This window comes from Quercus robur, chromosome 3 (genome assembly GCF_932294415.1).
Source record: "Quercus robur chromosome 3, dhQueRobu3.1, whole genome shotgun sequence".
NCBI lineage: Eukaryota > Viridiplantae > Streptophyta > Magnoliopsida > Fagales > Fagaceae > Quercus > Quercus robur.
Genome location: NC_065536.1, coordinates 52015852 through 52087940, shown reverse-complemented (window position 1 = coordinate 52087940; position 72089 = coordinate 52015852). Strand labels below are relative to the sequence as shown.

The following is a 72089-nucleotide window of genomic DNA, read 5'->3' as shown; positions in this document are numbered from 1 at the left end:
CTATCCCAGGATGGTATATTCTCAAAAGAAGTCACAGCTGGAAACCAAATATAGACCCCTTTTCCCCTCACCACCAAACCACACCCTCTGAATCCCCTTGACCGTAGGGCCACCTCCCTTGTATTGGTTGGGTACAAGTTGGTGGTGCTCCGACCCTTGTGTGCTTGCTTCATTATCTTCTGTTTTTGTCTTCTTTTGTTCCCACGCTATTTCTATTATAGCAGAATAAACTTGTTCCGTTCTACTACGTGTCTTTATCTTATTTCTTCATACATTTCCTGCTGTGTTTGTCATTTCCTTTGGTTTGGATTTTCTTTCCTTCACGTAATTCCTACTGTTGACATTTCTTTCTGTTCCTTGTTTCTTTTCATCGTGTTTTTCATATTAGTTTTCACACATATTCTTTTATACAAAAGGATTTTGGCCTTTGTGGGCCAAATAATGTTAACTGGATTAAAAGGGTCATGGGCCCAATTTGCCTTGATCTGTCCAAGCTATTCTGCTGAAGAGCTGTATTCTGCGACAGATTTGTATCCTGCTGCAGATTTGTATTCAGCTGCAGATCTGCATTCTACTGTAGATTGCTTTCCCATACATTTCTTTATTTGGACATTTTTTGCTCTTCGGTCTTCTTCGTGGGTTTTTGAGTGTTGCTTCTAATTGGGCTTTCTTCCACATGGGCTTTTGGGTATGTATTTGCAAAAATGGGCACCAACATTTAGCCCCCTAAGCATATGGATTGCTTGTGCAATTCATATGCGAACACTTAAGCAGTTTTCTTTTGCGGGTTGTTTCACAATTCACATGCGAATGCTTCTCTTTTTTTCTTCGCAGGCCTTTTGACTACTGATCCTACTATATTACTTCATCGTGCCTGCCATAACTTTACCTCTCTTTTTATTTATTGTTACCCCGTGGGCTTGTGGGTTGATACTTTTACTGTGCCAACCCATTTCTTCATCAATCTTTTGCTTAGGGCTTCCTTGGCCCACTTTCCACATCTTTACATCTTTTGGGCTTTATTGGCCAACATTCCTGCTGTGCCAGCCCATTTCACTACTTCATTCTTCGGCCTTTCTTGTTCCATTTACTTCTTCTTTACCTCTTTTACTCTCATGTGCTTTTTGCTAGATTCTTCGGGCTTCCTCGGCCCAATTACTACATTTTTACCTCTTTTGGGCTTTGTTAGCCAACATTCCTATTGTGCCAGCCCATTTCACTACTTCATTCCTCAGGCTTCCTCGGCCTATTTACTTCTTCTTTATCTCTTTTATTCCCATGGGCTTTTTACTAAATTTTTTGGGCTTCCTCGGCCTAATTACCACATCTTTACCTCTTTTGAGCTTCGTTGGCCAACATTCCTACTCCCATGGACGTTTTGCTAGATTCTTTGGGTTTCCTTGGCCCAATTACCACATCTTTACCTCTTATTAATTTTCGAGCTTATTGGCCTTTAAGCCACCCCAATGAGTTTACTAATTCATTTCCTGGGCTTCCCCGACTCATTCACTTCCTCTTTACCTCTTATTATTCCCATGGGCTTACTACTTCATTCCTTGGGCTTCCTCGGCCCATTTACTCCCTCTTTATCTCTTTTTATTCTTGTGGCCCTGCTGGCCATCAATCCTACCATTTTAGCCTTTTGGGCTTGTTTCCTTATTCCTTTACCGTTTTCCCCTTCTCACCTTCTTCATTGTTAGGCTTCTTCTTCTATTAGGCCCTTAGTAAAAAATGAGCATCAACAAGGGTCTTTTTGCAATAGGCCATTCTTAGCATCTTTTTCTACTTCTGCCCTCATTCAAAGGGATTGTCAATGATGATGATGTGTGCATCCTTCTGTCTGTGGCTATTTGTATACTTATTTCTTTATGTTTCTGCAGTAGCACGTACTCATTTCTTTGCTTCTGTGGCAATATTATTGCTTGTTTCTTTATACCTCTGCTTTCTACGGTAATACGTACTCATTTCTTTGCTTCTGTAGGGATAAATACTCATTTTTCTGCTTTCATAGAATATGCAGACAATTCCTGTTGCTGGTTTCTCCGCTTCTGCTGCAATACATGCATTTATTTCTCTGCGTTAATACACCTCTTACTCTGTTTCTACTAGAGCAGCGTCTATACTGTAGGAAGTGAAGGTTGTAGCTGATTCTGTGGCAGAAGAATTAGGTTTGACTGCTTTAGCTAACTTACTTTCCCTACATATTCCTTAGTATCATCTCTTCATTCTTCCATTAGTGTAGTTGCTCTTTGAGAATGGTCAGGAGACACAAATGTCATAGAATCCTTCCTTGTTGGGTTCTTCTTCATTATGATGTTCTACATTTTCTCATCTCTGTAGAATGCTCAAAATTGGCTCTTTGGATTCTTTGACTCTTCTTTCTCTTGAAAACTTTGCGAACAGCACTTTGCGGAGTGAGGATCCTTCTTACGGTCTTCATTTTTCTTTTCTTTTAGCCACTTAAGGTTGCTTCACTTATGGCTTCATTCATTCTCTAAAAATAGAGAAAGTGTTGTATTCTACTACCTTTGCATCTAAGCCAATGACTGAAAAGAGTTTTATCAAAATAGTTCTGCCACGTTACTTTCTTCAAGTAGGGTTCTTTTCATAAGAGGAAAGCTTCCTCTAATTGTGTAGATCAAAGGGTGGCTTCACTCCCTTTTCTTGTGCCTTCTTCTTCTCTTTGCATTCACGTATCTTTATTCCTTTTGCTCATTTCAAATAGAGCGTAGAGCTAACATTGCAAGCCCTCATCATAGTAGAGCACTCTTTCAATTGCTAATAATGCTTTCTGCTGTGTTGAAGAACACATGTATTCTTCACTAGGATGAAGTTTCTGTGGAGAAGGATGTTGAGCTTTGTAGACAAGCAAGCTTCTTTCAGTGGTGATGTATTTATGGAGGACCCCATTATTTGGAGCTACTATTGACATGGGCAAATGCATTGTTGTAGTAGTAGAGGACCTTCTAGCCCCTAAGATCATTTATACTTTTGTACCTTTTCCGTTTGCATTGCGGCCTGTTTCTGATTCTACCATAAATTTTGGTTATGCTGCAAAATTGATCTTTCTACAGAAGTGACTAAGTCTACCACTCATTTTAAGGCGCCTACAAGTGGTGCCGCTATAGATGTTTTTTTTCAATGGGCAATAAGGATGCTTTCACGAGAAATTTTCACTTTCTTTTCATTCTAAACATTTTCTTTGTCATTTTGCCATAGCAACCATTGATTCCTTTGTGTTTGCTTTTTTCTTCTTTAACATATTCTTCTTGTTATTCTGCCATAGCCACTGCTAGTGAGGATATCATTGCTTCTTTGATGAAAAGGCATAGATGTTGTTGTAAACTAAATGTTTCTTAATTTTGTGGTAGTCTCCCTAGGCGAGTAGGATACACCAATCTGTTAGGAAGATTAAATGCTGCTTAAGAAAAAAAAAATTCCTTGAGGTTACTGCAGATCTTATTTCTCCCAATTCTTCTTTCTCATGTTGCTAAGCTCGGCAATGTCTTTGGCAAACTTCCTTTACTTTCCAATTCTTGTGGAAGGTGGTTCGCCATTGGATGTGTTGCTAGAGAAATATTTGGACTTCATCATTGATTCCCATCTTTTGTTTCTGCTATGAGTTCCTTTGTTACTCAGCTTTTCTACGGAGCACTCTTGAAACCTTAAAGTCTCGTAAAGAGCATTTATTTTCTACTGTAGTGCTTGTTGGTTCACCTTTACATATGTTTCTACTGGAGTGCATATAGACCTCCTCTTTTGCTTCCTCTACCTGCTTCTTTGACATTTGCTGTAACAAGGGTGGTAGAATTTCTTCATGGATTCACTATCGTGTAGACTTTGTATTGTGTGAGAACTTATTCTTCAATTGCTAGTTGATGCTTCTGCAGAAGATAGATGATGTTGCTGCTTTATTGCAAACTAGAATGTTACTTAACCATGCTAGGTTGTGACAAATTGCATGGGTGTTGCACTATGCCATATCATAAAGTTTGCTACAGATCAAGTGGTAGATGAATGTATACTTGCTAAAATGCCATAATCAATACTTATTTCATGGTAGGTAATGTTGTTGCTACATATTGATACTTTAAGCACTTTGCGGAAGGCTTTCTAAATTTGTTGCAGAATGGGCCTTAGCCCCCCAGCATGTGAGACAACTAGATGAGTCTTTAGCTTTTTGAAGAACTTTTCATATTTTGAGACAGGCCCTGGTATGTGAGAATGAGTCCTTAGCTTTCTGCAAAAGGCTTTTTGTATTTGCTGCAGAATAAGATAGCTCTTAACGTATGAGAATAAGTCCTTAGCTTTCCATAGAAGCCTTCCCAGATTTGCCACAGACTGAGACTTAGCCCCCCAGAATGTGAGACAACTGGATGGCCTTGATGTCATACTTAGATAACCTTCTCTTAGTATTGATGCTACTGATAAAGCTTTTCAAGATAATAAGAGATCTTCTTTTGCCAAAATAGGTAGTTTTATAATAAGATCACCTCTGCCACGTGGTTCATGCATTTTTCAGTAAACATTTTTGGATGTCATGGATCTATAAGTTGCCATATTGTAGAAATTCTTTATTCCTAGAAATTTTGGGAAAGAGCTACTTCCCAGGCATGCTTTGGCTTCGTTCTACTACGAACACACTTCCTTCCCATGTATTTTTTGCTACATATGATTGTGGCTATAGCTCCTTTGCAAACTTTTTCCAAAAACTCACAATCGTGGTTCCTTTACAGGTTTGATTGAGTGTAGCCCCCATTGTGAGCTTTTGCCAAGAACTCGCAATCATGGTTCCTTTGCCTACTTTTAGCCAAGAATTCATGACCATAATCCTTTTGCTGGCTCTCACTACTAAGACCCATATTTCTTGGGTTTCTTCTTTGTTTGCTTTGAGTATGGGCGTATTTAGATGGAGCTTGCTATGTCTCTTGCTTCGTGGTTGACTAGTAATAGCCAAGGGTCAGCGGCTTCTAATATAGAATTTTCCCATGACGTACCAACATCTTCCTGGAACATCATGCTTCTTTATTCCTATGGAAAAATGCCCTTGCAGCAGAACGCCTTCAATAAAAGCCATGTAATAGTTTTCTCCAACAATAAGATGAGCAACTCTATTCATGGTAGAATGTGTGTCAGCAATTGATTTTGCTTTTTCCCTTTTATACACAGGCCAAAAGAAGGAGCTTTGAGTTTGTCATTGTTGCAGAGTTCTTCTAGGATGAGACACAGGCATTAATGAGCTTCATGGTTTGAAAAGTGATGGTGGAGTTGGGTAGTTTGTAGTACAAGTGATCTAATACATTCTTTCTTAGAAATATCATAAAGATCATGATCATTGATGTCACTCTAGGCATAAATCCTCTGAGTTGCTTCAAGGAAAGCTTCTCAATTCTTCAAGGTTGTTGAATCGGTTTGCTAGACTTGATAATGGACAAAGAGCAATTTGCAAGCAACTTGTAGATTTGGGCTTCTTTATGGAGAGTATGCATGAGCTAAGTGATTGGCTTCATTCCAAGGTCTGGATTTAATTTGAGAGTACCACCATTCTGCCATATGCCTTCAATGTATTCTTTGGTTGAAAGCGGATGTTTTGATATCGCCGAATTGATTACTTCTCCTTCCTCCCTTCATTGATATTGATATATTTGCTGATGTAGTAGTAAGAGATTGATTCAGCAAAAGTGAACATAAAAGGCTTTGTATGCACCTCTCTTGCTTTGAGAAGAAGTCTTAAATTTTTTGAATAAGATTTAGACTCGAATATCTTGTTGTAGCAGAATCGTCCACTACCCTTTTACTCATCTTCACATTGTTGGTGTTCCCATGAATTCTTGGTGGGGCAATGATCACTTTTGTTGTAGAAGATAATCACATTGGATTTGTGATTGCACTTAGAAAGTTCAAAAATTCAATAACGAATTTTGTGGTAGGATATTCTACGAAAAGACCTGCTGGAATTTAATTCAGAATTACATATTCTACAGTAGAATATTCTGCTACAGAATATTCTGCTGTGAACAGTCTATTGAGATATCTGCACTTTGGCTTTTGAAACATTCAGCTATGAAATATTCTGCAGATGAGCATTTTGCATTTTTGAAATTCAGCAGATTCTACTGTGAACAGTCTGCCAAAGGATCTACGCTTTGTCTTCTAAAACTTTTCATTACGAAACATTCTGCTAATGAACATTCTGTATTTCTGGGATTTTGCTACGAAATATTCTACCAATGAACATTCTGCATTTTTTAAGATTTTGCTATGAAATATTCTGCCAACGAACATTCTACATTTCTGAAATTCAGCAGATTCTGCTGTGAATGGTCTGCCGAAGGATCTACACTTTCTACTATGAAATTTCTACAGAGGGACATTTTGCACTTCTAGAAAAGCCTGCTGAGGGATACTTCGCAGAGGAAATAGTGATTTGCAATAGTACAGTAATGATGAGAGTTTTCCTTTGGCTTTAATAGTTTCATTTTTTGTTCCTAGCTTTTGGGTCTTGAGGGGAAGTAGAGCCAGAATCACTAGCATCAAAAAAAAAAATGATTGAAATGTTGTGAGGGAATGAAGGGATTTTTCTCTTCTAAATGCTGCTCCTGAAGGTGGAGACGGAGAGAGTTTAGAAAGCTTTTAGTGTTTCCTTAAAAGAAATGAGAGTAAAAAGTGGTGAAAGTTTTGGTTTTGCATGTTTAAATAAGTGGCTTGCCACATGTCTCACATGCATGGCAAAGAGAACAAGTGTCATTTAAAAGATAGGACTAAGTGTCTTGACCTTATTAGTCTTTGTGTATAGGAAATATTACAACTATTGTAAGGGCCTTCTACTGTAAAGTTCTCAGGGTATTTCTGTTATGGTGTTTGTACATTTTTAAGCCTCTTAAACACAAACAGATTAACCTAGTTATTTAACCAAGTGATTAACTTAGGTTAACACAAGTAAATCATATATAGTAAACAATGCGGAAAATAAAGAACACAATGATATGATAACCTAGGAAAACCAAACCGGTAAAAAACCTGGGGAGGATTTAACCTAGGTATCCTCAAGGTAAAACAGATCTACTATGAAAGAATTGAAGTTTTACAACAGCGACTTAGACCACTGACATCCTATTGCTACCTCGAGTAGAAAACTTTCTACTACGACCACGTGACAGCTCTGAGTCCACGGACTACTTCTTTCTTGGATTCACAACAACCACAAGTACACCACTTGTGCTTTCTTTAAGTCTTTATGCAGCAACTGAAGTGATCACCAAGTTCTCAACATCAATCTTGATCTTGATAACCCTAAGTATGTATGAAGGCAAACACCTCTAGATATCACAAGAGATTCATACACACAGCATAAACAACAACAATAAAACGTGGCTAGGATTTTTCCTTTTATACTTAAGGCAAAACATAAAACCCTACATGTCATATGGGCTTGGGCTGAGTTGGAAAATTCTGCAAAAAAACAATCTGCACGAGCTTCGATCGATCGAGTCTAATTTTTGATTGATTGAGCTTTGCAGATTTACACAATAAAGCAGTACACTTGATTCCAACTTTACACAAAAACACACTTTGAGCAGCCCAAATCTCTAAATGTTTTGATCATAGTTTGCTAACAGTACATATTGAAGTTCTAATACATTAGTTCCTAATTCCTTAGAACCTAACAGTGTTGTAGTGATATTTTGCTACCGTGTTTTGATGCAATGCCATTGAACTCTACTATGGTATTGTGGTATTCTACCACAAGATTTTGCTGCAATATTCTATCATAGCATTTTGCTCATGATATTGTTCTGTTTTAACGTTGTTGCATTCTACCACAGAATTTTGCTATGGTATTGTCCTACTGTAACGTTGCTGCATTTTGTCACAAATTCTGCTACGGTACTGTCCTGCTGTAACGTTGCTACAATATTTTGCCATAGAATTCCGCAACATTGTTTTGTTGTAATGTTGTCATGATAAAGATGCTCATCTAAGTTACAAATGATACAAAGTTTAGAAAACTTTGTTTCAATGGCCATTCAAGGTACACAAGTACCAATGTACACAAACACACATTATTTTTGAATTTTTCTGATTTTTCAAATTTTTTTATATGAAAATCAAAATAAAGCAAAACTATTAAAAAAAAAAAAAACCATGTTAAACAAAGCAATGCATAAAACTAGACTGACTTAAAACAATAAAGCAAAATACACAAGTAATGCAAAAACAAAAACAAGAAGGGGAGAGAGAAAAAAAGTGACAGAATAACTTGGGGCCCTTTTCCTTCCACACCTTGGAAGAATCTTTCCGTTTAGCAAACCCTTGATCCGGTGGTGAGGGGAAAGAATTTAAACCATTCAAGTTCGAAAGGAACATGAGCATTTCCAAGAGGAGCAAAGGAGGATAGAAATTGATTCTGGTTTCTTGACGCAATCATGCTGTTGTTCCTTTGAGTGGCTAACCACTTATAGCAATTATGTTGTGTATGTCCAGTTGCACCATAGTGATGACAGAAATGCTGTTTTTTTAGTTTGGGCTTTTGAGTATTTCCCCTTTTAGCCCTAGGGTTCTTAATCTCTTTCTTATCAAGTTTAGGGGGAGCTCCTAAGATAGATTTACCTTTGTCTATGTTCTCACTAATTAATTCATTTTTAACATTATTGTTCTCAGTTTCAATATTATCAGCAAGAGGAACAAAAACAATAGTACTAGTAGAAGCAATACTAGGAGAAGAGAAATCATACCCTAAACCAGTTCGATCAGACGTAGATTTCTAAAGACTGAGCATCTCATTGAGCTTTGCACTTGAAGTCCTTTCCAACTAGGCTCTGCCTTGGAACAGTTTTGCCTCAAGCTTCTTCGTCTTCCCAGCCAAGAAATTATTCTCAAATTTCAGTGCTCCAATGGTCTGATTTGCTTCATCAAACTTTGTGGAGATTTCTTCTCGTTCAAGCTCCACTTCACTAAGCTTCTTGGTGGCCAACCTATACAACTTTTTATGCTTTTCTGAGACCTTGTATAACTTTGTATAGGCTGCGTGGATGTCATCTTGTTCATCCATCTTTTCGAACTTAGACTCCACCAAATCCTCTTCTTTATCCACATTTTCAACAATCCCTTCAGTAGGATTTACAGTGGCAATGAAGGCATTTAGGATTCAATCATCCTCATTATTAGAATCATCCTTAGGCTCAGTGTCGCTCAACGTAGCAGCAAGTGCCTTACTCTTCCCAATAGTCTTGAGATATGTAGGGCACTTTTGTTTTATGTGACCAAAATCTTGACACCCAAAGCATTTTGGTCCTGAGGGAACAGTGTACTGACCGCCGTTCCTAGCATCCTTCTTCCCTTTGTCTTAACTCTTGAACTACGAAGAATTGCATTGCTTTCGGTCCTTGTCAAATCCTTTTGCATTGGCATTCTTCGTAAACTTCTTGAATTGTCCTGTGATATAGGATTTCATCTTAGAATCATCATCGTCTAAAGACTCATTAGTGTCACTACTCTTGGCCTTCAATGCCATGCTTTTGCTCTTGCTTGATTTCTCGATCCTCGTCAACCCTAACTCATAGGTTTGCAGATTGCCAACCAACTCTGTCAAAAGAATTTTATCAATATCCTTTGATTCCTTAATCGTGATGATCTTGGCATGAAATCTCTTATGTAGAGATCTGAGCACCTTTCTCACAATCTTGGGTTTAGGAATGGTTTTCCCAAGATTAAAGGCTGAGTTCACTATGTCCTTGAGCTTGGCATAGAACTCATCGAGTGACTCATCCTTCTCCATCTTAATCTCTTCAAAGCTCATTGTAAGCCCTCGAAGCTTTGAATCGTTGACAGCCTTGGTTCCTTCATAGGTTGTTTGGAGAATGGTCCATGCTTCCTTAGTAGTTTCAGTAGAGGATATCTTCTTGAATTCCTCATTAGTGACTGCACTAAATAAAGCATTCAATGCCCTACTGTTGAAGCTTGCCACCTTGATCTTGGCATCATCCCAGTCGGCTGGCGCTTTCGTAGGCTTGGTCTAACCTATCTCCACAGCTTGCCACACTTTTTCATCTAATGATTGCAAGAAAGCTCTCATGCGTACTTTCCAATATGCATAGTTATTGCCATCAAATAAAATAGGTATGATAAGAGACTGTCCTCTATCCATGAAAAACAGGGGTCAATGGATCACATAGCAAAGATTAACACCTAATCAAAATGTGCCTACTCTGATACCACTTGATAGGCAAAGAATGTATTGACTTTTTGTGATAAATTAACCAATTGATTTAGCCAAGTTAATTAATTAATTCAATTAACATGCAAAATGTGTGGTAGAACAAACAAATCACCAAATAACTAAAGTGGAGTGGAAATTAAATTGACAGGTGATTTGTTTACGAATAGGGAAAACCTACATGGTAAAAACCCCACCGGGTGATTTTAAGATCACCACTCCCGAGAATCCACTATTATGAAAACAAGTGTTTACAAGTAAAGGAATCTCAGTACCTTATACCAACCTACAGTTGAACCCTTACCCCAATACCCAATTAGACTTGTTTTGTACTGACAATCTCTCTTTTTCAATGCATGGCTTCTAGTATGTGACTAACCAATAGATGTGCGGATCCTAGTATGCGACTTGATAACCAACTTGAGAAAGACGTTGGCTGCAAAGTTTTTTAGTTCATCACATGATGAAGATCACGAAACTCCTTGGTCACAAAACTCTAAGGTGTATAAACACAGCAACTTCTTCAAGAAAAAGATGAACTAGGACAAATTCTGCCTCCGGTCACAATTTGCATGTACAAAACTTTGTTTCACACTTGCGCAACCTTTGACGGCTCTTAAAATAATCCTTATATATGTTTAGGGTTGTGAGAAAAGAAAGGCTAAACACATACTCACAGATTGGAGTAAAATTAGCTCTGAAAAATTGAATTTCATAAACCTCGACAGATAGGGTATCTATTGAGCTAGCTGTCGAGCTTCGGGCTTTAACAACTTTTTAAACCTCGATAAATGCTAACTATCGAGCTTTAAAATCAAGCACTTCTTCACTTGTTTCTTAGATAGATTTGCATGGCTTTAACACTTGAACTTGAAACCTTGTTCCTTGAAATATTAAACACATCCTAGATCTACCCAATTACAAGTAAAGTGCATTTTGTCAATGGATTAGCCAATTCTAAATTGACATATGTTCCTAACATCAATTCACATATGTCCTAACAATATTCTCAAATATATACATAAATATATTCGTAAATACACTTATACGTATTCACATATACATATATAAAATATATGGCAGAACATGAGCTACAATGTATACATGTGCGTATGACAATATAATGATTGGTTTGTGTCAAGAGTGAAACACATAATAACAAAGAAATAAGAAAGCTTCAGCAGAAAAGGTTTAGCTAGTATAATAGCTAACACGGTAAATAATATAAAAAGGTGCTACAGCAGAATAACTAGTACAACAAATGAAGATACCACAGGAAGACAACTGATGTAGCGAACGTGATAAAAATGTGCTACAGTAGACTGACTAAATACAACAAATATAAGTTCTAATGAGTGAAATAAAATATATTTGAGATCGAGATCAAGTATTGAATCTTCCTGTAGATTATGTAAACCAAGAAGGAACCCAAACCCCAACTTGAACAACCTTGTCATAGGCTTTTGCCATTAAAGTTGTGCATTTTGGGGAATGGGCCTAAATGACTACTTGTCACTACTTTTGGGATTCCAAAGAGTGGGTTTGCTAAGAGGGAGGGAAAAAATAGTCTATTGATGCATGCCCCTATTCCTGCCATGTTTTCTCTTTTCTTTTTACCACTTTCTTTCTTTCTCTCCATTCTTTTTACTCTTAGTTTCTTACTACTCTCTTTCTGTGGGTTCTTGCCCCTTGGGTCTTTCCTTTTCTTGGGTCACTCTCTCTGGGTGCCTCCCCCTCTACGTGTCTCTCCCTCTAAATGCCTCCCCCAAGTGCTTACTGCTCTCTTACCATAGGTTCCTCCTCATCTATGGCTACCTGCCCCTTTTATAGTGAGTTAATTCAATGTGATTTCTAGCTTTTACCCCTAGGGTTTCACCAATTATTTTTGGCTTGTTGTAATCATTCCTTCAAGACTGCCCACCAACCCATTAGTTGCCCGGCTACTACCTCTGTTCAGAATACGTTTGTTACACCACTACACATTTCATGAAAAAATTCCATTTTTTTTTTTTTTTGTTCTTGCTATACACCTCTACCTCTAGGTTCAAATGGATAAGGATTAGGCTACCTTACCACCTACCTCAATGGCATGCATCAGGTGGTCCCAGCCATCTACTACCTCTTTTAGGTAAGATACCATCCCAGAAGGGTATATTCCCAAAAGAAGTCACGGCTGGAAACCAAATATAGACTTCTGTTCCTCCCACCACCCAACCATACCCTCTGAATCCCCTTGACTGTGGGCCCACCTCCCTTGTTTTGGCTGGGTACAAGTTGGTGGTGCTCTAGCCCTTGTTTGCTCGCTCCACTATCTTCTGTTTTTGTCTTCTTTCATTCCCATGCTATTTTTGTTGTAGCAGAATAGCCATTTTCTGTTTTGTTGCATGTCTCTGTCTTATTTCTTCATGTGTATCCTGCTGTGTTTGTCATTTCCTTTAGTTTGGATTTTCTTTCCTTCACGCAATTCCTACTGCTGACACTTCCTGCTGTTCCTTGTTTCTTTTTATCATGTTTCTTTATATTAGTTTTCACACATATTCTTTTATACAAAAGGATTTGGGCCTTTGTGAGGCCAAAAAATGTTGACTGGATGAAAAGGGTCTTGGGCCCAATTTGCCTTGATTTGTTGAAGTCATTCTGTTAAAGAACTGTATTTTGCTGCAGATTTGCATTCTGCTACAGATCGTTTTCCCTTGCATTTCTTTCTTTAGACCTTTCTTACTTTTCGGTCTTCTTGGTGGGTCTTTGAGTCTTGCTTCTTATTCGGCTTTCTTTCTCATGGGCTTTTGGGTATGGATTTGCAAAATTGGGCATCAACATTGGGAATGAAATTTGGTTTGTTAGATGATGTGTTTGTGTCTCTATAAGAAAAACTGATTCCTATTTTACCCAATCTTTGACAATTATTGCATTATCTCATAACTTGAAACAAATAACTTCTATAATAAATAACTGCTTACATGTCTATGTGCTTTTCACCTGCTAAGATAACTGCTTGCACACTCACGTCTTTATCGTGTTGTTTGCATGCCCATGTGCTCTTCACATGTTCAAATAATTGCCTGTACATCCTGTATATAAATAATTATAAAATAAACTTAGGCTTGTGCGTGCGTCATTATTTTATTTATTGGCTCAACCGTATCTTGCTGCATATTTTATTTATTGGAAACTACTCAAAAGGATTTTTAACATTTGTTTAGTGAAAAGTCATAGGGCGGGACACTTGGAAAGGTGGTTGAGATATATTATTGCCTGATTGGGTTAGAGACAAGATTTTAACCATTACTGTTGATATATAATGCAAGTTTGAATAGTGGGCTCACTCAATTTTTAAAGAAAAAGGGTACGCATAATAAGGGAACAATTTTGGATTATAGTTTATTAGGTGTGTGATGTTGTGCTCATACCGTGAACATAATTGTCTACGAGGGGTTGAAGAAATGGACAAGTCAATAGTGATAGTAAATAAAATAACAATGAAGAGTACCAAATTTTATAGCAAGATAACGATGGCAAAAAAGTTATCTATGCTGTGTTCATCATCTCCAGAAGAGTGAAAGCTTTAAGTTCAAGCTCTTCATTTCTTTGATTATTTCTCTCATAATCTTTCCTGACGTTTTTCTTGACCCAAGCGTCGGATGTAGACAGTGTACCTAAACCAATGAAATCGGTCAATATTAATTGTAGATTAATTGTAGAAGAAGTTAGGAGAATTAGATAAAGATGAATTTTAGATTGAAGGATGGGGTTGATGATTAAGAAAAGAAAGCTCGAAGTTGTATTACGAAAGTCAAATGAACTTACTACGTTTTGGCATTTTGCATTAACAAAGATTCTATGAGTAGAGCAATCCAAACCTTAACAAGTTGGTAAAAGATTTCAATTCCACTGTGTTTTTCATAACTTTTATTATTTATTGATATATATTTTTTGATCAATGCTCTTACAGACTTGTGGACTGGAGAGGAGTCGAAAGGGACAATTCATCCTCCCTACAAAAAAGATCAAGTTCCTTGTGGGACTTACCAATCCCCCCACACCACCACCACACACCCCCCCCCGTCCCCCACCAACCCCCCCCCCCCCCCCCCCCCCCCCCCGGGCGGGGCCCCCTGCCATAAAGAAGCCCTTTGTGGATATATTTTATTATCCCTTTATTATATAACTAATTAATTTTAATCTCTTTTATATGTCAGATTTCATTAAAAGTAATAATATATATTTTTTCTTATTTCACATAGTGGTTTGAGATCTAAGCTGACAATTTTAATTGGGTTTTAATTTTTATATTTATAAATATCATTTTATTAATTTATTCAGTTTTTTATATTATATATTATATATTTTAATTTAAAATTTATTATTTTTTTAGATATGTTGTGCTAATATCTCATTTTAATTAATAATAAGACTAATTTACTTAGAGAAGACTTTGGTACAGTACTTAGATGCTGTTTTTTAGGTTTCTTTCTTAAGATTTTGTCATGTGGTTTTTTTTTTTTTTTCTTATGAGGTGTAAGTGTATTTTTTAGTTAAGTAGTCATATGACAGATTTTAAAAATGAGAACTTAAAGAACAACACCTAAATTATTGTATATAAGTTTTGTCTGCAAATTCCTCCGATAACATATTGCCATGTCAAAGTTATGGTAATTTAAAAACTAAAACTTGACACATAATAATCATGCTTCATTAAAACCTTATCTCTGTCACCGATGTAAAAACTCTGATACCTGAATCTCATCCTCAAGAACAACCCAAAGGTCCCAAATGCCCACCTGACACCTCGTCCCAAGACGCCACCAAAAGCCTCCACCGATTGTTCATCCTTTGTTCCTCACTGAAGCTGTTGGGAAGCCTCCACAGATTGTTCATCGAAACTTGTCAATATTTTGTCTCCAGGACCACCTATTGTTCAATCCTCAAAAGCCACCAAAAGCCTCCATTGATTGTTCATCCAAACCCATCAATATTTTAAAATCCAAATTGCCTACACCTATTTTTCAAAATCCAAACCCATCAATTTGATAATTATTATTTTATTAGTACACATTTATTATGATATATTTGTATATGAAACTATATATTCTAGTATAAACATATTTTATGATTATTTTATATATGAAATTATATATTCTACTGTCAAAATAAAATGTGAAATACTAAGATTCAATTGTTTATAAAAAATAATTTAAATTCAATTAAAATAAAATATTAGAATAGTGAAAAGTAAAGTTTTGAGGTTTCAAAATTTTACTTTGACACAATATTAATGCACAAATAGTTTAATATAATATAGTTATTTCTCTCTTTTATTTTTTATTTTTGCCAGATATGAAATTTAATAATTATAGCAATTATTAACATATAATTTTTTATGATTTTAATTATATGTAGAATTATATATATTCTAATATTAGGTGTTTATAATTGTGTTTGTATATGGAGTTATATATTCTACTATTTAAACATTTGAAAAAAATAGTATATATATTAAGATTTGAATGGAATGTCTAAATATAGAATATAATTGTTTCTTAAAACAATATAGAAAAGAAGTTTAATTCAATCAAAAAATATATATTAGAATAATGATGTGTAAACTTGTGATTTCTTTGTATGTGGTAAAATGTTACAAATCAATCAAAAGTCAAATATGTTTGATTTTATAAAATATACTAGTCAAGAACCTGTGTAATACATGTAAAAGTATCATAATATGATTTAATCTCTCTCTCTCTCTCTCTCTCTCTCTCTCTCTCTCTATTATCTAAATATCAAATTTAATAATTATGATAATAAGTAATAAACATTTATTATGATTTTATTTATATATGAAAATTTATATTCTAATATTAGGCATTTTTTAAGATTGCACTTATATATGGAACCATATAATCTAACATTTAAATAAAATGACAAAGTCTGGCTACTAACTTAAGGCTACAACTCCCATTAAAAAAATTAATGATAAAATTTGGTTACAAACTTGGTTATAGCTTGAGGCTGCAACTCCCATTAATAAAATTAACATAGATACATAGTTTGAAAATACAACTGTTGAATTGCATGTTGTTTATGTTCTTAACATATATGTCAAATTTTGTATCTATTAGATGTTATTTATTATACAATTTATAAACTTATTTTTTATGCATGATTTTAGACTACAAAAGTTTTAAATTTAAACATTTGATTGATAAAGTTGCTAATGATTTTTTATCTTTTGTAAATTAATTTTGTAAGTAAGGAGGATATAAGAAAAAAAAATGTAATCAAATGGTGGATTTGTCAAAATTCATATCTAATAAAAAGATACTGAATGAAGTTGTAGCCTTAGACTACAACTCAACTAAGTTTGTTGCCAAACTTTGTATAAAAATTAATATGATCACATATTTTAAAAACCTAATCGTTCAATTGCATATTCTTTATATTCTTAACAAATATGTCAAATAATTTGCAAATTGGATGTTATTTAAATTATGATCCATAAACTTATTATTTATGTATATTTTTAGATTACAAAAACTTGAAATTTAAACATTTGATTGATGACATAGTTATTGATTTTTTATTTTTTGAAATTTTGTATGCATGGGGGATATAAGAAGAAAACGTAATTCAATAGTAGATCTGTTTAAATTCACACACAATAAAAAAAATATTGAGTTGAATTGTAAAATTAAACTACAACTAAATTAAGTTAAAAATATATACAAGAATAATGGCGAATAAAATTGTAAGACTCTAAAAGCTTAGCAGAATATTAGAAGATCATTAAAAAGTTAAACATCTTCCATTTTAAATAGAATATAGATGCATATCTAAATCATTATTTTTAGAGTTGGTAATACATCTATATATATATATATATATATATATTAATAAGTAAAACTTAGAGAAAATTCAATTAAATTTTACGCTATGTGTTCTAAATTATTTATTTTTAGAGAGAGTTTTATTTCTTAATTTTGGAATTAAATGTGGGATCACATTATAAATATCTATTCATCGTTCTTGTAAAGAAGTTGCTGTGTTTGTGCATTGTAGGGTTTTATAACCAAGCATCTTCTTGATCTTCATCGTTTAGATGAACTAAATAACTTTGCAGCCAACAACCTTCTCTAGTTGATGATTGAAGTCGTGTAATGGGATTCGCGCAATTGGTTAGTCACGTACTGGGAGCAGTGCATTACAAGGAGAGATTGTCACTACAGAATAAGTCCAATTGGGTATTGGGGTAAGGGTTCAACTGTAGGTTGGTATAAGGTACTAGGATTCCTTTACTTGTAATCGCTTGTTTTGATAATAGTGGATTCTCGGGAGTGGTGACCTTAAAATCACCCGGTGGGATTTTTGCTGTGTTGGTTTTCCTCATTCGTAAACAAATCACTGTTTCAATTTAATTTCAGCTGCACTTAGTTTAATTGGTGATTTTTTTGTGCTACCACGCGTTTGCATGTTAATTTGATTAATTAATAAACTTGGCTAATTAATCAATTAATTAATCACAAGGGGTCAATTCATTTTTGGCCTATTAACCCGATTTCCATTCAAGTTGACTTTGAGGGACTACCTAGCCACCTCCTTTTCTTGCTGCAAGTAATCCTCATGTATCGTGTACCCTTAATCAATGTTAAACAAAGAAAAACCAAATTTCTAATCGTTGAATTGCATATTATTTATATTCTTAACAAATATCTCAAATTTTTTGCAGATTGGATGATATTTGAATTACGATCCATAAACTTGTTATTTATGTATATTTTTAGATTACAAAAACTCAAAATTTAAACATTTGATTGATGACATAACTATTGATTTTTTATTTTTTTTGAAATTTTGTATGCATGGAGGATATAAGAATAAAATGTAATTTAATGGTAGATTTGTTTAAATTCACATACAATAAAAAAAATTAAGTGTAATCATAAACTTAAGCAACAACTAAATTTGTTGCCAAATTTTATCATAAAATAAAAATGATATACCATGATTTTAATGGAGAGTTTAATTATAGAATTGAATTTAAATTAAGTTAAAAATATACTAGTACATGAGAATAATGACGTATAAAATTGTAAGAATCTAATCTTAGCAAAATATTAGAAGGTCAATAAAAACTCACACATCTAAAACATTATTTTTATAGTTGGTAACACATTATTATAATAGTGTTTACACGGTAGGATTTGTATTATCTCAAGTATTATTTAAAAAGTAATGCAGACGTTGTTTATCTGCTGATAAACATTCAGACATTGTTTTTTTTTTTTTTTTTTTTTTTGAGAATCACATTCAGACATTGTTTAATTTCTATTCACGAGTTTATAGAAATAATTCTAAGGTTGACGTGATAAAAGAATTTGTACAACCCTGAGATAACTTATTTTATTCCATTCAGGTTGACTTTGAGGGACTACCTGGCCGTCTCCTTTTCTTGCGGTAGGTAATCCTCACGTATCGTGTACCCTTAATCAATGTTAAACAAAGAAAAACCAATAAACCAGCTGTGAAATTTTGGACACTTTTCCAACATTTTTGCTATATAACCATGAAGGCCATGGTGGCTTTTAATCACTGAATGCCAGCAGCTACTTCTGCCTAGCTAGCTCTACCCTTGTTTTGCTGAACAGCTTGAGATTAATTTCTACTAAAACAATGAAGGTTGAAGTGGAAGTTATCTCCAAGGGCTCCATCAAACCCGGGTTTCCAACCCCTGAACACCTCCGCCATTACAAACTCTCTTGCATTGACCAAATTACACCCGAAGTTTTCATGCCTTTCGTTCTCTTTTACCCGAAAGATGGCACTGCTAATTATAGCAATCTAGAGCGCCATGACGTGATTAAAAAATCATTGTCAGAGACCTTAACACGATTCTATCCTCTAGCAGGACGAGTTAAGGAAAATCTTTACGTTGATTGCAACGATGAGGGCGTTCACTATGTTGAAGCCGAGGCCAATTGCAAACTTTCTGAGTTTCTTGAGGATCCGTCACCTGCTGAGGACAACAAATTCCTTCCATTTGAGCTGGATGATGTCAATGAGCTTGCTTTAGCTGTTCAAGTCACCACCTTCAACTGTGGTGGCATGGTGCTTGGTCTGGTCTTTGCTCACAAGGTTTCCGATGCTTCCTCGTTCTTCTTGTTCCTCAACAGTTGGGCTGCTATTGCTCGTGGTTGTGGCGATGATATACCGCCTCCACAATTTGATTCTGCCAAGTTCTTTCCACCTGAGACTTTACCTAGCTCTGGGGCAAGTAGAGGGATCGGAAAGGACAAGCTTGTGATAAAAAGATTTGTCTTTGATGCAACAGCCATAGCGGCTTTTAGAGCCAAATACAACACAGACAACAAGAACATTGAATACCCACGTACAACTCGCGTGGAGGCCTTATCAACTTTCATATGGAGTCGTTTCCTTGCTGCAACTCAACCAGAGAAAGACCCCAATAAGGTTTACGCAGTATTTCACATCGCGAACCTGCGCACGAGGATGGATCCCCCTCTTTCAGAATATAACTTTGGAAACATGGGCTTGCCTACAGCCACCGCAGTCCCCTGGGACAGCGAGGATGGGTTTTACAGTGTGATTACTCCAGTAAGAGATGCCATAAAGAAAGTTGACAAGAACTATGTGAAAAATCTCCTAGAGAATGGTGGGCATATGGATTTTATAATGGAGCACGGGCAAAAGCTCATCAGAGGGGAGGTGGTCTCCTTGGCCTTCACAAGTTTGTGCAGGTTTCCAGTATATGAAGCTGATTTTGGGTGGGGGAAGCCTGCATGGGTTGGCTCGGCAAAATTGCTGTACAAGAATCTAGTTACTTTCTTCGACACCAAAGTTGGGAATGGAATAGAGGTATGGATCAACTTAGAGGAGGAAGTCATGGCTAAATTTGAAGTTGACAATGAGCTTCTGGCTTATGTTTCATCAGCAAAAGTTTCTGCATGAATGGATAGGGCCGGGTGATAATCACCGTCATGGCCTAAATGGCTTATTAAGTTATTATCTCGTTGTCTTTAAAAGAAAGATGACTATTCAAATAAAGTGTTAAATATTATTGTCATAGGTTTGCTTTTCATTTATATTTAGATGTAGTTATAACTTATGTAGTTTCTTAGAAGTAGTGTAACTTAGTTTCAATCCCTATGTAGGACAAATGGTGGGATACATAAGATACAAAATAAGAACAAATACAATACACATGGAAAAAGACTAAAACCTAGAATATACCTATACTAGAATATATATTTTTAATTATTAAATATGTTTAAAATTATAACTTGTGTTCCAAAATCAATGCTCACAAAAACTAATTCTTAGATATTTTTGGAGTACGAAGAATGGTATTCCATTTTCTCACATTTATAGTGGACTCCACTTATTAAATTTATGATGAGATCCACCATAAATGTAAGAGGAAGGAACACAATTTTTTCGTGTTTTTAAAGTACCTAAGAATTTTCACTCACAAAAGTAAAATGTAGAATTGTTGCTCATCAAAACAGATATTGGTTGGGGATGGAGTATTGGAGTTGATCATTTAAGCAGGTGGAGTGATTAATTAACTTTTGAGCAATAATCTCTTGAATGACATATCTTGACGTAATAGACTTAACGGTACGGTAGTTTGCCCCTTAATGATATTGGAAATGTACATTAGGGACTTGGTATAGACCTTGCCCTAATAGGGGCCATTGAGCTTTAAGCTTATTAAAAGCCTGACTCAAACACATGTAACTCATCAAAATCGAATTGAGATCTGGGATGGATAGTTAAAGAGTGTTGAGGATCAATGGCATTGACTTTGATCATCCCCATTAATGGCGATTCTCTTAGTTGTAAGGTTCTCTCTGTCCTTCAATATGAGAATTATGATGACTATTATGTCTTTGTTACAACTCTAACTTTATAATGACTTCGTCTTTGTGACGATTACGGTTTGCCATGTGACCTTTAATGAAGTTCTCCTATTTTGAAATGATATTGAATATTTGTTTATTATTGCTTAAAAAAAATTATGTAGATTTATGATGTTATTTTGAGAAGTTAATTTTATGCTACATTTTTTCATTAATTCTTTCTATATTATCACAAAGAAAACGATGACTATAGAACTTTAATTATGACAATTGCCAAATTATACATGTTTGCAAAATGTTCATTTGTATGAATCTTGCATTTTTTGTAATCCTATTATCTATATATATATATATAAATCGAAGCCTTTGAGACTTCCACAATTTTCCACTTCAGCATTAAATTTTTTTTTTCTTTTAAAAAAAAAAAAAATTGATTTAAAAATAAATCTAATTTCTGCCCCACCAAATACATGTTACAGCCTCTTTAAAACCAAAAAACGAAAAATTCTCTCTTCTTATCACACACTAACATCTCCTTCCCCTAAACCTAAAACTCACCCTTTCCTTCCTCCAAAATCAAAACCCAAAACTCAAATTCTCCCACCGTCGCTGCTGCCACCACAAATTGCCGCCACCATGGATCACCGCCTTCCAAGTCTCTCGCAACTTTCAATGTCAGATGAGTAACAATTTGAAGTTAGAGTTTCAAATTTCATCAAAGTAAAGATTCTAATTTGTTTATAAATTGTCTAAGATCAGGGTTTGCTATTAAATTCGATGTTGGCTTTGTTGAACCTGGGAAAACCCTATAGAAGATCAAATTCTACATGGGCTTCATCTCTTGGCATTTTAAAGAATGGTTAGTGATGTTTTTATTTTAATTTTAGGTTTTCCCCCTTACCTATTCTCTTTATTTGTAGTAAATTTGTGGTTTTTTTTTAAAAACCAAAAGAGCCTTACATTATTATTGTTCATTGAGAGCCTTAATAAGGGGCAGAGAGAGTCATAGAGGGAGAGAAAAATCTGAGTAATAGGCCAAAAAGAATTGACCCCCTGTGATGAATTAATTGATTAATTGGCCGAGTTTATTAATTAATCAAATTAACATGCAAATGCGTGGTAGCACAAACAAATCACCAATTAAACTAAGTGTAGCAGAAATTAAATTGACACGGTGATTTGTTTACGAATGGGAAAAACCAACACGGCAAAAACCCCATCAGGTGATTTTAAGGTCATCACTCCCGAGAATCCACTATTATTAAAACAAGCGGTTACAAGTAAAGGAATCCCAATACCTTATTCCAACCTACAGTTGAACCCTTACCCCAATACCTAATTGGACTTGTTCTATAGTGATAATCTCTCCTTGTGATGCACGGCTCCCAGTACATGACTAACCAATTATGCGGATCCCAGTACGCGACTTCAGTCATCAACTAGAAAAGATTGTTGGCTGCAAAGTTCTTCAGTTCATCACACGATGAAGATTGAGAAGCTCCTTGGTTACAAAACCCAACAGTGCACAAACATAGCATCTTCTTCACAAGAAAGATGAACTAGGGTAAATTCTGTCTCCGGTCACAATTTGCTTGAACAAACTTTGCTCAAAACTTGTGCAACTTGCTCCACCTTTGACGGCCCTTAAAATAATCATTTTATATGTCTAGGGCTGTGAGAAAAGAAAGCCTAAATACATAATCACGGATTAGAGTCAAAATAGATCTGAAACTCTGTTTTTCATAAACCTCGACAAATAGCTATCTGTCAAGTTGTTGTCGAGCCACGGGGTTGGAACAGCTCTTAAAGCTCAATAGATGCTAGCTGTCGAGCTTTAATAACAGGCACTTTCTTACCTTGATTCTTAGACAGACTTACATGACTTTAACACTTAGTCTTAAAACAAGGTTTCTTGAAGTATTAAACACATCCTAGATCTACCCAAATATAAGTAAAGTGCGTTTTGTCAAAAGATTAGCCAATTACATAAAATAATGACATATGTTCCTAACAAGTAAATCACATACGTCTTAACAATCTCCCCCTTTGGTAATCCGTGATAAAACCACAACAAGCAAATGAACATATGAGAGAAGTTATAAATCACTCAACTCATATTCACTTGTTAAATACAATAAAATCTATCCTAACACAAACTCTTGAAAAACTTTGCAAGAATAGAGTTTATGACAAGTAGACTTTGACAACTTGTATTTCTGAAACACTTTAAACAAAACACATCAAGGTATCTTTGTGTGAAACAAAAATAATAGATTGCATACAAGTAATATGAAGCATGTGCATAAAGAGAGAAAAGAAACAACACATGTAAGGGTAGGTGAAAGAAACATACATCAACATATAAAGAAAATAAGTACAATGTATGTCAATAATGATCACAAGACCCATCTTGTATCTAAAAAGGAGAAAAAAAAAAGATACAAATAATTCTCACTACATCCCTCAAATATCAACACTCCCCTTAACAAAATGGTCCTATACTAACTCTCCCCTTAAGTATGACTACTCTAATATCCAAAACTACTTCCCCTTTTTGTCACGAGTGACAAAGGGTAAGAGTGTCAAGTAGACATCTTATATGTACCGGAAGAGCTAGCATCTCCATCATCATCATCCTCGGAAGCAGTAGCATCATCATCATCGTCATCATCATCCTCATCCTCAGAAGCCTTTTGAGTAGGTAGAGGAGAAGTCTCAGAAACGAAGCCACCCATGATTGCCTGCCGTCGTGCAATACAGCTGACATGGATGTTCACCTAATACAACTCAGTAGAGAGTGTATCAAGGCGAGCATCCATGCGTTGAAGCTGCGCCATGATGTCTCTGAGAGTCACATCGCCCGTAAAAGAGAAGGGAGCAGATGTGGATGGAGCAGATTGGGATGGAGCCAAACGGGTGGGAGGAGCTGCTGACCCAGACTGCCTCGACCTAAACTGCGTCTCGCTTCGTTTAACAGTAGCGGCATCTATGGCACACATGAAGGTAAAGTGGTCGGACGCTGGAAAGGGAACAGAAAAATGGCGTAAGATCCTTGTGATAACGGAAGGGAAGATGAGCTTATCACGGGACGCCGTATCCCTATAGACATCTATGATAGAAAGAATTAAGTGAGAAGGAAAATCTATAGTAAAATGCTCAAGAAGGGACAACAAAAATCGAGTATGAGGCTCTGTGATAGAGTTATAGTGAGATAGAGGGTGAAGAACAAAAGTCATGACCATGTTCAAAAGCTGAGGGCCTTTTGCAAAACTCGAATAGTAAGTGAACTGACGCTCACCCCACTCAGAAGAGTGCTCACAAAAAGCAGATATAAGCTCGTCTTTAGACACAGTCCTTAAACTACCACAACCAGGGTAGTCAGGAAACTCAACCCTGGGGACACGAAGCACATCTGCAACAATCTGCAGTGTGACAGCAATGTGCATACCTCGAACACGAGTGATGAAATGAGGTACTAAAAAATCAAATCCATGCATGTTGGAGTAAAACTCCTGGATCAGCACGGATGGACATGTGACCGGAATGTCACATAGTGACTCCCAACCCCAACTGTGAATGATAGTGGGTAGGTCAGTGTCAGCGAAGTTCGTCAGGATGACTTGGCGTTCAGAATGAATGCCTCGTAGAGAAAAGTTCTTCGAGAAGGCCTTTCAGGCATCCTCATCAAAGAACCAAATAGATGAAGGAGTAAGATCAGATGAAGTGGATGCCCTGGAAAGAAGAGGGTTCCGGGATGGGGTAGACTTGCGTTTGGGTGCCATAGACACATACTAATGCAAACAGAAGAGAAAGGGAGAGGGAGAGACAATTGGAAAAGTCCCCAAAACAATTAAAGTATATCAAGATATATTGAAGAGAAAGAACATATGCATGGGTATGGATGAACATATGACATGTAATATAAAAAGCATCATGGGCTCAGCCCAATCCAATCCTACCAGCACACAATCAATTACACACATCTAAATGCATGATAATGCTGTTATAATGCTCATGTGATGCAATGCATGAGGTTTAAAGATCATTTAAACAAAAACCCATCCCAAAATTTCAACAAAAACTCTACAATTTTGGAAAACCCCAAATTTTTTCAAAAACCCCAAAACCTAGGTCTAAATGCATGAAATGCATTAATAATGAGAGAAAAAGAGATCATACCAAGTGATTTGAAGCAAGGAAAGGCCGAAAATCACATGGGTTTAAAGCTTTTGAGAGAGAAGTGAGTGTTTAGGAGGTGAGGAGACGAGTCTATCGAGAGAGAGATCGAGAAAAGTGAAAAAGAAATCGCGAACAGCGCTTAAATAGGAACCTCATAAAGCTCGATTGATCGGGATGTGTTGAGGAGGTGTCGAGGTTTAAACGCGTGTCCAGCTATCGAGCCATCCATCGAGGTTCTATCGAGGAACAATTCAATAGAAAAGTTTATAAAGAAGCTCGATTGATCCACCTAGTTGTCTAGGAGCTATCGAGGACCTAGAAGGTTCGTTGATCGATCCATCTAGCTGTCAAGAGGTGTTGAGATTACAATAAAAAAAAACAACTGAAGGGCTCGATAGATAAGCCAGGTGTCGAGGAGGTGTCGAGATTGTTTAAAAAAAGTTTTTCAAAAGGGAAAAACATAGATATGAATGCAATCAAGTATGTAACTCAACCAAGGATCCAATCAACATTTTAAACTCTCAAAAACATCTCTTAACAAGAAAAATGTCAAGCATTTTGTCCCAAAACACACACACACACACACACACACACTAAACAAGTCTAACCAATTTTATATTCCAAAAACAAGTTAAGACAGTTTAGTGAGTATACAGTAACACATGTAAACCTTGTGATGGACAAATCACATTGTGCTTGCACATGTATCAAGAATAGCAAAGAATAATGCGTGTTATGTGTGAAAAACATCGCAAGATTGCATAAGTGTCTACAAGTTATGACGATTTGAGATATGAGAAAATCACTTTAACTCACACACAATTATAACTATTTGATGGGGATTATCACCTTCAAGGTACATCCTATAACCCCCACATCTCCTAGAATACATGCTTGCAATCATATTTAAAGCATTTTATTCTTTTTGCTTTTTATTTTTCTTTGTATATTTTTCTTTTAAGCAAACCATGCATGGGCATATAAGAGATAGAAAAGAAATACCCAATGATGTTAAGCTTTTGACATTGCACTTTTGCTATTCCAAAGCATATAGATGTCATTTTATGATTGGCAGGTAATAGTGGTGAGATGGTTATTTATGTCATTCTCTTAGGATTTTCTAGTTCTTCCTGTCAAAAACAGTGATATGAGTGTTAAGTACAAGCGATTACTTAACCTTACTCATCACAAACACGAGCCACAAAGCTCATTTGCTTAACTGTGCATAGAGCTACTCATTTAAGCTACAAAAGATACAAAATTTAGAAAACATTATTTCAATGGCCATCTAAGGTACACAAGTACCACTGTACACAAACACACTGTTTTTGTATTTTATGATTTTTCAAATTTTTTATTTTTATTTTTATGAAAAACAAAATAAATAAAACTGAAAACAACAAACAAAAACATGTTAAGCAAAGCAAAGCATGAAAACTAGACTGACTCAAAACAATAAAGCAAAACACACAAGTAATGCAAAACAAAAACAAGAAGAGAGAGAGAAAAAGTGATAGAGTCACTTGGAGCCTTTTTCCTTCCACACCTTGAAAAAACATTTCTGTTGAGTAAACCCTTGAACCGGTGGTAAGGGGGAAGAATTGAAACCGTTCAAGTTTGAAAAGAACATAAGGGCCTTGAGAAGATCTCCAAGAGGAGCAAAAGAGGATGGAAACTGATTATGGTTTCCCAATGTGATCATGCCGTTGCTCTGTTAAGTGGCTAACCACTTATAGCAATTAGGTCGAGTATGACCGACTACTCCACAGCGATGACAGAGATGCTGCTTCTTTTGTTTAGGCTTTTAAGAGTTAACCTTCTTAGCCGTAGGGTTTTTAACTTCTTTCTTATCCTGCTTAGGGGGTGCTTCTAAGATAGATTTACCCTTGTCTATATTCTCACTAGCTAAATCAGTTTTAACATTAGTGTTCTCAATTTCAACATTATTAGTAGGAGGAACAAAAATAGTAGAACTAGTAAAAGCAATACTAGCAGAAGAGAAATCATACCCTAAACCGGTTCGGTTGGAAGAAGATTTCTGAAGACTGAGCATTTCATCGAGCTTAGCGCTTGAAATCCTTTCCAGTTGAGCTCTAACTTGGAACAGTTCTGCCTCAAGCTTCTTGATTTTCTCAGCCAAGAAATTATTCTCAAACCTCGGTGCTCCAATAGTCTAATTGGATTCATCAAACTTTGTGGAAAGCTCTTCCCGCTCAAGCTCCACATCACTAAGCTTCTTGATGGTCAACCTATACAACTTCTCATGCTTTTTTGAGACCTTGTACAACTTTGCATAGGCTGTGTGGATGTCATCTTGTTTATCCACATTCTCAAACTTGGACTCCACCAATTCCTCTTCTTCATCCACATCTTCAACAATCCCCTCAGTAAGGTTGACAGTGCCAGTGAATGCATTCAAGATTCCGTCATCCTCGTTGTCGGAATCATCCTTAGGCTCAATGTCGCTCAAAGTAGCAGCAAGTGCCTTGCTCTTCCCAATGCTCTTCAGATATGTAGGACACTCCTGTTTCATATATCCAAAGCCTTGACACCCGAAGCACTTTGGTCTTGAAGGAACAGTGTATTGACTGCCATCCCTAGCATCCTTCTTCCCTTTATCTTGGCTCTTGAACTGAGAAGAACTGGATTGCCTAAGGTCCTTGTCGAAGCCCTCCCCATTGGCATTCTTCATGAACTTCTTGAATTGCCTGGTGATGTAGGACTTCATCTTAGAATCTTCATCATCTAAAGACTCATCTGTGTCACTACTCTTAGCCTTCAATGCCATGCTTTTGCTTTTACCCGACTTACCTATCCTTGTTAACCCTAGCTCGTAGGTCTGCAGATTACCAACCAGCTTTGTCAAAGGGATCTTGTCAATATCCTTTGATTCCTCGATCGCCGTGATTTTGGCATAGAATTTCTCAGGTAAAGATCTAAGCACCTTTCTCACAATCTTGGGTTCAGGAATGGTTTCCCCAAGATTGAAGGTGGAGTTCACTATGTCCTTGAGCTTGGCATAGAACTCATCAAACGACTCATCCTCCTCCATCTTGATTTTTTCAAAGCTTGTAGTGAGCCTCTGAAGTTTTGAATCCTTGACAGCCTTGGTTCCCTCACAGGTTGTCTGGAGAATGGTCCATGCCTCCTTAACAGTTTCAGTAGAGGATATCTTCTTGAACTCCTCATTAGTGACTGCACTGAATAAGGCATTCAATGCCCTGCTATTGAAGTTTGCCGCCTTGATCTTGGCATCATCGCAATCGGCCGGTGCTTCCTTCGGCTTGGTCCAGCCTATCTCAACAGCTTGCCACACTTTCTCATCTAAAGACTGCTAAAAAGCTTTCATGCGTACTTTCCAGTATGCATAGTTAGTGCCATCAAATAAATGAAGTATAATTAAAGACTGTCCTCTATCCATGACAAATAGGGGTCAATGGATCAACACAACAAAGATTAAAACCTAATCATAGTATGCCTACTCTGATACCACTTAATTGGCCAAAAACGAATTGACCCCTTGTGAAGAATTAATTGATTAATTGGCCAAGTTTATTAATTAATTAAATTAACATGCAAATGCGTGGTAGCACAAAAAAATCGGCAATTAAACTAAGTATAGCGGAAATTAAATTGACACGGTGATTTGTTTACGAATGGGGAAAACCAATACGGAAAAAACCCTACTGGGTGATTTTAGGGTCACCACTCCTGAGAATCCACTATTATCAAAACAAACGGTTACAAGTAAATGAATCTCAATACCTTATACCAACTTACAGTTGAATCCTTATCCCAATACCCAATTAGACTTGTTCTGTAGTGACAATCTCTCCTTGTAATGCACGACCTCTAGCACGTGACTAACCAATTGCGCGGATCTCAGTACGCGACTTCAATCACCAACTAGAGATGGTTGTTGGCTGCAAAGTTTTTCAGTTCATCACACGATGAAGATCGAAAAGGTCCTTGGTTACAAAACCCTACGGTGCACAAACGCAGCAGGTTCTTCATAAGAAAGATAAATTAGAGCAAATTCTGTCTTTGGTCACAATTTGCTTGAACAAACTTTTCTCAACACTTGTGAAACTTGCTCCACCTTTGACGGCCCTTAAAATAATCATTTTATATGTTTAGAGTTGTGAGAAAAAAAAGCCCAAACACATAATCACGGATTAGAGTCAAAACAGATTTGAAACTCTGTTTTTCATAAACCTCGACAGATAGCTATCTGTCGAGCTGCTGTCGAGCCACAGGGCTGGAACAGCTCTTAAAGCTCGATAGATGCTAGCTGTCGAGCTTTAATGATAGGAACTTTCTTAGCTTGAATCTTGGATAGACTTGCATGGCTTTAACACTTGGTCTTGAAACAAGGTTTCTTGAAGTATTAAAAATATCTTGGATCTACCCAAATACAAGTAAAATACGTTTTTTCAAAAGATTAGCCAATTACATAAAATAGTGACATATGTTCCTAACAAGTGAATCATATATGTTCTAACACTGAGGGGCTTTATAATCAGACCAGAACTTCTACAAAAACATTACCAGTAAGTTTTTAATTTTGTTCTATTGTTTTTGGCTGTTAAGTATGATTTATAGTTATGTTTGGGAGTGTTTCTTTTGAATGATTAGCATAGATTGATGGGTTTGGAACCGGTAGTGGAGTTTGCTAATTTCAATTATTGGCCGCATTGCTCTCTCTTTCATATTTTAGCAAATTCAATCAAATTATTGCTCTCTCTCTTTCATATCAACTGAGGGGGTTGCTAATTGCAGTAGCATGGTTTTGTCCTCAATTTCTTGGTTATGATTTTCCATCTTTTTTTGTTAATAGGAAGGATGTGGTGTCATTGCCGAATGGTGTATTTGCCCATGTCTTATTTATATGGGAAAGATTTGTCGGTCCTATCACGTCCATAATCCAATCTTTGAGAAAGGAGCTTTATATGGTTCCCTATCATGAGATAGATTGGAATGAGGCTCGCAACCTTTTTTTCTCCTTTAAGCTTTCTACATTTAACTTTTACCCTTCCATACTATAATATTTTTTTATTCTTTTTTCAAACTCTTGCTGTTGCACAGAAAAATAATTCAAATAATAGGTTTCAAAGATACTTCAAAATAGGAAGCACAGATACTTCAAAATAATTGTTGTATTGGATTAATTGATATTGTATAAGTAATAATGATTGCTTGAAGATTTAGAATTGTAATAAGATTTTAATAAATATTGCAGAGTTTGGTCAGGCTCCCAAGGGTCAACTTCAAACCCAATGGATTTTTTTTATAGAGGTGTTGAAACAGAGACTTTGACAGGTACAATCTCTTGCACTCCAATATGAATTGCCCATAATATTTTGTATTTATAAATATTCTTCTCTTGGCTTCAACTCAAACTTTTCTCATAAACAATACTTTACTTTTGTTAGTGGGAAAGAAAGAAAAAACAACCTAGCAATCCAATCTATTCTATGTTAGACAGCACCTTTAAAATAAAATACTCGACTATTTTATTCTTATTACATAATCTGAATCTAAATTCCCAATTTTTTGAATTTTTACAAATAATTGTGATCTTTTTCACTCATTTTTATTGTGTCCATGCTTTAATTTAAAAGGTATTGCAAAGGTGGAGATGGAGTATAAGTATGAGGACTTAGCTAAAGCCCTTGAAAACTTTGGAAACAGTTATTATATCTTTCTTCTCTTTTTGTTTGTCTAATTCTTTGATTGAATTGAAAATAAACAGTTAAGTTCTTTTGCAATCTAACATTTTAATCTATTTGGATTTTTATCATTTTGGGCGTGTTATTGATAATTGATATATGTGCTGATTTGTTTGGTCTGTTATCCGGTCATCCAATAACACCCTTGATTATTTGGGTTATTGGTTTTGATTAAGATTGATAGAAGGGCAAAATCGAAGACATCTACAATCCCACTTACAGAAGAAGGCAAATACACCCTTAAGAACAATCTTCTACTGAACTTATACCTCTCATCATGTACCACAGATTTACTAAGTAAGTTGACAGAAATCCCTAGAAAATATATATCAAGGAAAATTGAATATTTACCTTATATTTTTTGTGCGTATGGGTTCAATAAGAGTCTAGCTTTTGTCATTGTGTTAGTCTGTGGGACAAACAATGTGACACCTAATTGAAAAGGTTACTAAAACAAACATTTCCCTACATTTATTAACCATAACCCATATACTTCAATAATTATATGTATTATTGAATTTTGGTTTGTGTATGTGTTTCAAATTTGAGAAAAATTTTAGTTAAATTAAAGTAACCATTTCAATATTATATTATTATTGAGAACATAAAAAATGGTCAAAGAGGAAGAAAATTTATAAATATACTACAAGTTGAACATTTATATGCTTGCAAATAAAATTTACAAATATACAAACACAGTAATGTTTTGCAATGTTGAGGCTAAATTGCATGAAATAGAGATTGAGTTATTGATGGAACTAGAGAAGTAGAGGGAAGCAGAAGAATGCACTATTATAATGGTCAACACTTTCTAATGTTCACAACCACTGTTATATAAGCATATAAATCTTTTTGAAGCCAAAATTTAATGGTGGTTTCATTCTTAGCAATTCTTCTGTTGATGTAAGTAGTGAAGATCAAAACCTTATAGAAACGAAGTAATTTGAGACACATATAATTAAATGATATAATAGTTCTCAACTCTCTATATTTCTTTGAGCATTTAGATCAATGAAAATTTCGTATCTTTGTTGTATATTGAGGTAGCACCATGAAAGGTTACTTAGCAAATACAAGATTCTCTTTCTATGAAACATGTTTCTCCAACTTAGTTAGCCTAATTTGTTTATTGATTAATTTAAACGCTTTTCTTTCTTCTTATTTTTTTTGTCATTTATTTATTATAGATTGTATGCAAAGATGATCCATAATCCATTGATTCAGTATCAGTTACCTAAGATTGTCAGATTTATAAGAACTATGATTGCATATTAAAAGTTTGTTGCTTAGAACTATTTAATCATTTTTGGCAAAAGCACTTTAGCCATCAGATGCTTTTGTGATTCAAAATGCTTTAAAACAATTGGTCTCTAGATGATATGGAGGCATTTACCCCACTTGGTATATACCATTGGATACAAGTTTCTGTATTGGTTAACAGCTTTAGGATGTTTACTGTAATAATAATTAAAAAAAAAACATTTTGTGTAACAGGTCACCATCTTTGCATTGTACCATTAGGACCCAAATATTGGAAAGATGCTTTTTATGGATTCTATCTTTTAATGCCTCAATCCAGCCTTAACAATTGCAGATTTTCTTGCACATAGTGACCCATTTATGCTACCAGTAATTGGAAAGAGGAAGCTAATGAAGAAGATCCTTTACTAGTGATTCTTGCAGGTTGATTATTAAGCTGATCCTTACTAATCCTTTTTATGGCATTTGTAGGTTTTTTTAATGGTTAACCTTAATTCTATTACTGCTTTTAAACTTGTGCACACATTCTTTATGCAATGACCACAAAGCTTTTCTTAAACTTGGTAAGGATGAAAATATGCAAAGCATAATGGAAAGGAAAGAGCATTCTATTGGGAAAACTTTTTAATTATATCAAATTAACTTGCAGAAGATGGAGGATACGAGAATGCAATATGTAGATCTATTATCAAGCATTGAATTTGTAGATTTTCAATTTTTCTATTTTCAAGTGTAAGTATTCCTAATCCCTTTCTTCTTCTTCTTCTTCTTCTTTTTTTTTTTTTTTTTTTTTTTTTTTTTTTTTATAACACTTTATAATGCCATTTTATTCAAGAAAAATCTAATTGAGTTTGTGGCTGGTGCAACTTTTCTTTTTTATTTCCTACTTAATTTAACCATTTGAATAATTGTATAATATATCTATCCAAAGTAGGATTTACTCTTTATGATATGTGCATAGGTTTATAACCAAAACATCTGTGATTACGAGAAGTTCTACACAATCCTTTGTGCTGAACACTACCCAAACGTAGTGCAGTGCAAAAGAAGAGGAAAGAGAACATCATTTTACACTAAACAAGTTGGGAAAGTTGACATTCATCATGCATCCTGCAATGGAACAGTTTATCTCTTTCCTCTATCATAGATTGTTTTATTAAAAAGATGAAAGCAACCTATTTGTTATGCAAACAAATGTGCAAGATAACATAGATTATATTGGTGATGAATAGTAGATTTAATTACAATTGAGTATTGTGCGAAATCATCACCATAGCATTTTTTTTATAGCCAAGTTATAATAGCAAAATAAATTTTTATTTTTTATTTTTTATTTAACTATCCCGTGCACCACACGGATTAGCAACTAGTTTATATTATTTACAAAGCTTTAACTCACTCCTTTTATTTATCCAATTTTTTCACAATCATTAAAGTATATATTCTATACACGCATCACAGAACATGTTAAAACGTGTGGCTGAAAGCCTGAAATACATGGACAATTTACAACAAAGAGGTATTGACCCAAACTTGCATTTAAGTTTGAGCTGGCTTTTCCCTGTTGCTTTGTTAGCTTTGAATCCCATTTCAATATAACCAATATTTTTTAGATTTTCTGGGTGAATGAGATGAACATGTTTTGTCGTGCCGAAGAAAGTGGTCCCTAGTCCAAACCTTAATCATATATAATAATAATAAAAAATCTGAGTAAAAAAATCAATGGAAATTGATTATAAAAACAAAAAAAACGCGAACACAAAAGTTCTAGGAAAGATAAATACTGCAAAATTGTTATTACTGTTACGTTCATCACCCTCGGAAGACTAAGATCGAGCTTTAAGTGCAAGCTCTCCCTTTCTTGATTACTTCTCTCATAAGTTTTTCCTTTATACTATAGTTGCACCTAGATGTAGACTGCGTACCAACCCTTTATATTGCTGAATATTATTAGTGGATTCTAGAAGCTGCAAGAGAAATATTTAAAGATGTTTTGCTCTTAAGGCTGGGATCGATGATAAGAAAAAGTAAGTGTGACATTGCAGTCTAAGTTTTACTACATTCATCACTGACTTTGTTGCTGAAAAACCGAGATTAATTAAAATAAGAATAATTACTAGTGTACACGTAGTACATATGAGTGTGAACTATGAATACACTAGAATGTGTGTCAAGGGACAGAGGTGTCTAAAGAAATTTCTTAAGGAGCGGTCATTAAAAAACTTTAAATGATACAAAATTTAATAAAATAGAACTTCATATATTAACAATAAAATTAAAAAAAAAAAAAACACACAAAAATATATAAAGTTTTAAAATTTTCTTCCACGAATTTTCTTATGCAAGTTACACACTATTCAAATTTTAGTTCAATAAAAATTTTTTTGACCATTTTCCTTTTGTTAAAAGGGACTAATATCTTGTTAAGGGGACCAAAATTTAATTTTGCTAGGCTAAAAAAATATAGTGTGATCAGCATTTTTTTAGGAAAGCAAATCTTAAAATTTATATTTTCTCTCTCTCTCTCTCTCTCTCTCCCTCTTTTTTTTTTTTTTTTTTTTTTGAGGGTCATCATGGTCCTATGACCACCCTAACTTTAATGTGAAGTCACCCTTAGTGTGTGTAATAGACACCACTCTTCAAACAATAAGTCAAAACAAAAATTTAATTCCATCATTTATGTGTGTATATATATATATATATATATTTTTTTTTTTTTTCATATTTTTGATATTTGATGTCTTTATCAGTGTTGATTCTACATGTATATATCAATGGCTTGCATGAAGATTCAAATTAATCTCATGCAATTTGGCGACCATCTCATACCATAATTGCCATGGATTAGGCAATCGGATTTATAAACTACAATTAAATTTTCACTTGCATTCCCAAACATTGCAATTCTCCAATCTCAGGATAAATCCATTTCCTCATAGCACCGTTGGACCAGTTTGCCGTCATTCATTTGGCAATACCCACGTATCGTTTACCCTAATATAATCATTGTAGAGACATCAGAAACATCAGCAACTTTCGAAATTATGCAGCCAGATGGATGTAAAATTAATCTATTATAAGCTATGAATTCGTTGACTCTTTCTCTGCAGAACCTTCATATAACTATATATGCCGGCCATGCATGCTGGATTTCCATCATCCAATGCCAATAGCCTCACTTAATTACTAGATAAACCTCGTTTAGTTAACAAGCTTGAAATTAATTTCCTATGAAAACAATGAAGGTTGATACTGAAATTATCTCACAGCAAACTATCAAACCAGCTTCTCCAACCCCGGGCCACCTCCGTCATTACACACTGTCTTTAATTGATCAGATTACACCTCAAATATTCATGCCATTTTGTGTCTTTTATCCACAAGATCGCCGTGCAAATCTCAGCAACTTAGAACGCTGTGACCGGATTAAGAAATCCTTATCGGAGGTCTTAATACTATTCTACCCGCTAGCAGGACGGGTTAAGTAAAATCTTTACATTGATTGCAATGATGAGGGCGTTCTCTATGCGGAATCGAAGGCCAATTGCCAACTTTCCGAATTCCTTGAGAATCCTATCCTAGCTGAGCTCGACAAATTCCTTCTGTAAGGTTGAATTTATTCAACCATCTAATTGGCTTTATTCCGTGCCAAATTTGCTTGTAATTCAGCATTTAGTAACCCTGTATTTAGGTGGGATTGTTGTAAGGGTAGTGAGTGAGATAGTGTGAAGATTGCTCAAGAGTGTGCAAGAAAACAGAGTGTCGCGGCTGGGACTCGCGACTGGACTCGCGGCTTCAACCCGCCAGAAGATGCACACGTGCCAAGCATGCTGGAAGATGAACAGTCATGCTAGCTGGAGCACTACAGGACAAAACAGGACAACTGGCCATACGGTTAACTCGCGACTGGAACTCGCGACTTAGTCAAGCCGCGAGGTCAAGCCGCGAGCCACCCCTGTTTTGGAAAAACCTGACGTTTCGCATTCCACTCCTCTTTAGTATAAATACCCTTTTAACCCACGATTGAAAGAGAGCTTCCAGAGAGAATTTTGAGAGAGAAACCCTAAAGAAAAACCAGATTGTTTTACCCACAATCTCTACCTTAGAGTCTCATCAAAATCCCTCACTCTCTTCCTCTCCATTGTCAAATCCTTGAGAGGCCATTATACCAAACCTGGTTCTCACCATTATCATCTCTGTGAGACAGTTGTTTGGAGTTCTGGGAAGCAGTTAGGAAGGAGCCAATCTTCATTGGTTGATGCTACGGTGTAGTAGCGGAATCCGGAAAGCTAGAAAAGAAAAAGGTTCGGCGCAACCTCGTTGGAGCAAGAAGCTTGGAGGGCTTAGGTGCACTGGGTAGATTAGGCTTGGAGGGTCTATTGCTGTCCTTGTATCCCAACTGTATTTTCTAGTGGATTGATTACCGCTTGGAGGGCGGCGGAGAGGTTTTTCGCCGAGGTCTTCGGTTTCCTCTTCGATAACACATCTGGTGTTATCTCTGTGTTTGCATCTTCCTTCCTCTCTATCTCTGCCTTTATATTATCTGCTGTGGTTTATTTTGTTATGGCTTAGATAGTTGTTTAACCAATTCCATATTATAGCATATGTTAAGTTTCCGCACACTAGTTGTTTGACATATTGCTTGTGTTGGTTAAGTTGGTTTTTGGGGGTCTAAACGTTCAAAAGTGTTTTTGTACACGTTTTTGAACTTTCAATTGGTATCAGAGCGGGTACACTTGTTGTGGTTTAAATACCTAAGTGTGATCCTTGACCCCTTGTGTTTATTTGCCATGGATTGTGCTTTGTATGACTCTTTGCATGATTTGGTTGGTGATGAATGTAACATGCCACGTGTTTGTGAAAATGCCTCTATGAGTGTTAATCCTCATAAGTGTGATGACATGTTATTTGAATCTATGGGTGTTGTTGACAAACTCTTCAAGAAAAATGCTAAGAAGTTTCAAAAGAATTTGAGCAAGTTATTTTGTGAAAAAGATGATTTGATTGCTAAGCTCAATGAATCCAACAAATTGGTTGAGGAATATAAAAAACTTGCTGAAATTTCTCTTGAAAAGCTGAAAGAGTTTGAATGTTTGAATATGGACTTGGATGCTAAACTAGTTTTGTCTAACGAACTTGTTGATGATCTTAAATGTGAAAATGAATCTCTTAAGATGCATGCCAAGTGTTTGATTGCTGAACCTATTGTTAAAAAGGATGATAATGTTTGTTGCAATCATGTTGTGGTACCCGATTTTGTGCCTAGTGTGTGTTCTACCTTAAAGGACAAATCGGTGTACATTCCTCCACATAAAAGAAATCAAAAGGTGGAGAGAAAGGCTGTTAAGTCAAAGCCTTCGTTTAGGTCTCAACCTAAGGCTTTGGATGGATCTAAGTTTGTTCCAACTTGCCACCATTGTGGTGTGATTGGTCATATAAGACCTCAATGTCATAAGTTGAAGAGGGAACAAAACCATGTTGCTAGACCCATTCCCAAAAAGCCTAGTGGACCTAAACACATTATTTGCCACCATTGTGGTGCCTTTGGTCATCTAAGACCTCATTGCTCTAAGTTTCAAGCTCTTAAGAGAATCAAAAGAAAAGAGAAACTTGAGCTTTTTGGAAGTTGTGCTAAAAAGAGTAAACTGGAATTGAATGAAAATAGCATGTTGTTAAAGAAAATGTTTAATGCTCTTAACTCCTTGACTATGTGCATCTCCGGTTCTCAGTCTTCCAACCCTCGTCTCGCTTCTCTTGAGACACTCATTCCAAACAATCGTTCCGTTTGGATGAGGAAGGGTTCCTATGGTTGAGCTTTTGCTCTTTTGGTCCTTGATCTAATTCTTTCGATCTTTGTAGGACCCTTCATGCATTAAATGTCATATCTTCATGCATTTTGTGCATCTTGCATTTATTTGTATGCATTGTTTCGTTTTTGATCTTACTTTTATGTTTCTATTTTGTGTGAGTAAAAATCCAAAACCACATAAAAAGTGAAAAATTCAAAAAGTTTGATCGTATTTGTTTGAGCACATATCACATGTGAGTTTGGCCTTGTACCTTTGTACAAATGGCTTTGTGCATTTTCGAGCTTAGCTTGTTATTTTTGCACTTATATCTTTGTGGGAAAAATCTTGACATCTTTGTGTGATTGTTGTAAATCGATCTTCAAGCTTGTCATGTATGATTTGTCAATAGTCATGGTGGTTTTGATACATGCGTAGACTTGTACTTATATCTCTTCCCACTCTTTTATTTTTATTGCTTAAAGAGCTCAATAAATGTAAATCTCAAAATGAAAAGAGATAATGAGCTGCAAAAGCCGTCGAACATACTAGTATTCGACTAGGAAAAAGGGAAAGCGACTTATATGAAAATGTATGATGCCCAAAAAGCCAAAGGCTTGTTCATCAAATTGAAATATCAAAAATTTCAGGCATCAATCTCAAAAATGAGATGTATTGCTCAAAATGAGTTGTATTGATTCAAAATGATCAAATGATATGAATTATAAGAAGCCAAATGAAAAGCTTCAATCTTATGTAATCATTTTCTTGTGGGAGGTCATATATGTTCACTTCTATAATTGAGATATACCACTTGACTTAGTACTAGTTGTGTATGACTTGATTGAATTGATCATTGAAGCTTCATTCTAGACTAAGGACTATTCCACATTTGATACACACACATAACACACTTGCCTTATGTTCAATGAATGTCTTATTCATTTGTTAGATTGTACTTGTCTAAATGTGATGTGTGTGTGCTCAATCATATATGGTTCAATCCAAAAAGATTTTTGATCATTTTATATGTTTTTGGAAGTGATTTTTATCACTCTTTGAGTTTATGTTTAGTGCTTACTTTGTTTTTCAATGTTTAAACATGTTCTGGTTTGAAAAACAAGTGTCAGATTTTTTGGCCACTCATTTTGGCTACTTGCGTGAGCTGCCAGTTTTGGCTGGTCGGTTTGGCGGCTTGCAAGCCGCGAGTCTAAGCCGCGAGTTCAGACAGAGAGGTTTCGCGGCTCACTCGCGACTTGGCTCGCGACTCGCCAGTCGCGAGTCGCCCAGAATCAGCTTTTTAAAGAGCTTTTTCGTGGGAAACTTGTTTTAAACCTCTCCCATCCTCTCTAAAACCCCTCTTTCAATATTTTTACATCAAAACCCAACCAATTTGAATGGTTTTTCAATCCATTAACATCTCTAAGGTAATTATAAACTCTTTTCATTGATTTTGATCCTTAGATTATGTTTTGGAGAGTTTTGTGCTCTTGGTTGGGATTTTTATCATAGGGGTTGGGAAAACTTAATTTTTGTCAAATTTTTTTCATGGGATTGGTTTATTCTGTTGATTTGCATTGGATGTTGGCCCCTTGTGGCAATTAGAACATGTATTAAGGGTGAATTTCATGATGTTCATGCATTGTTTCACATTATTGTTCATAGTGTGCATGCTAGGTGTTTGATAAAATGTCTCTTAGGCATTTTCTCACTTGTTTGGACTCCGATGAGTACCAAACTTTGGGGTTTCTCATGTTTCCTCATTAGGAACATGTTTGGTTCATTGGTTGTGTATTTAACACACCTTGCCCCACATGTGCATTTTTCTTGCATTGGTCATGCATTGCACTTAGCCACCTCTTGCACACACCTTTGCTACCCTTGTCATGCATTGGTCTTGACCTTGCTGTTTCATCCTAGCTTGTCATGTCTACCTTATGCTTTGTCGCATGTTACTTTGTCTTAGGTTTGAGCTTCATTTTCTCATTCATCTCACATCCCTCATGCATCATTATCATTGTTCATTACTTCTTCTCTTGCCCTCGTTTCTTCTTGACCCTTTGTCTATTCCTGACAAAAAGGGGGAGAGTATACTCTAGAGAATGTTTCGGAGTATTTTGTCATTTCTATATGACTCTTGTACACATCCTTAGAGGGAGAAATTCTATTTCTCATGCACATTTGTAGGGGGAGAGATATTCCATAGGGGAGATGCATATACCAAGGGGGAGAAGACATTGTGTTAACTAGAAAACCTTGTTCTATTTGTTTTCTTGTTGGCTTTATGGTGCTTTGAGTTATGCTTTGTTGTTCTCATTGCATCATGTTTGTGCTTTGGACATGCATATATCCCTATGCTATTATGCTTCATTGAATGCATGTTCAGATGATCATTTGCTTTGCTATGTGATCATTATAGCCATTTCTATACTTGTTATATTATACTTGTCATTTATTACTTGCTTTACCTTGAGGGTCTAATGTGTTTTGTGCAAGTGTTTCAGGGTACAAGTATATATATGTTCCAAGTGCATCACAGCTTCTCATCACTTTGAAGGGGAGAAATTTTAAGCACTTTTAGTTTATATTGTTTAAGTTTTTATTCAATATAATGTGTTTGTACCCATATGCTTATGTAAGCTTTTAGGGTTATTGTTTTATGCATAGTTTGTAGGCTTTATGGTATGTACCATGCTTAAGTGCAGCCTTTATGCTATGTTGAAATCAGTACCTTAATCTAAATGTTCTACATTTTGGTTTATGTACTGTCACTCTTGTGCCCTTGTAGGATTGTTCCTAGATGCATATGCCTTGTGTGCTATGCATTGGTTGAGTGTTGTACATACAAGTGTCTTGCCTTGTGCTTGTTAACTTGTATGTCCTTGTGTTCATTCCAAGTGTGAATGAACACTGTGATCACTACCTTGTGGTGTTCACTTGGTTGATCAAGCCATGGTTTGTTTATTAACTCCATCTTATGCTTGATCTCATTTTGCCTGTTTCATATGCATTTATAATTTTCTGCTTACAATGATCATGGTGTATTGTTGTGTTTCAGGAGTTTATGTTCATATGATTCAAGTGCTTCACAGCTTCTAGAGTTAGGTGTGAGTGAGTTTTGATCAACTGTTCCCAACTCACATGTTAAGTCTAGAGTCTGTTTTAGGGTTTTGTCACGGAATAGCCAAAGGGGGAGATTGTAAGGTTGAATTTATTCAACCATCTAATTGGCTTTATTCCGTGCCAAATTTGCTTGTAATTCAGCATTTAGTAACGCTGTATTTAGGTGGGATTGTTGTAAGGGTAGTGAGTGAGATAGTGTGAAGATTGCTCAAGAGTGTGCAAGAAAACAGAGTGTCGCGGCTGGGACTCGCGACTGGACTCGCGGCTTCAACCCGCCAGAAGATGCACACGTGCCAAGCATGCTGGAAGATGAACAGTCATGCTAGCTGGAGCACTACAGGACAAAACAGGACAACTGGCCATACGGTTAACTCGCGACTGGAACTCGCGACTTAGTCAAGCCGCGAGGTCAAGCCGCGAGCCACCCCTGTTTTGGAAAAACCTGACGTTTCGCATTCCACTCCTCTTTAGTATAAATACCCTTTTAACCCACGATTGAAAGAGAGCTTCCAGAGAGAATTTTGAGAGAGAAACCCTAAAGAAAAACCAGATTGTTTTACCCACAATCTCTACCTTAGAGTCTCATCAAAATCCCTCACTCTCTTCCTCTCCATTGTCAAATCCTTGAGAGGCCATTATACCAAACCTGGTTCTCACCATTATCATCTCTGTGAGACAGTCGTTTGGAGTTCTGGGAAGCAGTTAGGAAGGAGCCAATCTTCATTGGTTGATGCTACGGTGTAGTAGCGGAATCCGGAAAGCTAGAAAAGAAAAAGGTTCGGCGCAACTTCGTTGGAGCAAGAAGCTTGGAGGGCTTAGGTGCACTGGGTAGATTAGGCTTGGAGGGTCTATTGCTGTCCTTGTATCCCAACTGTATTTTCTAGTGAATTGATTACCGCTTGGAGGGCGGCGGAGAGGTTTTTCGCCGAGGTCTTCGGTTTCCTCTTCGATAACACATCTGGTGTTATCTCTGTGTTTGCATCTTCCTTCCTCTCTATCTCTGCCTTTATATTATCTGCTGTGGTTTATTTTGTTATGGCTTAGATAGTTGTTTAACCAATTCCATATTATAGCATATGTTAAGTTTCCGCACACTAGTTGTTTGACATATTGCTTGTGTTGGTTAAGTTGGTTTTTGGGGGTCTAAACGTTCAAAAGTGTTTTTGTACACGTTTTTGAACTTTCACCTTCCATATGAACTGGTTGATGTGAATGAACTAGCTTTAGCCATACAAGTAATCATCTTCAACTGTGGGGGGATGGTGATTGGTTTGATCTTCAATCACAAAGTTTCGGATGCTTGTTCATTCTTCTTCTTTCTTAACAGTTGGGCTGCTATTGCTCGCGGTATTAGTGATATACAGATACCACGATTCGAATTTGCCACGTTATTCCCACCTGAAACTTCACCTATATTTGTTCCAACAAGGAGAAAGCACAAAATTGTGATAAAGAGATTTGTCATTGATGCATCTTCCATAGTGGCTCTTCGAGCCAAATACAGCACAGATAACAACAGCATTGCAAACCCACGTCCCACTCATGTGGAGGCGTTATCAGCTTTCATATGGAGTCGCTACCATGATACAATACAACCAGAACAAGACCCCAATAAGATTTACGCAGTATTTCATGCAGCGTACCTACGTAAAAGGTTGGATCCTCCACTATCAGAGCAATATTTTGGAAACATGAGCCTGTCCACAGCCTCTGTAGTCTCATGGGACAGTGAGATAGGGTTTGACAGTATTATCATTCCCGCAAGAGATGCCTTATTGAAAGTTGACAAGAACTATGTGAAAGAATTCCAAGAGAATGGTAGGCAGATGAAGTTTTTGAAAGAGAACATGGAGAAAATTGAAAAAAGGAGAGGGTGTCACCTTGGCCTTCACTAGTCTGTGTAGGTTTCCTGTATATGAAGCGGATTTTGGGTGGGGAAAGCCTGTATGGGTAGGCTCAGCTAAATTGTTTAACAAGAACGTAGTTACTTTCTTGGATACCAAATCAGGAAATGGAATAGAGGCATGGATTAACTTGGAGGAGGAAGAGATGGCTAAATTTGAAGTAGACAAGGAGCTCTTATTGTATGTTTCATCTGCAAAAGTTGATGTGTGACAGACTTGGATGGATAATCGCAATCACAGCCAAAATGGGCTTATTTCCTCAAATTTATCTTTCATTCTGTAAGGTTGAATTTATTCAACCATCTAATTGGCTTTATTCCGTGCCAAATTTGCTTGTAATTCAGCATTTAGTAACCCTGTATTTAGGTGGGTTTGTTGTAAGGGTAGTGAGTGAGATAGAGTGAAGTTTGCTCAAGAGTGTGCAAGAAAACAGAGACTCGCGGCTGGGACTCGCGGGTGGACTCGCGGCTGCAAGCCGCCAGAAGCTGCACACGTGCCAAGCATGCTGGAAGATGAATAGTCATGCTAGCTGGAGCACTACAGGACAAAATAGGACAACTGGTCATACGGTTAACTCGCGACTGGATCTCGCGACTTGGTCAAGCCGCGAGGTCAAGCCGCGAGCCACCCCTGTTTTGCCAAAACCTGACGTTTCACATTCCTCTCCCACTCCAGTATAAATACCCCTTTAACCCACGATTGAAAGAGAGCTTCCAGAGAGAATTTTGAGAGAGAAACCCTAAAGAAAAACCAGATTGCTTCACCCACAATCTATACCTTAGAGTCTCTTCAAATTCCCTTACTCTCTTCCTCTCCATTGTCAAATCCTTGAGAGGCATTATACCAAACCTGGTTCTCACCATCATCATCTCTGTGAGACAGTCGTTTGGAGTTCTGGGAAGCAGTTAGGAAGGAGCCAATCTTCATTGGTTGATGCTACGGTCTAGTAGCGGAATCCGGGAAGCTAGAAAAGAAAAAGGTTCGGCGCAACCTCGTTGGAGCAAGAAGCTTGGAGGGCTTAGGTGCACTGGGTAGATTAGGCTTGGAGGGTCTATTGCTGTTCTTGTATCCCAACTGTATTTTCTAGTGGATTGATTACCGCTTGGAGGGCGGCGGAGAGGTTTTTCGCCGAGGACTTCGGTTTCCTCTTCGATAACACATCGCGTGTTGTCTTTGTGTTTGCATCTTCCTTCCTCTCTATCTTTGTCTTTATTTTATCTGCTGTGGTTTTATTTTGTTATGGCTTAGATAGTTGTTTAACCAATTTCATATTATAGCATGTGTTAAGTTTCCGCACACTAGTTGTTTGACATATTGCTTGAGTTGGTTAAGTTGTTTTTGGGGGTCTAAACGTTCAAAGGTGTTTTGTACACGTTTTTGAACTTTGAATTGGTATCAGAGCGGGTACACTGCTGTTGGTTTCATTACCATTGTGTGATCCTTGACTCCCTTTTGAGATGGATAGGTCTCAATCCCTAAATGCACCTCCATATTTTGATGGTAGTAATTATCCTTTTTGGAAGGTTCGTATGAGAGCTTTTCTGTGTTCTATTGATGAATCTGTTTGGGATGCTGTTGAGATTGGTTGGACCAAACCTGAGGCAGCCAAATCCACATGGGATAAGGCAGCACTTGCTGCATCTAATGCTAACAGTAAAGCACTCAATGCTATTTTCTGTGGTGTTTCTCCAGATGAATTTCACAGGATTTCTCATATTACCATTGCCAAAGAAGCATGGGAGATTCTGGAAACCACTTATGAAGGCACGAAGAAAGTGAAAGACACCAAATTACAAATGCTGACCACTCGGTTTGAGGAGCTTAAAATGAGTGAGGATGAGTCTTTTGACTCTTTCTATGGGAAGCTAAATGAGGTGGTTGTCAGTAAGTTTAACTTGGGGGAGAAAACGGAGGACTCAAAGATTGTAAGGAAGATCCTTCGATCATTGCCGGAAAGTTTTCGTGCTAAAGTGACAGCCATTGAAGAGAGCAAGGATCTTGACGACATCAAAGTACAGGAGCTGGTTGATTCTCTGCAGACTTATGAGATGTCGTTGCCAAATCAATGGAAGAGTAAATCCCTTGCTCTAAAGACTATTAATGAGAAGGTGGAAGATCAAGACTCATCGGGAGAAGATGTGGTTGACAAAGATGTAGCCTACCTTGTCAAAAATTTCAGAAAGTTTTTGAAATTCAAAAATAATGGCAAATTTGATGATAAAAGAAAATTCCAAAGTTCTGGAAGGGAGAAGAGGGATTTCAAAAAGAAAGATGGAAAAGAATCCCAACCCACACAAGGTGTCACTTGTTTTGAATGTAACGGGCATGGACACTTTAAGAGGAATGTCCGAATTATTTGAAATCGAAAGGCAAGGTGTATGCCACGACCTTGAGTGACTCAGATTCGTCTGACTCAGAATCTGAAGAGAGCTGTGATGGAGAAGGGAACTATTCAGCTTTCATGACTATTGCTCATGTTGAGTCTTCGGATGAGTTGAATCTGCTTGTACGAGACCTTGGAGAACATAGTAATGATGAGTCACTAGGAATTGTTGAAGAATCAGAAGCTGAAGAAGATGAAAGCACAGCAAATCTTCAAGAGAATTATAACTTACTCTTGGAGAAGTCGGGTGAATATACAAGGGTGGCCAAGGCTGCTGTGAGAAAAATGAAGAAGGCTGAGGAGGACTACAAAAGTCTCCTAATTCGATATAAGGAGGCGAAATGTGAGATAGAAACACTGAATGGTGAGTTGTCCGAAACTTACACTAAAGTGAGATTTCTTGAGAATGAGGTTGTGCAAGCAAATGCTAAAATAGAGAGGGTCACCACCAAGAAGCTAGATGATGTTATATCATCTCAAAAGAGCTTTTCAGACAAATCTGGACTGGGATATACCGGAGGAAGTAGTTCATCTGGAAATGTCACTAAAGAAGTGAAGTTTGTAAAGGCCAAAGATCCAGTTGTAGCTGACCTTACTGGTGTGAAGCTCGAGGTGGAGGAGAAGAAGAATGTGGTGGACCAACGGATGCTGAATCATCGTAATCAGTCTGTGGGCAGGTCTGAATCTCGTGCCAAGTCACGTCCACGACCACAAAGAGGTCCTAGAGGAACGTATGTGTGCCATTATTGCGGACTTCAAGGGCACACTCGACCAAATTGCCAAAAGCTGAGAGCAAAGAACAGTGCAACTCCTCAAAGGTCAGGAGGACCCAGAAATGATAGAAGAATTTGGGCAGGTGATCAATCTAGAGGTCAAAATGGAGATCCCGGAATGATGAACGTGATAAAGATGATTGGTGCATTCACCAACTGCTTGGAAAGCTTCTCACGAAGGTTTGAAAGCCCTAACTCCCGTACCCAATCCTATAAGGAAATCACCCCAAACGCAAGTGACGTGCGGGTGAATAAGGGTACTCATGCATAAGCATTACAACATGTCCATGCATTAATACTTCCTATGCTTTGCGACAATGCTTGTTTGATTTGTTTTGCTGTTTTTGATGTTGGTTGTTTGCTTGTTTTCTTGTGAATATTTCTTAATTTTGTTTTATCAATCTTTTTGTTTCATGTGTCAAAAATCCAAAAATCACATAAAAATTAGAAAATCAAAAAGCTTGATTGACTTTGTTGAGTTTTGTCTCAACACTTGTTTTGCCTTGTACCTTTGTGCTAATGGCTTTGTGCATTTTCGAGCATTGCTTGTTTTCATGCACTCATATCACTGTGGGAAAAATCTTGAAATCTATGTGATTGTTGTAAATAAATCTTCAAACTTGTCATGAATGATTAGTGAATGGTTATGTTGATCTTGAGACATGCATAGACTTGTGTCTATATATCTTCCCACTTTTTATTTTTGTTTTGCTAAAAAGAGCTCACCAAATGTAAATCTCCAAATGAAAAGAGATATTGAGCTGCAAAAGCCTGTCGCACATTCTAGTATTTGACTAGGAAAAAGGGTAAGCGACCTTATATTAAAAGTGAATGTTCATTCAAAAAAGGCCAAAGGCCTGTTCTTCAAAGAGAAATGTTATATATCCCTCTCACAATGAGAGATGATTGCCTCAAAAGATCAAAAAAAATCAAATGTTATGATTGAAAGTGGAGTCAAATGAAAAGCTCCAAGTTGTGATTATCAAATTGTGTGGGAGGTCATATATACATATTTCTATAATTGAGATGGGTCACATGATCTAGTGCTAATTGTGTATGCCTTGGTTGAATTGATCATTGAAGCTTCACATTAGACAAAGGACTATCTCATTGTTGATATCCACACACAACACACAAGTTTATGTTCAATAAATGCCATATTCATTTGTGTGATTGTACTTGATAAAATGTGTTTTCACATGCTCAATCTTTGTTAATTCAAGCACAAAAAGATTTTTGAGTGTTTTAGGTGTTTTTGGAAAGTATTTTGTTTGAAAAATCTGAAAATTTCAAAAATATTGTTTTGCCCTGTTTTGGCGGCTCAGTCGCGGGTATGTCAAGTCGCGAGCCTCAGTCGCATCTTCGCTGGTCATTTTTGGCGACTTGTTCACGAGTGGAAGGTCTAGTCACGAGGTTCACTCAGAGATTTTCGCGGCTCAGCTCGCGACTCACTCGCGGGTAGACCTTCCAGTCGCGAAAAACACTTAGAAAAATTTTGCAACTTTTTGTCCTTCAGTGTTTTGGCGGCTTGATCTGGCGACTTTTTGGCGACTCGTTCCAGTCGCGAAAATCGCGTGTTTTGCAGAAACAGGAGCAGTTTTTAAACCTCTTTCAGTTTTCCCTCGAACTTTTGTAACTGTTCATCTTCTCTTTAAATTGTTTTTTTTTTTCCTTCCAAACACTTCGTGAATCCATTTTTCGAACCTCATTGGTGCTTCATTTCTTATCCAAATCATCAAGAAAAGGTATGGGTTTTGATTTCTCAATCTCATTTTCTTTTTCCTGCATATTTCTGTTACTGTTTGGACTGGTATTGTATTTGTTATACTTATCTCTTTGTGTAATGGGTATGGAGTGTCGTGTTTGATATTGTTCTCACCTGTTTTCATGCTGAGCAGTCACAATGTGTTTTTCATTGTTCTGATTTTTGCCTATTATTGAATCTGAGAATTTTTTTCTGACATGGGTTTGGTGTCTATTTGACTTACTCATTACACTTGCTTGAGTATTGTTGTTGGTGTTTGGTTTTGGTCACGGAGTTGTTTTGGTAACATAATGTATGTCTCTCAACCACGTGCTCCAGTGTGGATGCTTGGTTTCTTCATGTTGAAATATTTTCCCCTTGTTCATGTCTCTGTTGGAGTGAATTATGTTATCTGCTCTATATGTTCAAATGCTGTATCTAATTGCATATCATGGTCATGTTAACCTGTCTCAATGACAGTTTTGTCAGTTGTGTTGTCTATCTATGTCTTGGTGCACTTTCACCAAGTTTGATGCACGTATTAGTTTGTGCTTCTGTGTTTTGTTGGAAGTTTTGATTGGGTCTGCACTATCTTCAGTTTGTGTTTATATATTGAAATATTGTTTACACTGAATCCTGTTGACAATCATCTTGTGGGGTATTGTTGTTTGGTTCTTTTCTGTTGGCCTGTTCTCTTGCAGATGTCTCGTCGATCTTCCAGGGGTAAAGACATTGTTGCTGACGAACCAGCAACACCAGTTGCTAAAAGGACTCGTTTATCATCTCAGGCATCTCAAGATCCAAATGAGGATAGGTTCAGACTTCTGCTTAACTCACACGCCTACTCAAATGTGTTTGACAAGTCAACCACTATAGTGGAACGGGTGGTAGAGTTCAACACTTTAGGGACCACTTTCATCCCTCGAATCTTTGAGAATCGAGATTGGGCAAACTTGTTCGGGAACTTTGATGATCCAATGGATGAGTTGGTCAAAGAATGCTTCTCCAATGCAACTGATCTTGGACCTCAACTCATTTTCTGGGTCAGAGGAACAGAGTTTAGTGTTACCCCAGACTCCATCGCAGATCTTCTCAGCATCACCAGACCTCAGAATGTGAATTTAACTCCTTATGATGAACGAAATCCAGAGGTTGGAGAAATTTTACAAATCCTAGGACACGATCATGAAGTATCCAGTGCAGGAACATCCATCAGCACCGCAAAGTTTGCACCTGAGCTGACCACACTGAAGTTGATCATGTTCACCAATCTCTACCCACTGTCCAACACTACATTCATCAATCTTGGGAGAGCTCTATTTCTGTGTGACCTCATTACAGGAGCACCCATTGATATATGTGCTCACATCTACTACACCTTGAGGAAGACCGCGTGTCGATCTGCAGCTCGAGGAATTATTCCATTTTGCAGTCTCGTCATGAAGCTCATTCTTCGTGCAGGCATTCTTCCTCCTGCAGATGGTAAAATGTTGACTCGTCAACGTCCCATTTCCTTGTTCACTCTTCAAGCGAGCAGAAGTCACTCCTCTAAATCACCAAGAAGTGCTCACATCTCTCCGGTAACTCCATCTGCCCCTGACTCAGAGACACCTGCACATACCACATCTGCATCACGTGATATTCCTGAAGTTTCACCGGCTGGTATTCCGCAAGCACAAACTGCTCCTCATATTGACAGAGTCGGCAGTGTACTTGAGCATATTCAGAAACGCGTTGATGAGCTTGTGGCACTTCTCTACTCCACAAACAACCATGTCCAAATGCGCCTCGAGACTATGGAGAATCAGCTAGATGAGATTCAACGAAAGTTGGACGAGAGTCTTTAGCTATTCGTGACAAAAAGGGGGAGAGCATTCAGTAAGGGGGAGAAAAGTTCAAAGGGAAGTGTGCATAGTGATAGGGGGAGTACACACATACTTTTGTCATACTTTTGTTTTTAGTCTTATCTTCTAAACTTATGGTTTTAGGTTTATGTTTGTTGGGTACTTTTAGTGTTTTTATGGTTTTGATACACTGTGTTTTGGTGTATAGATGTTCCTAACTCTTAACTTATACTCTTGGTTTAAACTTTAATATATTTTGATGATGTTATTCAGGATGTTATTGGTTTGTACCCATGTGCTTTTGTAAGCTTTTAGGGTTAATGTTTTATGCATAGGTTTGTAGGCTTTATGGTATGTACCTTGCTTAGTGCAGCCTTTATGCTATGTTGAAATCAGTACTTTAATCTAAATGTTATGCATTTTGGGTTATGTACTGTCACTCTTGTGCCCTTGTAGGATTGTTCCTAGATGCATATGCCTTGTGTGTTATGCATTGGTTGAGTGTTGAGCATACAAGTGTCTTGCCTTGTGCTTGTTAACTTGTATGTCCTTGTGTTCATTCCAAGTGTGAATGAGCACTGTGATCACTACCTTGTGGTGTTCACTTGGTTGATCAAGCCATGGTTTGTTTATTAACTCCATCTTTGCTTGATCACATTTTGCCTGTTTCATATGCATTTATAATTTTCTGCTTACAATGATCATGGTGTATTGTTGTGTTTCAGGAGTATTATGTTCATATGATTCAAGTGCTTCACAGCTTCTAGAGTTAGGTGTGAGTGAGTTTTGTTCAACTGTTCCCAACTCACATGTTAAGTCTAGAGTCTGTTTTAGGGTTTTGTCACGGAATAGCCAAAGGGGGAGATTGTAAGGTTGAATTTATTCAACCATCTAATTGGCTTTATTCCGTGCTAAATTTGCTTGTAATTCAGCATTTAGTAACCCTGTATTTAGGTGGGTTTGTTGTAAGGGTAGTGAGTGAGATAGAGTGAAGTTTGCTCAAGAGTGTGCAAGAAAACAGAGACTCGCGGCTGGGACTCGCGGGTGGACTCGCGGCTGCAAGCCGCCAGAAGCTGCACACGTGCCAAGCATGCTGGAAGATGAACAGTCATGCTAGCTGGAGCACTACAGGACAAAACAGGACAACTGGCCATACGGTTAACTCGCGACTGGATCTCGCGACTTGGTCAAGCCGTGAGGTCAAGCCGCGAGCCACCCCTGTTTTGTCAAAACCTGACGTTTCACATTCCTCTCCCACTCCAGTATAAATACCCCTTTAACCCACGATTGAAAGAGAGCTTCCAGAGAGAATTTTGAGAGAGAAACCCTAAAGAAAAACCAGATTGCTTCACCCACAATCTATACCTTAGAGTCTCTTCAAATTCCCTTACTCTCTTCCTCTCCATTGTCAAATCCTTGAGAGGCATTATACCAAACCTGGTTCTCACCATCATCATCTCTGTGAGACAGTCGTTTGGAGTTCTGGGAAGCAGTTAGGAAGGAGCCAATCTTCATTGGTTGATGCTACGATCTAGTAGCGGAATCCGGGAAGCTAGAAAAGAAAAAGGTTCGGCGCAACCTCGTTGGAGCAAGAAGCTTGGAGGGCTTAGGTGCACTGGGTAGATTAGGCTTGGAGGGTCTATTGCTGTCCTTGTATCCCAACTGTATTTTCTAGTGGATTGATTACCGCTTGGAGGGCGGCGGAGAGGTTTTTCGCCGAGGACTTCGGTTTCCTCTTCGATAACACATCGCGTGTTGTCTTTGTGTTTGCATCTTCCTTCCTCTCTATCTTTGTCTTTATTTTATCTGCTGTGGTTTTATTTTGTTATGGCTTAGATAGTTGTTTAACCAATTTCATATTATAGGATGTGTTAAGTTTCCGCACACTAGTTGTTTGACATATTGCTTGAGTTGGTTAAGTTGTTTTTGGGGGTCTAAACGTTCAAAGGTGTTTTGTACACGTTTTTGAACTTTCACATTCATATCATGAAATTGTAGTAACATGGTCTTTTGAAGTATTATACTTACAGTTTCAAATCCTTGTACTTTGATTGAAATTAATCTCGAATTTTAATATACTATACATGCTCTACACAAAATATACATGAGATTTGTTGTTATAATGTTGATACATAAGCTTTTAAAAACTAATATATGAGCTAGTTATTATTGATACACAGGAGCATAATATTAGCTTATGTGTCAGCAATGTTGGTGACATTTGTCCTTTATTTAATGTGTCCAAGTGTCTTTTATTTGTCAATTTTATTTGAAATAATTATTTATACAGTCTTATTAGTAATTGTTAAACTCTATCATATGCAAATTGATAGATATAAAGAATACTTTTTATTATTATTATTATTATATAATAAAGAAATTCTATTCTAATCTAATTTAAGTGTATATGTGTGTAAAACTTCTTCCTAAAAACTAGAACCTCAACTCTTACCCCACATACTCCATAAGTACTTATACTTGTGGAGTGACCATCGTACCAAGAGTGTGCGGCGGTATATAAAGAATACTTAAGACGTTATCTTTTGTCTTATTTTCGTTCATTTATTGTAAGAATTAAATTCTTTTGTATTGTGTTCATTGTAAATATTAATGAGGAATGAAAAAAAGACAATAGATTGTGTTTTGATACCGAAAATTGTTTTTAAGTATATCTTCTTTTGAATTGAGTAATTAATCCTTGTTAGGTTCTAAGAATTTAGGAACTAAATTTATTAGAACTTTATTTTGTATATGTTGGCAAACCATGATCAAAACAATGAGTTTAGGTTTAGGCTTGCTCAAAGTTTGTTAAGTGTAAGTTTGAGTTAAGTGTTTTGCAGGAATTTACTGTGCAAAACTACAAGGCTCAATCGATCAAAAGTATGGCTCGATCGATCAAAACATGTAGTTCTAGAATTCTGCAAAAAAGTTTCAAACGTAGCCCGAGCCCAATAAACATGTAGAGTTAAGTGTTTTACTCCTAATATAAAAGGAAAAACCCTAACCACGTTTTAGATGTCTCTGAATTGTTGTGTGTTTACTCTTGTATGAGATGTAAGAGGTGTTTACCTTAAAACACACAAAAAGCTCTACCAATATCAAGATTTGCAATCAAGATTTAGTGGTGGTTCAATTGCTGCATAAAGAACCTTCAAAGAACAACAAAACCTTTGAGAAGTGTCTCAAAGTCACAAGTAGGAGAATTTGTGTTGTAGCAGATTCAAGAAAGAAGTAGTCCATGGATTCGGAGTTAGCATGTGGTCGTAGTAGTAAGTTTTCTACTCGAGATGGCATTAGGATGTTAGTGGTCTAAGTCCTTTTGTGAAACTTCAATTCTTTCATTGTGGATCTATTTTTATCTTAAGGATAGCTAGGTCAAATCCTCCCCAGGTTTTTTACCGGTTTGGTTTTCAGTTCTTTGTGTTCTTTATATTTTCCACTTTATGTTTATTTGTGTTTAACCTAATCTTGAATAACAATCTTGTTAATCAATTTAGTTTAATATTAGATTAAACATATTGTGACAAGGGGTCTAAAAACCTAACAATCCTATTAAACAATCGTGTTACTTGGTTGTGTTGAGTGGTATCCGCTACCTTTGTTGAATGGCATTCCTAACTTTTAACTTGGTTGATCTTTTCACTTAACCATCCCAGGTGGTGTATGGACCAAAACTAACCTAAGTCCTTTATGGTGTGGGCATGTTGTTCATTTTACCACATAGACCGGCTAAGGGATACATCCATTCACAATTGGCATGATATTGTTCTCCCTAGAATGTAGTTTCTTGGCCCTATGGGCAGCAGCCTCATTCATACCCTCAAGGTTTTGTCTCTCCCTCCATGGGCAATTGCCCCCTTGACTTCCTCAAATATTCTCTAATACTAGTACTATATTGTGGTAAATGACTATTTGCCCCCTATGACATAGAGAATTTTTAGTCAAAAACCTTTTGCTTATATGCATTAGCTTGTCAATTCACACATTTTCACACTACAATTCTGCACCAAGTAGTTGTTTTATTAAATAATAGGTTCCTTCTAATAATAGTGAAAAGTGATATATTCACAACATTTTTATAATACTTTCACAACATTTTTATAATACTTTCACAACAAATTATAAATGGTAAGTTATTACTGGTTCTAATTTGAACCTATCATATTTTTTTACCCACCAATAACAAATTGTAATATGCTAATACTTAGGATTTATTGTGAAAGTTTTATGAAAATGTCATGGGTATAGCATTTCATAATAATAATAATACCAATTGTAGTGTACATACTTTTGCACCATTACTTTTCTGAAGAATCTAAAATCAAACCCTATTTTTATGTACTTATTGTAGTGCCTTTGCCAGCTTGCTACCTATAATTGTTGTTAGGGGCATGTGTTTTGGAATTGTCAAGCCATGCAAAATTATGTGTCTTTTGTTGAGTTTTAATGTGTCTTAAAGTTTTAATTGAAGTCCAAGTTGAAGACGCAAAGTTTGCTCAAGAAAATCTCAAGAAAAACATATTTTCTGCACTTTTTTAGTATGTACCTCGATAGCAGTCTTGATACTACCTTGATACCTCTTGATAGAAGCTTGAAACCTGCTACCTCCTAGACACAAGCTCAACACCTCCTTGATCTATCAAGCTTCGCAGATCAGCAAAAATCAGCAATGCAAAAAAACCTATTACTTATTCGTTTAAAGCTCGAATTGAGATATGTTTGAACCGGTATTTAAAAAACATTATAAGCCATCTATTAGAAGGATTTTTAGAGAGAGAAACACTCTATTTATGTGGCTAGGGCCTTGTAACCAAGTTTTCTCTATTTCACTATACCAAAGAGTTTCAAAGTAAATCTGAAGATTCCATTGATGAAGAAGCTAAAGTCATAGCAACCACTACAGACTTGCTACTGTGAAAAAAACCTTCAAGAGGTTCTTGAAGTCAATTGGAGGTTCCAATTGTGATTGTGGGTGGAACGTTCGTATACTAGAGAGTCTAGAGGTTTTGAAGCGGTAGAAGGTTTCTACTGTAAGTTCATCTATTGGATTTGTAGAGTCTAGGTGTCACTCCCCAAATTCCAAAGGGTCCAAAGCATGAGAAAGACATCTTAAAAGTACTTGCAATTCAATCCAAATAAATCATATCAATTACTAACATCAAGAAATATCTTAATGATTCCATTAAATATACTCCCAAAGTATGTCAGAGCTCTATGCAATGATTACAAGGATCATTGGCCATAAAATAATGGAGGTCTGAATAATTAATTACATATCATCAGTTTGTCCCATCAATGGGAATAAAGTCACAACCACTATAATATACAAAAGAATGAGTCAAGCCTACTCTAAGATGGACATCATCTAATATCTCCATCACAAAATTTCATCCTCCATTAGTAGTTAGTCTAACTACTGTTTGCCACCAAAAAATTTTCTCAAAATGATCATTGCCTACTTTGAAATTTTTTGTAAAATAATATGATGAGACAGAGCACAGTAAATAGCATAATTAATAGTGGTGGGGGAAATGCAAGTTTCATAATGATGAGCAATTTACAAAACGTGTTATAATATGGGAATTTCCATTAGGATAATGCAAATCCATTTTTCTTAATAAATTTACAAGAATGATTAAAATAATATAGCACCAAGCTTTCTCAAAATATTTCAACATGAAACTACATACTATTTATTGTGAGCTATCAAAACACCCTTTTAAAACCTGAAAATCCAACCCAAGGCCACATGACAAGCCACCATAATGATGTTAGGTATGCCATAAAGACATCAAGTTATGTCACGAAGATATTAGTTATGCCACGAAGACATCAATTATGCCACAAAGACATCAATCTGCCACAAAGACGAGGTGCCAAGATACCAATGTTACCAAGACTACGATATCTGGTTGGATAATCACATGTCACAGCCCAAGGGTAAAAACATGAAGAGGTCACAGTTTACATGAAATCAAAACACAGTTCAATTTTGAGTAGTTTCACAAAAACCTTTGAAATACCCAAAATATTCACAACATTCTCAAAATTTCCAAAATCATTTCTTGTTAATAAGATTTTCTATCAATTTCCCAAATATCACAAGTCAAGATAAAACATCTTTAGAATTTTAAAATAATGCAATAAATCCATAGAATCCATTCCCAAGAATTATATCAAAGATGCTTATCTCTTCCATACTAACAAATCATGCATTTCCCCATATGCAATATTAAACACGATGTGCTTTTCATATATAATCATATATAATAGGGTCACAACACAATATTTTTTAAGAAAACATAGGTCCACAAATAATTTTCCAAAATGTGTTTGACCCAACAACAAAGTTTATGCAACATGGTTATTTCCAAAAATCCCATTCAAAGCTACTTACCTTGCAACCCGCAAAAAGCTTAACTCACCAAGCTCCAAAGGAGACTAGCTAGAACCTAAACAATATCAAGCAAACCTATCACAATAAGCATAAAGCTTGAAATTGTATCTAGCTACAAATTATGAATTGCCAAATAAGCAATTAATTAGGCAAGTCTAGTATTTAACCTCACAAATAATGTATTTTACTCCCAAATTTTCTCAACAACATAATTTACTAGGCATAGACCCTAATTTATAGACTTAAACCATGCCATTCAAAGCCTTCTCCTTTATCATAAGAGATTCAAAGCCTTCTCCTACAATATATACATACCATTTTCAAGAGATCCATGAAACAACAACATACATAACAATATCCACAATTACAAACCCAAATATAAATCCTACACTAGCTCCAAATAAACAATAAAAATTAGATTTACCAACTATCTCACATTAGCAAGCAAAAACCCCTAAATCTTTACCATGGGTAAACCTCAAATGGATACCATTGTACAAAATCCACAACCATTCACCAAATATGTTCACCAAAACAAAACCCATATACATAAACACATGAATATCACTTCCAAAACTTAGATTAGAAGAACCTCTAGCAAAATATGAAAACCCACCAAAATATAAGAGCTCTTACCTTAAATAAGATGAGATGTAGGAGTTTAAGAGGTTCTTATGGAGTTTTTCCAACAAAACTCGCCGGAAAAGAAAAATAAGTGTGGAGGTGGTGGAGACTGGTGGGAGTGTGAGAGAGGGAGATATAATTGTGTTTATGTTTGTGTGAAAAGAAGGAAAAGAGAAGAGAAGGAAGTGTACGGCCGGCCAAGGGAAGGCAGAGATATTTTGAGAGAAAATGAGTGGTGGGGAATTAAGGGGTAGGTGGGGGATCACGTGGGCTTCAAAGAATTTGCTACTTTAACCCCCCCCCCCCCCACCCCCCCGCCTCCCCTTTTTTTTTTATATAAAAAAAAGGTGTGGGACGTTACACTAGGGACAAATGTTTTGTAATAGATCTGGAATTTCTCTTTATTATAGTGGATTGCTTTTTGGGAAGATTTCCCCCCAAGTTTTTTTACTATGAAACTAATTTGTTTCATTGGTTTTTTAGGTTGTCATATCTTGTCTTATTTAGTATAAATTCCATTGTGCATGATTTTGACTTCATATTAATGTCTGTTTATTTGAACAAGGTTTATTCATAATAGATCTAATTAACAATTTGGGTTTAAAATTTGTTAATTCTATCAACTGGGGTCTAAATTTCCCAACAAGTTTTTTTATTTTTATTTTTTATTTTTTTTATACTAGTCTTTTTAGTCCCAAATCCTAAGTTTATGCTATAAACTTATACTTTACTGACTTAGAAGATAAAGATATTTGGCTGAATTCTACACAACTTCCTAAGTATATTGCTATATTTTTAATGTTTTAACATTAATTTATTTTAACATTTTATTTTAAAGAATCAAATTACATGTTTGAACTTTGTGTTGTTAGAATAATCTCTTGATTTGATTGTTATAAACTATGAACCGATAATTCTAAAGGTTACATTTTATATTAGATTGTGTATGACAATTACATTAACATAGAGTGCTTTATTTATTATGTTATTATTATCGATTAATATTTCTCAAATTAATTTTACTTTTAATTTTGTCTTTTAATCTTTCCCCCTACCCCATCTATAATCTTGGCTCCGCCATGCGACCTACACCTCTTTCAAATTTTAGTTCAATAAAAAGTTTATTGAGTTTCTTTCCTTTTGTTTAAAAGGACCTAATATCTTTTTAAGGGACCAAAGTTTAATTTTTTTAAGCCTATAAAAATTTAGGGTGGTCACATGCAATTTTTTTAGGATGGGCAAATCATAAATTTTAATAATTATATATATATATATTTAGGTCATCGTGGTCCCGTGACCACCATGCCTTTAATTTGGAGCCACCTTGGTGTGTGTAATAGGCATTACTCTTCACGTAGTATGTCAGAGCATAAATTTAATTCCACCATCTAAATATATATATATATATATATATATTGCTCATACTTTTGACCATCTCATACAGTAATTTCCATGGATTACGAAATTGTATTTATAAATGATGGTGCTACAATTAAATTTCCACTTGCATTCCTATACATTGTAATTCCAATCTCAGGATAAACCCAATTCCTCCTACCACTGTTGCACCAGTTTGCCGTCATTTGGGCAATACCCTTGTATTGTGTACTCTTAGGCCTCGTTTGGGAGGAGGGAATGGAATAGAATGGAAATGAATGAAAAGAATAATTTTATAATATTCTTCCCTTCTTTTGTTTGGGAATTTTAATGGAGGGAATGGAAAACTCATTCCCTTGTTTGAGAGTTTAAGTGGGAGGGAATGGAATGGATAGGAGAGAACACTCATTCTTCTCTATTCCCTTAAAATCTTAAATTTTCATTCCCCTCAAAATTGGGAGGAATGGGAGGGAATAGAATTAAATTTAATAATTTTTTTACTAAAACTCTCAAAATACCCCTATATATTCAACTCTTTATTTTAAAATAGGGGTCTAATAGTAATATTGTCATAAAATAATTCCATTCCATTCCCTCCATGTTGCTCCCAAACAAGATTACTTACATTCGATTCCTTTATTTCAAAACATCCAATCAAGGTTACTTTATTCCATTCTATTCCATTCTACTAAGCTGTGAATTCTTTGACTCTTTCTTTGTAGAACCTCTATTTAACTATATATGCCGGTCATGCATGTTGGATTTCCATCACCCAATGCCAGCCTCACGATAAAAATATGACAAAATTTTCAGCCCTTGAAAAAAGCCCACAAGATAGCCACAACCCTTAATAGAATATTTGTTCACTCTCTCACAGAAACTGAGAAAGCATAGTGGTAGAGCTCATAGAGCTTGATGATCATGGAAATCTTATAGAGCTCGACGATCTTGAAATTGCACAACTCTGATTAGGTACAAATTGGTCTCGGCAATTTGTGACTCTTCGTCTCTCTTGGTGTTGTGTTCTTAGCTCCGATTAGGTACGAATTGATCAGGAAGTCTCAAACCCTAATTTTGTCTTTGATTTTTTTGTTTTTCGGTTTACCCACACTTTTTCATCGATTTCCCCATGGTTTTCGTTTCACATTTCTTAGAAAACTGAGCTCATCATCAATTTCCCTATTTCGATTTCTAATTGTTTGACTTTTACGATTTTATTATTCGAGTTCAAATCATAATCTCTGTTTCCTTTACAGTTTTCTTACAAATAATGATTGAGTTTTTTTTTGATTGTGAGTACAGACACAACGAGATTGCAAGGCTCAATCCAGGAGATTGCATGCTAGTATTGGTTGTGTGGGAAATGTGCTTTTATACACTCTGTAAGCCTTGATTTATTTCCTAATATAATTTTCACATTCAATTACTAGGAATTTAGTTAATATTAGTTATACATTTTTTGAATCAATGTTTGCTATATTGTAAGTGTTTGAACTGCTGTGGCTTTCTGCTGTAGTGAAACTAATTGCTTTGGCTTGACTGATTTTGATTTTGATTTTGTTGGACTTGATTGATGCTGAGAGATTTGACTGTTATTTTCAATTTTTTTAAGAGACTAACCTTGTACATTTATAATTTTTGAAATTCCCCTGCCAACTATAAAATCATAAAAAATAAGTAAACTTCTTAAACTTCAAAGACTACAATAAAACTTGATTAGGGCTCTAATGCATATTTTTACAATTGTAAGAAATACGATATTAGTCATAGGTATAAGTGGTACTGAATACTAATTTGGACCACCCCGTATGTAGAAGTTTTATTAAGAATAGCATTTATTTATTCATTTCAAAAAGCAAAATAAGTTATTTTGTTGTATGGCCCTAAGAGTTCCAACCCCCAACACACACACACGCACATATTCACTAGTATTGCTATAAATATTGAACTCACAAGTCACAACCATAGGAATGGAAAGTCCAGCTTAAACTCTATAACAAAGTATGCAAACTAAACATGATCACCTTACTGTTCAGCTCAGTTTAGCTTATCTACAGTTTAGGTGTATGGTATGATGGGAATCCATTTTGCATTGCACTTATGTTTAGCAATTAAAATTTTATGGCTAGCATATGTTCATTCTGTTTCCCAATTAGAAATGTTGGCAGTTGCTTCATTCACCATCTTAATAAGGGTGACTTGCATAAAGGAAATGGCAAAGAGCATTTAAATATGGGTAGTATTGCTGAACTTACACAGGTGTGCCTAATTAATTTATGTTTTTTTTTTTTTTGTTCTTTTTTTTTTCCTCCTATTTTAGAAGAGAGAATTATTTCATGATTTGGCTCCATTGTTGTGGAATTCTTTTGGTACTATTGCTGCACTGTTATAGGTATGCTGTTTATAATTGTCAATTTATTCTCATTGGTTTTATTTTCTGATCTCTCTTTCTCTCTCAATCTGTTTTTCACAGTTGTCATAAATACATCTATCTTAGCATGTTATGTATTTGGGATTATAAAATAGTTACCTCAAAATTTCTTCCAAGTTTGATAGCAAAATTTGATGGTTTCTGCTATCATACATAAACTTCGCTGAGCTGTTACTGTATTGCCTGTTTATGGTCATTACCTGGCAAAAGTAAGGGTTAATATCAATAAGTGGGGTGGGAAGGTATGACGGAGGGCTAAGGCTGAATTATCTATGTTTACTCCTGAAATTTTGGCTCAGGAATGAACATCCTAGTTTTTGCTAAGTTTTTTAAAATTCTTAATTTGATGATTGTTTCTTTGGCTAAGCATGATGTGATAGTAGTTATGTTCTGATTCTTGGTCTCATGTACGTCATTGGTTATTTATGATTCTTGTAATATGTTTTTATGAAAGTACTTATCAAAAAAAAATAAAAATAAAAAATAAAAAATAGCACATATCTTTCGTTGATCCCTAGGTCTACTAAAGGTACAATTTTCTAACTCATGCCCAAACAAGGCCTTAAGGTTGTTTATAAACTTACAATCTATTCTAACTCATGCCCCCAGGCTCCAGCTACGTATTTGTCTATTAAAATGATGTCTAATGTTGGTGAGAGGGCAGTTAAAGATAGGTGCTCTCTTAATAACTCAACTATATATATATGTTGCTACAAAATTCACGTAGCAAATTACAAAACTTCCTTTGCAGTCCCATCTGAGAGAGAAGCCTATATATTGTCAATAGAGTCAGCCAAGTAATAAAATCATGTTTGTTGTCTCTTAGTCTAATCTGACTTCCCAAGCAATGAATTGAATTCCCCATTTGCAGCCGGCAATAAATTGTCTTATTAGCAAACTTGTTGATTTGAAACAGAACAAGTTGATCTAACATACTCAGATGCTAATCCAAACTGTTGTCTCCAAATATGCTTCATGACCAAGCATACATCATGCTGCCACTGCCAGTGTCATACTCAAAAATTAATAACCTATATATATGACCAAAAAACCTTCTTCCCCTCAAGACATCAACAAATAGATCTTTATTCAGGCCAAACCAAATAGCTAGAATATATATATATATATATATATATTTATATATATTGAAAGCTCAATTATTATGAAAATACTAATGCTTGTTTCAGACCCCAATTTTAAGACTATAGTAGATTTGATTTCCTAGTCATAGAAAGTCAGTGGGCTGGTAGACTGTTTCTGGTTCCTCTTTGATTGTCATGCACTTGCATGTATCATATCCTTAAGGCTTAAGATCATCAATTTGGTCTTTTTGCACTATGCTTTTTGGAGTACATCATTGTGCAGTCTCATATGTTATGAGTTGTATTTTTTATACATTATTGCTATAAATGTCAGGAAAGGAAAGTATTTATCTTGTAGAGAGGAGTTTTGTTTTTTTATTTTTTTATACAAGATAGAAATTTTATTATATCCTAATTTAAGTGTATATGTGTGTAAAACTCTCTCTTAGAGACTTGAACCCTAGCTCTTGCCCCCCACACCTCACAAGTACTTATTCTTGTGGAGTGACTATCGCATCAAGGGTGTGTAGTGGTAGAGAGGAGTTGATATTACATATATGGTCAATAATTGAATTAATGAAAAGGTATATTTGTTGATACGTGTCTCTGCCTTTTGTTTTCTTGGGCCATTTCAATTTTTTTTTCCCATGTATGTCATGATATTGTCATCAAAGTTGAACAACCATTGTTAATTTTTGAAGGTTTTAATTTGAGTTTCTGGAATTTAATATTAAAACCCAATATAATGTTTTAGTACTATGGGATAAATTTGGAATGACTTGTTGAGCTGTTTATGTGGATAGAATAGATAGGCACTAGTTTGCTTTCTAGACCTTGCAATCAATTTCTTTTTACAGACCTTGCAATATTGAACTTAGCAAGTATCACTCGCCTGAACTTAGCCAGTATCAAGAAATAGGATGAAATGGTTTGCTATTGATCTTATCATTTGTAGGTAAATAATTAGTTAGTTTTCTTAAAACTAACTTATCAAACTATTTTTGGAGCCTGAATTGAACAATGAAGCTCCTATAAAAATGAGTTGTGTTCTTGAGTCGATTTTCTAGGACCTACCTTGTCTTCGTTTATCTGATTTTCCATTGATGGTTCATAGACCAATTTGTAAAGCAGTTTAGTCAACTTGGTGGCAGGAATTTACAATGCATGAAATTAAGTTTATGTAAATCTGGACAAAGAGATTGTTTAGTCACACTTGGAAAGTAGTTTAGATGCATGTTCACGGTAGGTATGTGGACCAATAGTGGCATGAGGTAGTGATAGTGTGGTCATAGTGGCTACTACTCATTTTAAGCACAACAGATGAATGAAAAAGGGGAGATTTAAAGCCTTATAGTAATTATAATATGCATAGAACACATGCAATAGAAATTATGAAATTTCTTTAATCCCATGATTAACTATCCCGGTAGATACATGCAAAAGTGAAAAATCTGAAAACTTGTCTTTGTGGTTATGGTGCCAAACAGTAACACCGATCCATCTTTGGTAGTGATTTAATTGTTTTTCAGGGGTGTAATGAGCTAGTTCCTTTAAAATCTATTATTATCTGGGGAAGGCCCACTAAAAAGAGTGCTTTAAGAAATTGAATAAGGGATGAATTTGACGCTTTAAAGTTTTGGATGATGTAAGTTGTTAGGTTCTAAGGAATTAGGAACTAATGTATTAGAACTTCAATTTGTAATGTTGGCAAACCGTGATCAAAACGTTTTAGTCTTGTTTTAAACTTGCTCAAAGTGTGTTTATATGTAAAGTTGGAATTGAGTGTTCTGCAGGATTTACTGTGTAAATTTGCTTGGCTCGATTGATCGAAAATTAGACTCAATCGATCGAAACTCATGCAAATTGTTTTTCTGCAGAATTTTCCAACTTAGCCCAAGCCCAGTTTGACGTTTAGGGTTTTATGTTTTGTCTTAAGTATAAAAGGGAAAACCCTAGCTACGTTTAGACGTTGCTCTTTATGCTGTGTGTATGAATCTTTTATGAGATCTAGAGGTATCTGCCTTCACATACACTTAGGGTTTCCAATCTCAAGATTGATGTCGAGAGCTTGGTGATCAATCAGTTGCAGATTCAAGAGCTTAAAGATATATAAGCGGGAGTGCTTGTGCTTGCTGGGAATCTAAGAAAGAAGTAGGCCATGGACTCGGAGCTGTCACGTGGTCGTGGTAGTAAGTTTCCTACTCGAGGTAGTAATAGGATGTTAGTGGTCTAAGTTGCTATTGTGTAAACTTCAATTCTTTCATAGTGGATTCGGTTTACCCTTGAGGATAGGTAGGTTAAATCCTTCCAAAGTTTTTTACCGGTTCGGTTTTCCTGGGTTATCATATTGTTGTGTACTTTATTTTCCGCACTTTACAATGATATGATATATTTGTGTTAACCTAGATTTGATAATTTGACTAAGTAATCACTTGGCTAATTAACTAAGTTAATCTGGTTGTGTTTTAAGGGGTCTAAAAACAAACATAAGTTATCTTCAGACTCTGTTCATTACCTTAGAAATTAGTGAGTGCGTCTGGGCCTTTGATTCAAATAGCAACTTTGTCATAAACCAAGGCACCCTCTTCAGCCTTTTCTTGTGTTTTGTGTACTTCACAGAATCATTCATGGTTGAATTGAAGAGATTGGATGTGTGTTTTTTACAGTCTTTTGCATTCTAAGATGTGAAAGAAAAAGAGGTTTTTAGTGGAATGGGTGTCTCTAGTATAGGATGACATGATTACTATGTTTGTTGTAAGATCTATATAGGTGTAAGCTTATTTATTGGATGATTTGGTATCTCACTAGTTTTGGTTCCACTGAAGTCTATTCTTGCTTTTAGGTTATTCTTCATGTGTTTCTTCTGGTGTTTAAAAATAAATTAGTGTGATTAATTTCTTTTTTGATCCTACTTTATCCTGGTAAATTGGATCTTATATCAGTTAACATAAATGATTATCTCACTAATCCAATTCCCTTTTAATTTTTTCAATGCAGGATTAATAGTAGCCTCATGTTGTTACATGCAGATCTTTCCTTTTCCTCATTCTGTGAACGGTATGTCCCATTTACTTGTAATTTCTTAATGCTAATAATTTTTGACTACGTGAGGTTGGTGTTAATTTTTTAAATAAGTTGAAATTTGGTCAATTTTACACAAGTACTATTGTTGCATGATCTATCTCAATAGTATTTTTTCTGCAAACCGAATGCCTTTCAAAACTGTAATGTTGAAATCGGGTATATCAACCATTGTTCAATGAATCTCTTGTACTTGGGACGAGTTATTAAGATTAGGAGAGGGACTTTTGAGCAATCATAAGTAATTGATCTAGTAATGGTCATGAATTGCTCCTTGGTAAGGTTCATAGAACATAATAGATTCATATAATCCTCTACATTTGATTTGCATGTGTGCCTTTTTTTTTTTTTTCGAAAGGTTACTACAGCTGTGGTTTGGAGTAGGAATGGGTGTCTCTGGTATAGGAAGCCATGATTACTATGCTTGTTTTAAGATCTATGTTGTGGCCCTTTATTATTTTATATAGGTGTAAGCTTATTTATTAGATGATTTGGTATCTCATTAGTTTTGGTTCCACTAAAGTCTGTTCTTGCTTTTAGGTTATTCTTCATGTGTTTCCTCTAGTGTTCCTTACATGTTTCAATTTTATAATCTGTATCATTCTCTCTTTTTAAAAACTTGAGGGCACCCTGAATGGCTGAAATGTTCAAATATACTAACTGATAACTTCTTGCTTTGGAGATGATGATGAAGAATAAAATGTATCAAAACTTTTAACTCTTGGACAGATTTGGTCTTTGTACAAAGTGTGGTTGTTGATATCTTTTCTCTTAAACAATAATTGACATATCAGCTATTTGTATGTAGTCCCTAATTTGTTAACTAATCTCAATATTGAAATTGATACATATCATAGGTGTTAATTTGTAAGTTTGAGTTTAGAGATCAATGAAAGTATAATTTTAACAATATACCTTGATAAAGGGTTTAGTGGTGTTTAAATATCTCTCTGTTTCAGATATATGAGGCCATTGATATCACTTTTGCTATACATCAATATCATAGTATATCATCTCAATAATTGTGAATTTATTTGTGTGTGTACATATATATATATATATATATATATTATGCATGATTGTGTTTTTTTATTTTTTATAAATACAATCTTATTTTGAGGGTCAAGAGACCCTTTAAATAACCTTATTTATCAAGGGTTGTAAATGTAAATCTTTTAAACCTTGGTAAAAGGTTATTTAAGGGTCTCTTAACTCTCAAAATAAGATTAGAGTACTTGTTTTGAGGGCAATCAAGGCCTTCAAAATTTCATTTTCGATGGTATAAGTTTTGAAGGTTATCAAGGGTCAATTGGACTCTTAAAATAATTTTTCCCAAGGTTTTTTAATACTTTTTTTTTCTTCAGGTTTTTACCCTTGAAAAAAGTCAGATTTGTTATAGTGACTGTCTTTAATTGATCAGATTACACCTCAAATACTCATGCCATTTTGTGTCTTTTGTCCACAAGATCACCGTGCTAATCTTTACGTTGATTGCAATGATGAGGGAGTTCACTATATGGAATCCAAGGCCAATTGCCAACTTTCCAAGTTCCTTGAGAATCCTATCCCAGATGAGTATTGTCTAGACTGTGATCCCCATAAACACAGTTAACAGAGAGTTAGAGAGCACAAAACACACTCATTCCCATAGCTGACCATGCATGTTATGTTGTTCTTGCTTGATTGCTTTTTGTCATTTTTCTTCAACTAATATAATAATAGCCTGAAGCAGAGTTCTCTCTACATCAAAAACAAGGTTTTTCACCTCTTCTGCTCAGGCAAGTGGGTTCTCCACAAAAATAGTGTATTTTTTGTGTTATTGCTTCAATAATGCCTCAATTAATAGGAGAACAATAACAACATGTAGGTTGAGACCAACTATAGATATATAGTAGTTAGGTTTTAACTTTTCAGGATGGTTTAAAAGGCACTGGATTTAAGCTAATGGATTACCAATTTATTTGGTTGCCACTGATGTACCAATGGTCGGTTTATTAGTTGCTGGCGTGCTTAAATACTAGTGTATTGATTGCATCAAAATTAATTGTGATCCGGGACAATTTCCCATTTATGACAACGGAACATGTGGGTGCACATTCGATGGAACTCGAGAACAAGCTAAAGCTGGAGGCAATCAAGACAATCCCCCAACATTTAACAAATACTACTCATTCAAAAATAATGCGAACTAAAATAAGTACAGGAAGTTCTACCTGTCTTAGGTGTAAATTCAAAATTTCTAACTATAGGGGCAGGTGGTGTGATGTTTGAAAAGTTGATAATATCCATTAAAATAAAGTGAAAGAACATCCTTTATCAATTTCATTAATGTTGAAGTTATTGAGTTATAGGACTTCAGTTGAGGGTCATCAAGTTAAGGGTCATCAACTTTTGAATCCTTGAAACTCAAACTTATAAAGGACAATTTGGACCTCTTCGCATAGAAGTTGAAAAAAAATTGGGCTGGGCAGCATTTCTCTTGCTAAACCCACGGTTGAAAGAAAATAAGAAAAAAAAAAAAAAAAGATTTTCTCCATCTTTCTCTACACCAAGGGTAGGGTTTGGATTCTCAACAAGAATAGCCCACACTCTTGGTCAAGCAAATAGTCATTGAGGTGAATATCAAAAAAGTTTCAAGAGAATTAAGTTGCTAAAATTTTTCAAGAATAAATTGAAACCAAAATTTCCTACCTAGAGCATCAAGGGAAGCTTTCTTTTGAACATTAATTTCATATTCATGAGGAACTTTTGATTATAATTCATATGAAGTAGATCTTGTTTTTAATTCCACTGTATTTCATGCATGGGATGAATGTGTTTTCCGATCATACTAATCGTAGAATCACTAACTTTTTGGTAATTATAAGCAGGAACAACGTAAACAAATCTGGGTTGTAGATCCGGTGCTTAGTGCAATTGAATACAATAGTGATACCAAATGTTAATTCTTTTAATTTTTTATATAAGTTATTGGATTCAAAAGGTTAAAAGTTTTTATTTCTTTTATTTTTTAAAGTTAACCTTTTTTTTCCCCCTTACCTTTTGTATACGACATTGGATTCAATTCCACCCATGTGTGTATTTCACCCTGGACCTCAATGCACAAATTTGAAGTAGAATCAGCGCAATTAACGAGGGAAATCATAAAGATATAATTTTTTTTCGATATTAGGTTATAAATTGTCTCCGGTTAATAAATTCAATTATCCAAGTTGATTAATTAGGTTAAATTACATGCAAATCGTGGAGACATCAATAAATCATCAAATAAACTAATATGCAGTGGAAATTAAATGACATGATGATTTGTTGACGAATAAGGAAAACCTCTCACAAAACAAAAATCCCACTGGATGAATTTCAGATCAACACTTTCAAGAATTCACTAATCAAGAATAAACGGCTACAAGTATAAGGAATCTTACCACTACCTTAGGCTATTCCAAAATACCAACTTACATTTGAACCTTTACTCCAATCTCCAATTGGACTTGATCTTGTAGAGGACTTCTTTTTTGCACAGATCTCAATACGTAACTAATTCCAAGCAATTGATTGACTTCAAAGCACATTAAAGATCAGGATGCACTTGGTTACAAAACCCTAAGTCGCACAAAATTTAGTAGCTTCTCATAAAGTGTATGAGTTCTTTGATTGAGTCTCTATAGCTTTGATGACTTTAAAATAAGCCTTTTATATGGCCTAGGGTTGTAGAGAGAGAAACCCTAATAATCCAAGTCATTATAAGCCGAATTTCAACTCTGAGAATTATGAAATCATAAATCTCGATAGATTAAGCTTGTGTTGAGCTTCTTCATTAATCCTCGATAGATGCTAGAATCGAGCTTTAATGAAACAACTTTTCTTCACTTGTTTCTTAGATCAATCTTCATATCTTTAATGATACCACTTGATATATTTAAGCAACATACTTCTAGATATGTTAGACCCAACTTAGATCTACTCAGTTATAAGTAAAGTACGTTTTGTCAAAGGATAAAACAATATATAGAAAATATGACCCTAACATTTGATATAAAAACTTTTGATACCTTCTCTCTCTATCTGAAAAGAACATATGTTTTATGTCCGTGCATTTTCATTTGCTACATCTCTTGGCAAAAGAGGTTTTATAAATTATGGGCTCTACTATAACAAGCTTTTACTCTATTGCAACAACCCACTTGATGCGTTTGCTGATTTGGTACATTAAGGTATTAGATTCAGGTTTCCCCCACGCATTCTAAATTATATAAGTTAGTGCAGGGACAGAGCCAGGGTACAAACCTAAGGGGGACAAAGCTTAACGTAAAGTTCATAAAATTTCATCACATTTATTGGAATGTAATCTTATATCTGTAGATGTAATTTGAGATTTGCAATAAACTAATACTAATTTTGGTGATTTTTCAAATTTTAATTTTAAGATTTTTATAAATTATGACATCAACATTAGAGGTTAGCAATAATAAATCATCAATATTAGCTTCTGAATGATGCTAGGGATACATCCAACTACACAGTTGAATCCACAACATACATCACAAAAATTAGGTTAGTCCTAAACAAAAAGCCAAATAAACATATCTTACAAACCATAACAAACTTTTTTTTGGAGATAGTTTTCAACCTCTGATGTTTAATAAATTTTACCAGCACTTGAGCTAAAAAAATAAAATTACAACATTATTAATATTAATTCATTGCACAATATAGAATTTACCATTTTTCTACTAAGTAGGACCGCTAAAGTCAAACAAAGTACAGACCATCAATTTTAATTTTTCTCTTTTCCCATTAGCCCGCCTGCCCATTAACTTCTCTAACAATAACCACGCATTTGATTTCTAAAACACTAAAACAAAAATCATTAAAAAAAAAAAATCCAACTTTATTTTATATTTTTAATCTTTCTTGTTTCACATGTTCCATTTTTCTCATTGTACTTGTGAGTCTATGACCAACATATTATTCAAATATTATTTATTGTAACATAATCTTCTCTCTCTCTCTCTCTCTCTCTCTCTCTCTCTTGAAATCTCAGTGAATCTTATTGTAAGTGATTAAATTTCTAGTTTGAAATAAATCAAACAAGTAAAATAGTTTCACAAATGCGAATTTGTATTGATGATTGTGTGGTACAATTCTCTGAAATTACAAAAGAGTGATCCTCTGATTCGATCTCCTTGCAAGACTTATTGATTGGATTTGTGGTAATGTGATTTTGACTTGAACACAAAATATCCTTCGATTTGGTTGAGGGATGGATTGAAAATTACTGAAACGGAATTACAATGAATCTCTGGCTATGAGCTTGTTAGAAATCCTTTGTTCTTCACGTTCTTCGTGTGTTCTTCGTCTTCGAAAGTTTGTGGTGGAAGTTCTTCGGGGCTTTAAAAGCTTGGATCCGTAAAGCTTCACTGATTTGTGATTTGTTGATGTTTTCGGACACTTTAGGCTTGATTCCCGCAAACTTTAAAATCTAGGCAGATAGTCTGGATGATTCTGTTTCGAATGTTCTTTGATTTTGGGGTTGAAGTTCTTGATGCTCTTGAAGGCTTTGAGGCTTGATTCTTGCAGAGCTTTTTCAGTTCTGAATCTTGGTCCCCTTAAATGTCTTATGAAGGCTTCCATTTATAGGAGTTTGGGGGTGGGTGAACGACACGTGGTGGAGTCTGATTGGTGACACATGTCATAGCCTGATTGGTCCGCTTGCGTCATCCCTTACACATGCTGGACTGCTTAAGTCATTGCTTACACGTGCAAGGCTGCTTGTGTCATCGCTTACACGTGCGCTGATACGGGATTGGTTTTTTGCATGACACTTGGCAAATTTCCGTTGGCTTCTGAATAGTGATAGCAAAACCTAGTAGCAGTACGTGGTGCTTTGTAATTGGCTGTATTTTGTGGACTTGGTAATGTGACGTGTCAGCTTGTGATAGGTCAGGAATTTTCCCTCTCTACAAATGCCCCCTCGATACTCGTTCACACACACAGCTTCGGAGTGTGGTGTGGGAATGAGTTTCGAAAATGGATTTTTACATTTGATTCTTTAAGTGAAGTAGTTGAAGGTGGTGGAGCTTTCAGCAGGATGAGATAATTTCCGAACAGTAGACCCACCCATATGAAAGGCTTTTGATGAGACCGAAAAGAGGTCTACGAGTATTTGAATGTGCTTGCGTGATGGAGCCTTCTCAGCAGAGGTTAAGTTGAAGTAATTTCAAAAGAGTATTTTGGATCGTTGGTGGCGATCATAGGGTGTAGAAGATGGGGAAGATGAGAGAATGGTGGCTGGGTACAGCATGCAGAGTCATGGGGTTAACCTCGTGTTTTTAAGAAGTCCAGGCGAAGTAATTTCTGAACAACATACTTTGGATTACGGCAAGGACATGTGGGAAAGTGGTTGAATGCGCATGTGTAATTGTTTCACTCAGGTTAAGTTGAGGTAATTTTAGAAGAGTATGGATTCTGGGGATGCTGATGTTGGTGGTGAAGAAGACGGGGATGAAGCAAAGTGAATGGGTGAAACATACGCCACCATGGCGTTGGCCCTGTATGTTGGGGACCTTCTGGTGTAGATGTTTATGGGATTACATCTTTGGATATGGGACTGACTGCATGCTGAATGAGGTCCGACGGTAAGTCGTAGAATGTGCATGCATGATGGGACCATGCCGATGGACGTTAAGTTGAAGTAATTTCAGAAGAGTACCTTCTGAAATTCTTCAAGCTGATTTTAAGTTGGAGTAATTTCAAAAAGTGAGTTTTGAGGTACCAGCAACGATGACCTTTGGGTCCCATAGTAGTGGGGACATGGAATAAGGCTTTGGTGACCATTTACCGGCACCAAAGGTTGAATTTTGATGAGTTGGTGCCTTGGAGGTTGTTTCAAGTGTTGGATGGAAGACAATTTGTAGGATACCCCAACACTTTTTACCATCTTCACCTACTACCACTTGTTGGAAAAGCACAAAAAAATGAAAGATGGAGCTAACTTGTGATTCTGGTCTTTGAAACTAGCCAAGTTGTTGTTTGTTCCGAATCACTGCTTCTGTTGGAAGACCAAGCAATTGAAGAGAGACTACGGGAGCCCTGAGGTTAGGAACAGGTGTGTCTGCTGGACTTGGATTTCTTGGCCAACCAAGTCTGAGGAAGCATGGAACCTCAACGCAGACCTTGTTATGAGTAATTTTATGGACAAATGTGGTCATTGAGGGGAGAAACAAAATTTGTTTGGATCTCAAAACTGAAATGATGTTGTAAATAGGGTTTCGACCGAACC

General features: G+C 35.9%; 1 protein-coding gene and 1 pseudogene across 1 annotated transcript; both read left to right on the top strand.

Moving 5' to 3' along the window:
• The first annotated feature begins 18789 nt into the window (after positions 1-18789).
• Positions 18790-20294, top strand: LOC126718295 (stemmadenine O-acetyltransferase-like). The gene has a single exon (XM_050420412.1). It carries the CDS (start codon positions 18884-18886, stop codon positions 20177-20179), a length of 1296 nt encoding a protein of 431 aa, XP_050276369.1. The 5' UTR covers positions 18790-18883; the 3' UTR covers positions 20180-20294.
• Positions 20295-35318: 15024 nt separating this feature from the next.
• Positions 35319-43282, top strand: LOC126719748 (stemmadenine O-acetyltransferase-like; annotated as a pseudogene).
• Positions 43283-72089: the final 28807 nt, after the last annotated feature.

What these genes read in the sequence shown, in the direction of transcription:
- LOC126718295 (XM_050420412.1), top strand. Translation starts at nt 18,884, where the DNA reads ATGAAGGTTGAAGTGGAAGTTATCTCCAAGGGCTCCATCAAACCCGGG.